This window comes from Salvelinus namaycush, chromosome 8 (genome assembly GCF_016432855.1).
Source record: "Salvelinus namaycush isolate Seneca chromosome 8, SaNama_1.0, whole genome shotgun sequence".
Classification (NCBI taxonomy): domain Eukaryota; kingdom Metazoa; phylum Chordata; class Actinopteri; order Salmoniformes; family Salmonidae; genus Salvelinus; species Salvelinus namaycush.
The window spans coordinates 29,851,107-29,923,195 of NC_052314.1; the positions used below are offsets into that span (position 1 = coordinate 29,851,107).

At 41.6% G+C, this 72,089-nt stretch overlaps 1 protein-coding gene across 1 annotated transcript; it reads right to left on the reverse strand.

Moving 5' to 3' along the window:
* Window positions 1-25,435: 25,435 nt before the first annotated feature.
* On the reverse strand, window positions 25,436-48,840 carry LOC120052094. The gene is made up of 5 exons (XM_038998946.1): window positions 48,548-48,840; window positions 48,184-48,453; window positions 47,983-48,087; window positions 47,495-47,863; window positions 25,436-25,482 (listed from the first exon to the last, which is right to left on the reverse strand). Exons 1-5 carry the CDS (start codon window positions 48,807-48,809, stop codon window positions 25,436-25,438), a joined length of 1,053 nt encoding a protein of 350 aa, XP_038854874.1. The 5' UTR covers window positions 48,810-48,840.
* Between the last annotated feature and the right edge of the window lie 23,249 nt (window positions 48,841-72,089).

The following is a 72,089-nucleotide window of genomic DNA, read 5'->3' on the forward strand; positions in this document are numbered from 1 at the left end:
CCATTCCTAAGGTTTAATGTTCTAACATAATGGCCCATTAGAGCCTGTTTTACATTCCAGACACTCTCCCACCACAGCCACCACAGCCAGTTTCTTTTGAATATTTATCACATCATACAATAAACACAACCCAGCTAGCGCATAACGTTCGAGAACCATACGGTACCAGTCAAAAGTTTGGACAGACCTACTCATTCCAGGGTTTTCCTTTATTTTTACTATTTTCTACAATGTTGAACAATAGTGAAGACATCAGAACTTTATACTTACTGCTTATTGTTACTTTTCCTAAATTATGGATGATAATCAACGGGGCTTCTTTAATTTTGTTAAAATAATGTATCTGTGGATATCCCCATATAATTGATATGCTGCCTATATTGTCATGAACTGTGCTGTGTGTGTTTGCGTGCCGCAAAAGCATAATCCCAATCACAGAGCTGTATGCATCTCGCCAGTGCCCCTCTCTGGGACAACACTGTAAATATTTAGACACAGCTATCTCCCATACTACCTTCTGCATTCTACTTTTCTGTAAGATGTTGAGACACATGAGACAGAGACACAGATATCCTTCTGTAATCGTCTAGTCTCATTCAGTGTGAATGAAAAACTACCAAGTCATATATTGTTGTTTATGTTTGATGGCAGTACAATATCATTGTTTTTCCCAGACTGCAAGGACAGTACCAGTCAAAAGTTTGGACACACCTACTAATTCCAAAGTTTTTCTTTATTTTTACTATTTTCTACATTGTAGAATAATAGTGAAGACATCAAAACTATGAAATAACACATATGGAATCATGTAGTAATCAAACAAGTGTTAAACAAATATATATTTTATGTTTGAGATTCTTCAAAGTAGCCACCCTTTGCCTTGATGACAGCTTTGCACAATCGTGGCACTCTCTCAACCAGCTTCATGAGGTAGTCACCTGGAATGCATTTCAATTAACATGTGTGTTAATTCTTACTGCGTTTGAGCCAATCAGTTGTGTTGTGACAAGGTAGTTGTGGTAAATAAATGCTTCACAGAGTTCAAGTAACAGACACATCTCAACATCAACTGTTCAGAGGAGACTATGTGAACCAGGCGTTCATGGTCGAATTGCTGAAAAGAAACCACTACTATAGGATACCAATAACAAGAAGAGACTTGCTTGGGCCAAGAACCATGAGCAATGGACATTAGACCGGTGGAATGTCTTTGTGAGACGCAGAGTAGGTGAACGGATGATCTCCGCATCTGTGGTGCCCACCGTGAAGTATGGAGGAAGGGGTGTGATGGTGTGGGGGTGCTTTGCTGGTGACACTGTTGGTGATTTATTTAGATTTCAAGGCACACTTAACCAGCATGGTTACCACTGCATTCTACAGTGATACGCTATCCCATCTGCTTGGCGCTTAGCGGGACGATCATTTGTTTTTTCGACATCAGATGACCTGGCCTCCACAATCACTCGGTCTCAACCCAATTGAGATGGTTTGGGAAAAGCAGCCAACCAGTGCTCAGCATACACTATCAAAGGTGCTTCAACAAAGTACTGAGTAAATGGTCTGAATACTTATAGTATATCGCTGTGATATTTCATTCTTGTATTTGTTATAATTTTGCGACAATTTCTAAAAACCTGTTTTGCTTTGTCATTATGGGGTATTGTGTGTAAATTGATGAGGGAAAAAAACAAATTAATCAATTTTAGAATAAGGCTGTAATGTAACAAACTTTGGAAAAAGTGAAGGGGTATGAATACTTTCCGAATGCACTGTATGTATAGGGGTAAGGTGACTAGGCATCAGGGTATATGATGAACAGAGTAGCAGCAGCGTATATGATGATTGTGAGTGGGTGTGCATGCGTATATATAAATGTATGTGCATATTATGTGTGTGTGAGCAAACGATGGAGTGAGTGTTTGAGTGTGTTGGAGTGTCAGTATGTGTGAATGTGTAGGGCCTTGTGAGTGTGCATAGAGACAGTGAAGAAGAAAAAATACAAGGGTGAACTAAGATTTTTTATGACACATTTTGCAAAATTATGTAAAGATTCAAAAAAATGGAATTGTACACATTAACATCAATACGCTCTAATTTCCGTTCTCAGAACATGAAGAAAAAACACAAGAAAACTTTTTGTCATTTTCTGAGAACATTCTACGAATGTTATTTAAAAACATATACATTCTGTTCTCAGCATCAACAAAAGTCTTTATATCATCTATCGCAGCCAACACACCTGATGACACTTGAATCAAATAATAAAATAATAAAATGTGATTTGATTTAAGTGTATTCAGGTGTGTTAGCTGCGCCCACTAATTGGCCACATCTGATCTTAATGAGTGCTTGTTTCCTTTGCAATAGGTTCTGTTTTAATAGACAAAAATGAATAGCTCTGTATACGTAAAAAACATGGCATGCTAGATTCATCCTGGTGGCGCAGTGGACTAATTCCATGGATAGAGAACAGAAAATCATAGGTTTGAACCTCACTGATGTCTTTTCTCAAAAGGAATTTGTTCGCATGATTAATGCCTAAGGAAATTAATTGACATGTGTCCTACAGTATCTGTGCTTGGAGTATAATGAAGTTAACCCAAAATAAGCTAGCGGTGTTATTAAAAGTCTTATTAAAACATTCATTGAAAGTTATAAGGAAGTTATTCAAAAACCTCAAAATAACCTATCATTTTCATTCTTAGCATTAATAAAACCTCCCAGGAAACCAGAGTAAAATGTTCTTAGAACCTTTTCCCATAACGTTTAAAAAAGGTTTTGTTTTACTGGTCAGTAAATGTATTGCATCGTTTCCATAACCAATGTCAACAAAAAATCTACGTTCCCACAACTTCCATAGAACCAAATGGGCTAGCTGGGTATCCTTTCATAATGAGCTGTTTTTCCTCCTACCTCGCTTTCAAATGTGATGAGCTACAGCAATTAATTCCCCCTACATGGTGTTTATGGGTAGATAAGACTACAGTATCCATCATTTGTCATCTGTGGTCCCGTCAGTGCCCCTAGATATAGGTTCCTGGTAGATTTATAGACTGTCCATATCCATAGTTTCGCTGTCCCCCAAGTCTTAATGTTTTTGTACTGATATGATTTATGTGTGGGTCACCCAGTTTTTGCTCAGGGACTTATGTCATTAGAGACACTGGAGACGCTCGCTGCAGCTACGTTGGTGATAGGAACTAGTCCTTAATTTCAGCAGCGCACCGTCATGTTGCTAATCAGAGGCTGCCTCGTGAAGGGTAATTAGAATATATACTGAACACTTAAAGACTGTGAAAAAGTGCTGCCTCTACCCCAGCCCAAGTCAATTACTGTACTTTGCATAGATATGGAATACAGTGAGGGGATTTTACTCTACAATATCAACCACTTAAATTCAATTGAATAATCCCGTGGGTGAAGATCAGTGGTTCTTAACTAAAAATACTTGAAAGTACTACTTAAGTAATTTTTTGGCGTATCTGTACATTACTATTACTAATATTTTTACTTTACTACACTCTTTATGAAAATATTGTACTTTTTACTCCATACATTTACCTTGATACCCAAAGTACTTGTTACATTTTGAATGCTTAGCAGGACAGGAAAATGGTCCAATTCACGCAATTATCAACAGAACATCCCTGCTCATACCTACTGCCTCTGATCTGATGGACTCACTAAACACACAGGCTTCGTTTATAAATAATGTCTGAACGTTGGAGTGCGCCCCTGGCTATCCGTAAATTTTAAAAGCAAGAAAATGTTGCCATCTGGTTTGCTTAATGAGGAATTTGAAATTATTTATACTTTTACTTTTGATACTTAAGTATATTATAAACCAAATACTTTTAGACTTTTACTCAAGTAGAATTTTACTGGGTGACTTACTTTTACTTGAGTAATTTTCTATTAAGGTATCTTTACTTTTACTCAACTATGAAATTTGGTTACTTTTTCCACCACTGGTGAAGATCATTGTCACATTTTAAAATGCTTCTCCAGATCCCACTAGGTATTCTCATTTAGCCTTTATAATGAATGAATCTGAGGCACAACATTCCATAGCTTCTAGGATAAAGTTGTTGCATTTATCCTCTGATTTCAAATACATTGCTTGGGTCATCTATGATTTGTTTTAATATTAATCTGCTTTAATTTCCATGAAAACAAAGAATGCGATAAGCCTCTTTTCTATGGTCCAAGTTCTGTGTGTGAGCTAAATTAGCAGTATTTACAAGAACAGTCTAAATTGAAACTGCTTAAGGGGACACTAAGACAAGTAGCTATGATTACTAACGGGATAACTAATCCAGTGTCCACATAATCAAAACAAGCTTGAGTATAAGATTTGAGCCAAATAGAGAACTTACTCACTACAAAAACATTAGTTTAAGTTTATAGCTGGCTAAATATTGGTGTCTTGTTTTGCACACTTTGTACAAAATAATAAAATGCAGTACTACAGGATATTTCTTAACGTAGCTCTTTATTAGCTAGCTATAACTGGCATGTTCACGTATCGCCAGCCAGGATCAAACTGACCATGACCTAACCATTTGGGTGGTCTTAACCAATCATGGCACAGTATGATATGGTGGTAAAATGCATCCAATTATAATTGAGTATGTTTACACATATGAATATTACATCCCCCTTCTTTTAAAACAAAAGAAAAATGTTTACATATTCTAAGCGTTTCTTTTGAAAACATGCTCTGCAGTTTGAACTCAAGGTAAGTACCCATTTATATTGCATACTACACCAACTGAATCAACATAGACTCTGAAACAATGATCCAACATACTGTTACTTTTCGAACAAGGGATTCTCAGCAACTCAGCTTTCACAGTAGAAATACATCTTAACATTTCAAACAAATACAATACCAAAGCATTTCAAGTGAACTTTCAATAACAAGTTTACAGTCTGGAACTCTTTTAGGGCAGCAATCCGCCTACACCCTTTGACATTTCACAGGTCTAGGACAGCTCTGGGCTTGACCTCTCTTCCTGACCTTGTGCGATATGATGCTGAGCATGCTTCTGTGTCAGTCAACAGTTCTTGTGGTGTTGCAGGTAAGTATGGTGTATGTTGTGCTGTGTGTGTGTTTAGTCCATCACGTTCTCTTTCAGGGGAACAGTTCATCTCATCAGTGTGTTGTTCTTTTGTGTTCAGTAGGTGACGACGATTGCGGCGGTACACTGCTCCTTCTGCGGTGCGGACGTGATATGAACGTTCAGTGTCAGCTGGCTGGATGACGACTGCTGGCTTCCAGAGGCCATGCTCTTGGATTCTAACTGACTCTCCGTCGATCAGTGGTGGCAGGGGTCTAGCTGACCTGTCGTAGTATCGCTTTTGTTGTTGTTGTCTCTGTGCACGTTTTCCATGCATTTCCTTGTAGCTGACGACCTCAGGTCGCAGCTGCTGGTTGGTGCTGGGAAGGATTGAGCGAAGTCTGCGGCTCATCAACAGCTGGGCTGGTGATTTGAAGTTGTCAACTAGAGTGTTGCGGTATTCAAGGAGACTGAGGTAGGGGTCTCTCGTCTGCTTTTGCTTTATCCATGAGTGATTTAGCAATCTGCACAGATTTTTCAGCAAAGCCATTACTTTGAGGGTAATGCGGGCTTGTGGTGACATGTGTGAACTCCCATGCTTTTGTGAAGGATTCAAACTCATTTGATTTGTACCAGGGCCCATTGTCAGATATTAACTTCTTATGGCTGCAGGGGCAGTATTGAGTAGCCGGATAAAAGGTGCCCATTTCAAACGGCCTCGTACTCAATTCTTGCTCATACAATATGCATATTATTATTACTATTGGATAGAAAACACTCTCTAGTTTCTAAAACCGTTTGAATTATATCTGTGAGTAAAACAGAACTCCTTTTGCAGCAAACTTCCTGACAGGAAGTGGAAAATCTGAAATCGATGCTCTGTTCTAGGGCCTGCCTATAAATGTCCTTGATATTTATTAGAATACATGCACTTCATACGTCTTCCACTATATGTCGACTGGCAGTGAGAGAAGAAATGGAGTGAATAACTTGATCTGGGGTCGAATAAAAGCTCTTTGTATGACGTGTCACCAGTTTCCTGTTTTCTGGAGAGCGCGTGAAGGGACCTGGTTTTGCCTTCTGATAAGCTGTCGTTATAGACGACTAATATCTCCGGCTTTGATTTTATTTGATACATGTGACAATATCATCGTAAAGTATGTTTTTTCAATATAGTTTTATTAGATTATTGAAATTTATTCGGGACGTTAGGCGTGTTGCGTTGTGTGCCTTTGTTCAGGAAGGAGAGCTTCGCGCCACTTAGCTAGCTTTCCGTGCTAATTGACTGGAGAAGAGGACATTCTAAATCCAAACAACGATTGTTCTGGACAAAGGACCCCTTGTACAACATTCTGATGGAAGATCGTCAAAAGTAGGACCCATTTTATGATGCTATTTCATATATCTGTCGAACATGTTGTACTAGTAGTTTGCGCCCAGAGTTTGGGCACTCTCTCGCTATAACTAAGCTGGATGTCGTAATTAAGTTATTTTTAGAATTCTAACACGGCGATTGCATTAAGAACTAGTGTATCTATCATTTCCTATACAACATGTATTTTTTAGTAATGTTTATGAATAGTTATTTGGTCAGAATATGTGGGTGTCAGAAAAATATCCGGACGTTGTGGGAAAAAGGTGCTACGTTAGCACAATGTATAACCACTGATTTCAGCTCTAAATATGCACATTTTCGAACAAAACATAAGTGTATGTATAACCTGATGTTATAGGACTGTCATCTGATGAAGCTTATCAAGGTTAGTCAAAAATTATATATCTTTTGCTGGTTTGTTACGATCGCTAACTTTTGCTGCTGGGGAATGGCTTGTGTTTCTGGCTATTGTGGTAAGCTAATATAATGCTATATTGTGTTTTCGCTGTAAAACACTTAAGAAATCGGAAATATTGGCTGGAATCACAAGATGCCTGTCTTTCATTTGCTGTACACCATGTATTTTTCAGAAATGTTTTATGATGAGTATTTAGGTATTTGACGTTGGTGTCTGTAATTACTCTGGCTGCTTCGGTCCTATTTGTGACGGTAGCTGTGATGGTAGCTGCAATGTAAAACTGATTTATACCTCAAATATGCACATTTTTCGAACAAAACATAGATTTATTGTATAACATGTTATAAGACTGTCATCTGATGAAGTTGTTTCTTGGTTAGTTTGGTTGGTTCTTGGTTAGTTAGGTTGGCTTTGTGCATGCTACCTGTGCTGTGAAAAATGTCTGTCCTTTTTTGTATTTGGTGGTGAGCTAACATAAATATATGTGGTGTTTTTGCTGTAAAACATTTTAAAAATCAGACATGTTGGCTGGATTCACAAGATGTTTATCTTTCATATGCTGTATTGGACTTGTTAATGTGTGAAAGTTAAATATTTCAAAAAAATATATTTTGAATTTCGCGCCCTGCACTTGAAGTGGCTGTTGTCATATTGTGCCCGGCTCTACAATGCCATGCCTGGCAAAGGCTGCTTTCAGCTTGTGTATCACAGCTGCAGATGTGGTGCTGTGAAGCTTGTCGAGTTCGAAGTATCTGCTGTAGTAGTCCACTGTTACGATGTAGTCCTCGTTGTTCCAGGTAAACAGATCGGTTGCCACGACCTGCCAGGGTCGGTCTGGGATACAGTGAGGTAACATTGGCTCTTTGGTGTTTGAGGGGCGTCGTTCAAGACATATGGCGCATTTACCAACAATGTCCTCTATTTGTTTGCAGATTCCGGGCCAAAACAAAATGTCCCGTGCTCTCTGTTTGCACTTTTCCATGTGTCCAGCATGGAACTTTGTCAAAATCTCATCTCCGAGACTGGTAGGAATAATGATTTTCTCTCCTTTGAAAATTATTCCGTTGATCTGTGATAGTTCATCACGATGGTTCCAGAATTCTGAGACGCTCTGAGGGCATTTTCTCCTCTCCTCAGGCCATCCATCCTGTATGACTTTCCTCAGCTGTGCGAGTTGCGAATCCTTTTCTGTTTCTACTTGGATCTCCTTCAGTTTTGTGTCACTAACTGGTAAGTTGCTGTACACAGTGTGCACTTGCATGTCCATGCCTTCACTGAGGCTGCTGTCCTTATAGGTAAGAAACTTCCTGGAGAGTGTGTCTGCGACAGGGATGTCTTTGCCTGGACGGTGAGTGATTGTGAAGTCGTATTTTTGTAGTTGAAGGATCAGAAGATGTCCGAAGTAGCTGACCTCTGTAGCGTCGACTGTGCTCTTCTCGGGGTTGAGCCGGACTCCTCTCTCGCGGGACCTTTGCAGCATCGCGCAGAGGTTTCGGTCGTGCTCCTCTTGGGTTCGACCATAGACAAGGATGTCGTACATAATTGCCACAACTCCGTTGAGGCCTTTGTACACTTCGTCGATCTTTCGCTGAAACTCGTCTTGGGCTGAGATAATCCCAAAAGGCAGGCGACGGAACCTGTAACGGTGTGTTGAATGTTGTCAGCTTAGATGACTCTTCTGTGAGCTTGATAGCCCAGTAGCCTGATCTAGCGTCCATGACACTGAAGTAGTGTGCTCCCGCTAGCTTGTGTGTGATGCCATCTAGCGTCGGTAAAGGACAATGGGGGCGTTTGATAGCCTTGTTCAAGTCTCTTGGGTCGAGGCATACTCAGAGCTTGCCTGTGCGTGGTTTCTCCACCACCACTAACGCGTTTACCCAGTCAGTCGGTTCTGTAACATTGGTGACTATGTCAGATTGCTCCCTGCTCTCCAACTCTTTCTTCAGACGGGCACGGAGAGCAAGGGAAATCTTTCTCGGTGGGTAGACCACAGGGGTTGCGTCTGGGTCAAGGTGAATGGTACATTCGACTGGGAATAATCCTATTCCTATAAAAACATCAGCAAACTCCTCCAGTACATTTTCTGTCTCTACTGGTGCTGTCACTGATAAAACTAGCTTGATGAGGTCCATGTCTAAACATGCTTTAAGACCTAGCACTGCAGGTGCTCTAGGGTCAACAACGTAAAAGTCCAACATCATGCCACTTTCCTTGTATTTGCATTTGAAAGTGCATGTGCCTTTTACTGGGAGCTGTTCACCACCATAACCAGTCAGTCTGCACGGCTGTAGCTCGCATTCAGATGTCAAGCTGTGGAACTTATTCAGAGGAATAATGTTTACTTGTGCACCAGTGTCTAGTTTGAACTTTAGCTCTGTGCCTTGTGTTCCTATCTCAATGTCAGCAAAGGCTTGCTCTGTCTCTGATATTTGACTTTTCTGTGTCACTGAATCAATAAACAGTTCATCAGCGTTTGACTCTTTGATTGACATTTCATCTTCACTCACTGTGTGTACTGTTTTTCCACGGTAAGCTCTGCACACTTTTGCAAAGTGATTCCATTTTCCACATTTAGTACACTGTTTGCCTTTAGCTGGGCAATTTCCTTGTTCGCCATGCACTTTGTATCCACAATATCCACATGTTTTGGGGCGTTTTGAGTCTGTGTCGCTCTGTTTTGGAGTTATGTCTCTCTCCGTTCTAAAACGCGCTCTCTGTGCACCGGAGGTGTGCTTTGATGTCTGCCTGACTGCGTGCACTGCTTGTTCACGTGATGGTTTTCGTCTGAGCCAGTGCTAGCTCGTGAGATCTGGCTATGTCGATTGCTTTGTCCAGCTTTACCTCAGACCCAACATTCAAAAGTTTCTCTCTCACTCGCGGTGAGTGTATTCCAAATAGAATACGGTCCCTGACCATCTCATCCTTGTTTGCATAATCACAGTCTTTCACAAGCAGACGCAGCTCTATCACAAACTGTTCAAAAGACTCGCTAGCTCCCTGTACTTTCTCATGGAATTTGTACCTAGCGAAAATCGTATTGGTCTTCGGCACAACATATGCTTCAAAACGATCGTAGTATGTTTTCAGTACCTTTGATTCAACCTCGGTAAGTGTCCATGTGTTGTAAATATCTCTCCCTTTTTCACCGATCCAGAGGAGCAGGTAGCTACACTTTTCCTCTTCTCCTCTTTCCTTCAGAGGACCCGTGAACATTAGCTCCACATGCTGTTTGTACTTATGCCATGCATCGGGTAAGTTTGTAGACTCCCAGTCCATTCGAGGTGAAGGAACTCCAGAAAAATCCATCTTTTAACACGGATCCCTTTAGCGGGATCATTTTCGTAAACAACCGCTGAATTGCAGAGCGCCAAATTCAAAAATAATACTAAAAATATTTATAATCATGAAATCACAAGTGAAATATACCAAAACACAGCTTAGCTTGTTGTTAATCCACCTATCATGTCAGATTTTGAAAATATGCTTTACAGCGAAAGCAATCCAAGCGTTTGTGAGTTTATCAATCACTAGACAAAACAGTAAGAAAAGCTAGCCCCAAATTAGCTTGGTCACGAAAGTCAGAAAAGCAATAAAATTAATCGCTTACCTTTGATAATCTTCTTGTTCTTTTTGTTCAATAAAGATTAGTTTTATAACCAAAAACCGCCATTTGGTTTGCGCGTTATGTTCAGAAAACCACAGGCTCGTTCCGGTCCTGAAAGGCAGACGAAAATTCCAAAAAGTATCCGTAATGTTCGTAGAAACATGTCAAAAGTTTTTATAATCAATCCTCAGGTTGTTTTTAACATACATAATCGATAATATTTCAACCGGACGGTAACCTATTCAATACTACAGAGAAAGAAAATGTCTAGCTAAATCTCTCGCGCGCAGGAACTAATCAAAGGACACCTGACGCAGTTTGAAAAATCTCGCTCATTTTTCAAAATAAAAGCTTGAAACTATGTCTAAAGCCTGGTCACAGCCTGAGGAAGCCATTGGAAAAGGAATCTGGTTGATACCCCTTTAAATGGAGGAGGGGCAGGCAACGGAACAGGGATTTTTCCAATTAGAAGGCACTTCCGGGTTGGATTTCCTCAGGTTTTCGCCTGCAAAATCAGTTCTGTTATACTCACAGACAATATTTTGACAGTTTTGGAAACTTTAGTGTTTTCTATCCTAATATGTCAATTAAATGCAAATTCTAGCATCTGGACCTGAGAAATAGTCCGTTTACCTTGGGAACGTTATTTTTCCAAACATAAAAATAGCCCCCTAGCTGAAAGAAGTTAACCTGTCTCCTCCCCTTCATCTTTTTGGGCTGCAAAATCTGGACCCCCACAAATCAGTCAGGCTAGACAATCTGGGCCCTCTCTAAAATTATCTGCCTAAATTGTTGCAACCCCTATTACTAGCCTGTTCAACCTCTCTTTCGTATCGTCTGATATTCCCATAGATTGGAAAGCTGCCGCGGTCACCCCCCTCTTCAAAGGGGGAGACACTCTAGACCCAAACTGCTACAGACCTATGTCTATTCTACCCTGCCTTTCTAAGGTTTTTGAAAGCCAAGTTAACACACAGATTACCGACCATGTCGAATCCCACCGTACCTTCTACCTTCTACCTGGCTAAGGCTTTCGACTCTGTCAATCACAACATTCTTATTGGCAGACTCACCAGCCTTGGTTTTTCAAATGACTGCCTCGCCTGGTTCACCAACTACTTCTCCGATAGAGTTCAGTATGTCAAATCGGAGGGCCTGTTGTCCGGACCTCTGGCAGTCTCTATGGGGGTGCCACAGGGTTCAATTCTCGGGCCGACTCTCTTCTCTGTATACATCAATGATGTCGCTCTTGCTGCTGGTGATTCTTTGATCCACCTCTACGCAGACGACACCATTCTGTATACCTCTGGCCCTTCTTTGGACACTGTGTTAACTAACCTCCAGGCGAGCTTCAATGCCATACAACTCTCCTTCCGTGGCCTCCAACTGCTCTTTAATGCAAGTAAAACTAAATACATTCTCTTCAACCGATCGCTGCCCGCACCTGCCCGTCCGCCTGTCCAGCATTACTACTCTGGACGGTGCTGACTTAGAATATGTTGACAACTACAAATACCTAGGTGTCTGGTTAGACTGTAAACTCTCCTTCCAGACTCACATTAAACATCTCCAATCCAAAATTAAATCTAGAATCGGCTTCCTATTCTACAACAAAGCATCCTTCACTCATGCTGCCAAACATACCCTCGTAAAACTGACTATCCTACCGATCCTCAACTTCGGCGATGTCATTTACAAAATAGCCTCCAACACTCTACTCAATAAATTGGATGCAGTCTACCACAGTGCCATCCGTTTGTCACCAAAGCCCCTTATACTATCCACCACTGCGACCTGTACGCTCTCGTTGGCTGGCCCTCGCTTCATACTCGTCGCCAAACCCACTGGCTCCAGGTCATCTACAAGTCTCTGCTAGGTAAAGCCCCGCCTTATCTCAGCTCACTGGTCACCATAGCAGCACCCACCCATAGCACGTGCTCTTGCAGGTATATCTCACTGGTCACCCCCAAAGCCAATTCTTCCTTCAGCCGCCTCTCCTTCCAGTTCTCTGCTGCCAATGACTGGAACGAACTGCAATAATCACTAAAGCTGCAGACTCTTACCTCCCTCACTAGCTTTAAGCACCAGCTGGCAGAGCAGCTCACAGATCACTGCACCTGTACATAGCTCATCTGTAAATAGCCCATCCAATCTACCTCATCCCCATACTGTATTTATTTATTTATCTTGCTCCTTTGCACCCCTTTGCACCCCTTGCTCCTTTGCACCCCTACGTGCACATTCATCTTCTGCACATTCTACCATTCCAGTGTTTAATTGCTGTATTGTAATTACTTCGCCACCATGGCCTATTTATTGCCTTACCTCTCTTATCCTACCTCATTTGCACATGCTGTATATATATTTTTCTACTGTATTATTGATTGTATGTTTGTTTATTCCATGTATAACTCTGTGTTGTTGTATGTGTCGAACTGCTTTGCTTTATCTTGGCCAGGTCGCAGTTGCAAATAAGAACTTGTTCTCAACTAGCCTACCTGATTAAATAAATGTGAAATAAATAAAACATTAAGAAAATCTATGCTGATTAAAGTGGATTTAACAAGTGACATCAATAAGGGATCATAACTTTCACCTGGATTCCCCTGGTCATTCTATATCATGGAAAGAGCAGGTCTTCATAATGTTTTGTACACTCAGTGTAGAGCATGTGAGCATGTTGACTGAGCAGACATTTTTAACAGAGAACACACAAAAAAATTAAGCCAAGTACTTCTTTGTACTTTGAAGCGCTATGCCTTTTTAGGGCTTTTAAGCTCCAACTCCTCACCTAATGTACCAACAGTCTGTGGATTATGTCATTGCACATACATTGGAGAAAGACTTAAGTACTGTGGTCAGTTTCTATTACCTTGTAAAAACAACATCAACAATTCTCAAATTGTTTATTTATTTAACCTTTATTTACGTAGGCAAGTCAGTTAAGAACAAATTCTTATTTACAATGAAGGCCTACCCTGGCCAAACCCTCCCCTAACCCAGACAACACTGGGCCAATTGTGCGCTGCCCTATGTGACTCCCGATCCCAGCCGGTTGTGATACAGCCCGGGATCGAACCAGGGTCGGTGGTGACGACTCTATCGCTGAGATACAGTGCCTTAGACCTCTGCGCCACTAGGGATTGGCTGCTGTGCCAATCTACACACAATACCCAATAATGACAAAGCAAAAACAGGTTTAGACATTTTTGCACATTTATCAAAAATACAATACTGAAATATGACATTTACATAAGTATTCAGACCCTTTACTCAGTACTTGAAGCACCTTTGGCAGCGATTACAGGCTTCAGTCTTCTTTGGTATGATGCTACAAGCTTGGTACGCCTGTATTTGGAGAGTTTCTCCCATTCTTCTCTACAGATCCTCTCAAGTTCTGTCAGATTGGATGGTATTTCAGAAATGTTTTGGCACCCTTCCCCAGATCTGTGCCTCAACACAATCCTGTCTCGGAGCTCTATGGACAATTCCTTCGACCTCATGGTTTGGTTTTTGCTCTAACATGCACTGTCAGTTTAGGGACATTATATAGACAGGTGTGGGCCTTTCCAAATCATGTCCAATCAATTGAATTTACTGAAAGATGTACTCCAATCAAGTTGTAGAAACATCTCAAGGATGGTCAATGGAAACAGGATGCACCTGAGCTCAATTTCGAGTCTCATAGCAAAGGGTCTGATGCAAATAAGGTATTTGTTTTTAATTTGTAATACATTTGCAAAAATACTAAAAACCTGTTTTCATGTTGTCATTATAGGGTATTGTGTGTAGATTGATGAAGATTTTGTTTTATTTAATGCATTTTGGAATAACGCTGTAACGTAACAGAATGTGGAAAAAGAGAAGGGATCTGAATACCTTCCGAATGTGCTGTTGGCCTATGACTTCAAGCTCCAGTTGATTTGAAATGTAATTATATGTAGTGATATTGAATTGTATTTGGTGGTCAACGCAACCAAATATCAACATTTGAAGGAGATGTACAGTATCTTCTGCTTGCACAGTTCCATTTGTGCCACTGACATAGTCTGGCTTTAATTACAGTTTGTTTTTTCAAGTTAATAATTGATATGTTGGATTCACGTCTCCATCTCAACCAAAATCGAAGTTAAAGAATAGGATTAAATCAAATTAAACTTTATTTAAAGCGCATTTAAAGTTTGATTTGATTTAGTCCTATAGTTTAACTTATTTTGTGGGGTTGAGATGAAGACGTGAATCCAACATCATATAAATTATTAATTTGTAGACAACCTAGAATTAAAGCCAGACAGTGACACAGATGGAATTATCCAAGCATAAGATACATCTCCAAACACAATTAACGACCAAAAACAATTCAATATCACTTTTGAAATACAATAAACAGCCTATTAACTTGTTGATAAATTAACAAATTATATGTTGGATTCACTTCTCCAACTCAACCCAAAATAAAAGAAAGAATTAAAGAATGGGACTAAGCCAGTTGCTCAGATGGAACTTTCCATGCAGTAGATACATCTTCTTTAAATGTTAATATTTGGTTGTGTTGTCAACCAAAGAAAATTCAATATTACTTTTGTAATACAGTAAATAGCCTAAACTTAAGGCCATCTTACAAACTAACTTAACATTCAACCTTAACATGAGTAATTGAGGTTACTATAACTATAAATGTGTTCTTATGTAATCATATAAAGTGTGCATGTTCAAGATAGCATGCATAGGTTGTTGCAGGTCTGTGGAGAGCCCGAAATGCATTGATCACTTGCACCATGTGGTTTCAATGTAATCTCAACTGTAATCTAGGTTATTTTATTCTGCTATTTAGATGAAGCACAATGATAAGTAACACCTTAATCTGTTGTATAAATTAACAAAATATCTGACATTGTATTCCCATTTGAACTTTACTGTGCTTTTAAACGTTTGAAAGCACAGTGATAGATATTTGGGTGACAACTAAAACCAAAATGTGACATTGTTTTCATGTTGAATTTAGCTTCCTGAACCTCCATTTCTTCATTTAATTGAATTATTTCTTACAAATGCATGAGATCGCCAGCCACTAGAGACTGTCCACAGTGTGGTTATTCAACAATTAGTTTTCTGCCTCAGCAGGACATGCTTTATTGAGCATGAGACCTTTTTCTTAAAGGCTACCCTGTTCCCTGTTCTCGCTGTCCACCTTGACCTGATTGTTTCTCAGCTCTGGAACAGGCAGACGATTTTCAGCAAATTAAACTGTTCCTCATCTGCAGAATCATGTGTAATTATATTTATCATCGACAACACTGAAAATGTGAACTTTTAATCAACAAAAATGTGTTGTTATTTGGTGCCTGACCACCAATCTAAAGCATCCTCCACCAATCAGGCCTTCAAGGTGATGCATGGCAGCATTTTCTAATTTCAAGTTAATACCAGAGCTCCAGAAAACCCTTTGCTTCTGTAAGCACATATCGAAGATCAGCCTGTGCTACCAGGTAAAACACAAAACTCAACAACAAACTCACATTTTTACCAACACTTCTATAAACCCGAAAATATAATTGAAAAAATACAACGATCCTCCAGCTGTGACTCCAAGTCTTATCTATCAGCCGCAGAAAACTTATCACGCAATTACAGCCTGTCTAATCAAAGAACTCGAGAGGCTTTTTCTGCTCTGTGCCCATTCATTTTCACCTTCCCACTGAGCACCATGGAGAGAACACACAGTGTTGATACACTCCAGATGATTACACCTTTAAGTTGAATTAGGGAAACCCAGTGATTGGGGCAAAATTGTCCCCCCCATGTTGTTTATCGTGAAGTACTTGTTTGATAGGAAAAGCTTAGTCCTACAGTACAAATATTTACTTTGGAGGTCAATCAGAGGGATATCACACCACAGATGAATTGGTGTTTTCTGCTCAGTAGGTCTGTGTCTTAAGAGTAATGTAAACAAAAACAAGCTTTATCTTGAATTAAGGAACAACTGTGGAGACTAAAGGATGTTTGAGTGGTGTTTGTTTGTGTGTGTGTGTGTGTTTTCTGTGTATAAAAGAGGGAACAAGCTTGGATCGAACAAGCTGTGTGGGCCTGATTGTAATTTCACCATGGTACAAGGGGTGGTACTAGGGGTTAACTCTACTGTTCCACTTCTAAACTAGTGTGTAGTTGATGTGAGGTCCTGATGATTGGGGGGGCTTATTGGAGTCCAGGCCTAGGCCCAGGATGTTCCACACGAATCACTAGATCCCCAAAGAGGAAATAGTCAGGACCAAAATTATTGGCACTCTTGAAGTGAAAAATACTGTATAAAACATATAATACAAATACTGAGCCATATAGTATTCTTAAAAAATATATATTTAGTCCATTATTTTATGCTAATACAATTGTTCAGAGAAAAAGATGTTGTTTAACAAGTGATATTTATTTTTCTCAAAAATATAGGCACCCGTTTTCAATACCTATCAAATGTCACATGCGCCGAATAAAACAGGTTTAGACCTTACTGTGAAATGTTTACTTACAAGCCCTTAACCAACAATGCAGTTTTAAGAAAATGTAGTTGAGAAAATATTTACAAAATAAACTGAAGTAAAAACTATGCAAACAGTCCGGGTGGCCATTTGATGAATTGTTCAGCAGTCTTATGGCTTGGGGGTAGAAGCTGTTAAGGAGCCTTTTGGACCTTGACTTGTCACTCTTGTACCACTTGCCTTGTGACAACAGAGAGAACAGTTTATGACTTGTGTGACTATGACTTGTTAACCTCACTTTATGAAATTGGAGAATACATTGCGAGGGATATTACACCATGCATTCATCAATACAGAATCTTTCCAGACCCTTGATATTCAAATCACAGGTTTTCTATGGGGTGCAAGTCCGAAAAATTTAGATTTTGTGGTCAATTTGTAGTTTTTGATATGTGCTTGGGGTTATTGTCTTGCTGGAAGATCCACTTGCAGCCAAGTTTCACCAATGGCAACCAGGTTTTTGGCTAACATGTCCTGGTACTGGGTAAAGTTCATGATGTCGTTGTCCTTACCAATGGCCCCAGGACTAGTGGAAGCAAAATAGCCCCATAACATCAAGGATCCACCACCATATTTTACAGTAAGTATATTTTCTGCTTATGCATCCTTATTTCAACTCCAAAACCACCACTGATATGCGTGGCCAAAGAGCTCTATTGTCAAAATAAGAATGCATAAGCAGACAATAACCCCATACCTACTGTAAAATATGGTAGTGGATCTTTGATGTTATGGGGCTATTTTGCTTCCACTGGTCCTGGGGCCCTTGAAAAAACATATGACATTAAAAGTATGAATGAAATGTAGTATGAAATGCTGCATTTATCACATACAAAGTCAGTTCTTAACACACAGGATGTTGACATAACGATTTATTGTCATCTCAAAATTAGCCTTGCCCCCACTGCTACTCACCACCGGCCCAGCCCAGTCTGTTCATTAAAACAGCGATAATAACTTCTGTTTGAAATGAAATTCAAGACATTAAAAAGTTCTGTGACATGGACGAGTTTGTGTCATTTGCAATGACCCAAATTAAATTGAATTGTGGCGGTGGCAGTGGCAGCAGCAGCCTCAGTGGCGGGTGGAGCAGCTCTGATGAGAGAGGTGATTAGAGCTTTTTACTGATGAGCCGCGCTATTATAGATCTCACTACTGAGGATGACTTACAGTTTTGGTCTCCAGCGCTCATTTTGATCTCCAATTTCAGTCTGCCATAACACTGTATCAGTCATGGAGATGGGGGGAAATCTGCCACGGCGAAAATGGCTGACTGAAAAAAATATATTGTAGCTGTTCAAATGTTTTACTGTAGTTGTTCCTGCGTGACTAATTGAATATGGAGGTGAATACATACATTTTCACTTTTGATAGTGTAATGGATTTCACACACACACACACACACACACACACACACACACACACACACACACACACACACACACACACACACACACACACACACACACACACACACACACACACACACACACACACACACACACACACACACACACACACACACACACACAAGATTTGTTCTGTTTTTTTAAAGCTCACATTTCATCACATTTATTTATAAAAATATCTGTCAGCTGTATTTTGCAGAGGGGGCAAACTAACTAGACCAGGCAAAGAGCCCACGCCCCCATTCTCCCTAGTAAGTGTCACACCCTGGTCTGTTTCACATGTGTGCTTGTCTCCACCTCTCCACCCCCCTCCAGGTGTCGCCCATCTTCCCATTACCCCCTGTGTATTTATACCTGTGTTCTATGTTTGTCTGTTGCTAGTTTGTTTTGTCAGGTCTTACCAGCGTTCTTTCCCACATTCCTGTTTCTCTAGTTATGTTTCCTAGTTTTTCCCGGTTCTGACCATTCTGCCTGCCCTGACCCCGAGCCTGCCTGCCGTCCTGTACCTGCCTGACTCTGACCTGATCACGAACCTCTGCCCTTTGCCTGCCACGTGTTTCTAATAAATCATCTGAGAACTGTACTATGTGCCTCCCGTGTCTGCATCTGGGTCATATCCTGAGTAGTGATAGTAAGTGGTTCTTTCAAAAGGTGCATGGAGGAAAGAGATGCCTAGGCAGGACACTAGATACTCTAGTGTGTGCAGTACCGTCAGTAGAAGAGGAGTGAGAGTGTAGAGAGACAAACACAACGTTTTATTTTATATTAGCTGCCGGTGAAGGTATGCTTAGATAACCTATGCAGAAAAATATACATATTTCTTTTTTGAGAATTAGGCATTATGATTATGGCTTCAGGTGTTTCAGGTGTTTTTTTTTATAACAACGTGTGAGAGAAAGACAGAACATTGGGTGGAGAAGGAGAGAGGAGAATGTGATTAATGTTAATGGAGTTCAGGTGGTCTGTAGGCCTACCCTGCTGGGATTTAATAACTATAGGGAGAATCTCTGAATTAATCTGAAAATGTACAACTAATATTGGTGAGCTATTATAGCTCACTATTTAACCCAATATAGTTTGACGATGACCAGTACTGTATTAGTCCTCAGATATCTACACTACCGTTCAAAAGTTTGGGGTCACTTAGAAATGCCCTTGTTTTTGAAAGAAAGGCAAATTTTTTTGTCCATTAAAATAACATAAAATTGATCAGAAATACAGTGTAGACATTGTTAATGTTGTAAATGACTATTGTAGCTAGAAACGGCAAATTGTTAATGGAATATCTACATAGGCGTACAGAGCCACATTATCAGCAAACATCACTCCTGTGTTCTAATGGCACATTGTGTTAGCCTTTTTCCAAGTTTATAATTTTAAAAGGCTAATTGATCATTATAAAACCCTTTTTTAATTATGTTAACACAGCTGAAAACTGTTGTTCTGATTAAAGAAGCAATTAAACTGGCCTTCTTTAGACTAGTTGAGAATCTGGAGCATCACCATTTGTGGGTTCGATTACAGGCTCAAAATGGCCAGAAACAAAGAACGTTATCCTGAAACTCGTCAATCTATTCTTGTTCTGAGAAATGATGCTATTCCATGTGAGAAATTGCCAAGAAACTGAAGATCTCGTACAAGTCTGTGTACTACTCCCTTCACAGAACAGCGCAAACTGGCTCTAACCAGAATAGAAAGAGGAGTGGGAGGCCCTGGTGCACAACTGAGCAAGAGGACAAGTACATTAGAGTGTCTAGTTTAAGAAACAGATGCCTCACAAGTCCTCAACTGGCAGCTTCATTAAATAGTACCCGCAAAACACCAGTCTCAATGCCAACAGTGAAGAGGCGACTCCGGGATGAAGGCCTTCTAGGCAGAGAAGAAAAAAAGAAAAACATACTTAAATTGTTAACACATCTACTCTTACACCCACTCTCTTTCACTTATTAATCACAACTAAACGAATCCATTAATCAATAACATCCTCTGATCTGATAACAGGTAGCTTTTTACTTACAAACGCGATACATCAAGAGTTAGACCTATAGGAACTTGCCTTGTAATTTACAGCACATCAGTAATGATATATGCGTGCTATAAAGAGTGAAGGGAGTCCACGGCAGTGTCCCTCAGCAGCGCTTTGCTGATGCCAGAGAGGATTAATCCTGGTGACGGTGTGTATGCCAGTTGAGGTAATGAGATGGTTATGCCTTGAGGCGGAGGATATGCCTGTGTGTCACTGCTGGTTAGGGGGGCAATACATTCAGCTGGGAATGGGAGAGGCTCATTAATTGACTCCAATATAAGTTAATCAGGACTAATTAGAGACTGGAGTACATGAGGAAAGAAGTTCATACATGTATTCATCAGAGACAATACTGTATGTATCTCATGCTGAGAGAGCACCTAGAAAAACCTATTTCAAGCCCTCCAAAAAAGTTTCACAGTTGATTGTATGTTGTATATTGACAGAAGCGATCTAACTTGATGAAACCTCTGATTATTTGCTATTATATGATCTTTGAAAGGATTTCATAAACACCTTTCAAACTACCACACTGAAAGTGGTTGGCTCACAATATCAGAGGCATTCATAAAACTCTGTTCTATAAATAGGAACAAAGCTCCTGCAATTACACAATCAAATTTGTAAGGACAAAGAGATCTCAAGGTGGAATCAATTTCTTACCTAAAGCATACCCAAAGCCAAACACATTACATTGTAAAACACAATATTCAGTATATCCTGATAAAGCATACAGCTCAAAAGAATACATTCGGCCATAGCTATCTCCTGAGGACAATGTGAAGGGATGGTTATTACAAAGTGTAGACAAAACAACTCTCTGTAGAAAGACAACAACACTTGAGTTTCACTGTCTTGAATTGTGTTATGACCTAAAGCATCTTTGTAACTCGGTAAAGAACATCCCTTAAAAGTATGTCTACTGAGTAGACTTTGATGGGTCTGGTACATGGCTGGTGTTCTGCTGGGACCCTGTCTATCGAGACAGGCACCATACAGTATAGACCTATAGAGTAAAGTATATTCAGGCTGTTCTTGGTCACTCAATGACAATGATTAAGAAGGGCAGGAAACTAACCTCATCTCTCAGTGTGATTAATGTCCATGAAATATAATTAAAGACTTTTAGTTAATTCCCCTGTCTTTGGTCGTTGGGACCTGTTTTTATTCATCTCTGGTGGATGGCCATGCATTTTGGAGGATATGGAGTCATCATAACAGAGATTATATATAGACCTGTTTCAATTAACTATTTATGTTTAGCAAAGCCTACGAGCCATGACCCAATGTTGGGACCCTCTGCTATTGTGACGGGGCTCCCATTGGCTGAGTTGTATCCCGCAATTCAGCGGGTATGGGCACTGGTGCGGAGTGCACAGCATGTCAACTACCCGGAGTATTTGGCACTCAGGCGCTTCCCCCTGTTTTTGTCGGGCGATCTTGTATTGGTCAGAAGTGACAATGGTATCAGCGGTGGCATGCATGAACAGGTAGGGAGCAGAGGGGGCTGGTGACTTGCAAAATGTAGGAGGATGGGAGACCCACGGTATAGGCGCTGAACGCACAGAGATGTCAAAGTGTGTTTCAAAAATGGTCAAATAGTAATTATTTTAACCTAAAGCATTTAATAAAGACATTTCTAGTACAATATTATGGGGAATGGGAGTGAGAGGCCTACTTACACAGTGTTTGGAAGGGATCACAGCAGTGACTGAATGAGGGTATGAGGCATGAGTTGTCAAGTGCAGGACAGGATTTGTCTGGGAAGACAAAAAACAATAACACACTACGCAGTTTGACCAAAGAGCTAAGAATGAGTTAGTCTAAGCAAGGAGTAAAATCATTTATGTGTAGTAATGTAATTGTGTTTGTGTATGTGATTGACTCTACATAGAGTAAAGAGAGAAAATTGATAGGGGTACTCACAGTGCTAACAGAGGAAACATTCAATGTGCCAGTGGATGAGCGGGCACATGAGACGTGGCTTCAGTTCATGTCAGGACGGAGTTGACAATGGCAGTGGAATGGAGTGGTCATCACCTCTTAGGGAACAGGAGGGGACTTAGCTGGAAATACAAATATCAGATTCATTCCATTACAGCTGCGCCATCATAGGTTTGGACAAGTTTCTTCGTGAAGTTAAACACAGAGTTGGCATCTCGCCCACTATACACATCAAAGTATCCCAAGAAACATTTGTGAATAGCGCCCTGACCATCCACATACCTGATGATAACTGACAACTGCAAGCAGACTGGTGGCACCATAGGTCCCAGAGTGGGGGGCAATATTTACCCCCTGGGGTCCGGAGTTTTTCCTGACATGTTAACCTAACCAGGAAAACTCCGGACCCTATAAGGTATGACAGTGATTAATCAGTTATAAAAAGGTTTTTATAAGGAGTATGATGGGACCAGTTTTTCCTAATCAGGACACGTGGTTTTAAAACACTGAACAAAAAATCCTGGCCCTGGGGATGATAACACTGTCAAACTGCAGCTACCTTATACTTGTTCATATTCATTATATTTAGACTAGATTAGGAGGGGGATTTCCTCTACCCAGACACAGAGACAACAACTGATAGACAATATAACTCACAGGGTTGAGCTTGCTTTATGCATGTTTGCATCATACAGTTCTATGCAATTGTAGGACTTTACTCACATCACTATTATGTTGATTGATTAATTCCAGTTAATAATGTTGGATTGAAAACGTATAGGCAGCCTAGCCAGCCCAATTATTAATATAAACCAAATTTGATCGCATTCACATTTCCTCCTGACACACAAATGGACTATAAATGCTTAACGTTACCAATTACTTCACCCTGACCAAATGGACAGCGCACATAGGCTGTATGCATCTGCTCTTATTAGTAGCCTACAGTTGATCAGACTGAAACATGGTCTAGTTTTCATCCCATACAGCATGTCAGATCTCTAATGTTTAGGTGTAGCCTAGGCTGCTGCCACATTTATATCATGAGTTTTTGCTGGTGTCTGTCCAGAGTGTGTTTTCATCTTTACTAAATAAATACCGGAGGAAAGTGGAAAGCCTACTTGAGCGCACATGAAAATTTTTGCTGGGTCAACCTCTCTTTAATCTAACTTTTAATGGATGATGCGATGGAAGCTATCAAATCATTCGGAATTGATTTCAACATCCCAGAAAACAAAGTCGAAAGTTCGATATGTTCAGCAAGTAAGCATTATTACGCGCAATTACCCCTGCGAGCTCATTGTAGTTTCCCTTGTTGGCGGAACTTTCCCTCTCATAGTGTCCTCTAAAAGCAAATTATTGCATACCCAAAAACGCAGTGGTGTTGATAAGCCGCTTGAGAACATCCCTGTTTCTTCCAAAATTCTCGTTGTGTCACGCAGTTTGAATACGCAGACCTTCGTCATGATCGATGCAGCTTTTTCCCAGAAGCTTGAATCCGATGTGGGCATGTATATGTTGCCTGCTGAACGCTCAATGTTCTTCAGTTCACTGTACCCCACTTTGGCCCAAAGCTCAGACGTTCCAAAAATCAGACAAGGCCAGCAATACATCTACTTTGTACATGACACAAATCATTTTTCCAAAAATTGTTCACATACAGATTATTTAAATGTAGATGTTCAAAGTTCTGCATCAGTGGCTTGTAGGCTATGAGTGGAAGCCGGAGATACTTAACATATTTATGTTAATTGTTGATCAATTACCGTGAGACCGGCAGTTATTTGCATGACAATCACCAGCTGACAGAATGTCATGACTGCCACAGCTCTACATCTGCTCAATGCAAATAATAAGCTGTTCTATCACAACACTCTCAGTTCCAGATTACAGTTAATAAACCAACTCTGTAAGAACCTCACGCAAGGTTAATGATAACTTTTGTTTTTAAAGTACTTTTTCAAAACTTTTTTTTAGGAGGTTGATAGCTTGTGGGTTCTATCAATGTCATTGTCTGCATCATTTCCAATCCCCCATATATTTATTACATATTGAAAAATATATGTTTTCCTTCTTTATTATTTTCCCCTAACCCTAACACCTCTCCACTAATTGGAGTAAACTAATGAATAACAATACTTAGGCTTCTACTTCCAGATTATACACACTATACACAATTTACGGACACGGTACATTTTACATTAGTTATATATTTTTTAATTTGTTTTCATTCCCACCCTTCAGCTACCCTCAACTCCTCCCATCTATCTCTAAAATCCATCCAGTTTTGATTTCTAATTGCTATACATTTTTCAACTCTGTTGTAATGTTTCACAAAAGTTCTGAACCTTTCTATCCTCACTCATAGTTTCTACAGGTTGTAAATTAAAGATGAACATTTGACTAAGATTATTATAATATTATTGGTCAATTGACTATGGCTTTTCAAGTCACCCAGCAGTGCTATTTGCAGAGTTAGCTCCAGGTAAATGATGCAGTTCTTCAGCCATTCCTGAACATGCGACCAGAAACAAGCTACACTTGGGCAGTACCACAACAAGTGATCTAATGATTCTGTCTCTTTGTAGCAAAATCTGCAGAGCTGGGATGGTTGTATCCCCCATAAACATAACATTCTATTGGTTGCAAGAACTTTCTATAATTATTTAAATGGTAAAACTCTATTTCAATGTTTAAAGCTATTTGTATTGAGAAGAAGTCGAACCCGAAAGGGAGATCAGTGTCACTATTAATGGCATTGTAACTGTTACCTCAGAATTGACATTGGGCATACATACTGTATGGAGTATTGAACATAATCCTAACTGGTATGGCTGTGAATGTATATCTTATGATTTGAAATTTGATTAATTTATGATTGTTAGACATGATAAAGATCTTCATTGGAAAGCACTTTTCAGAGCCTTGATAATAGGCTTGCTTCTCTGGACCACTAATATTCTGTTCTTTTAACAGCTAATGATAATGCACTGCAATTAGCCTTTAATTTCCTCTACACAGGACATAACTCAGCACCAGGCCAAAGATCGTTCCTCACACTGACTTTCAGGCGTCATCGATCAAGCATGGATCAATCTGCTTCCACTCCGGCCCTGGAGAAATTAAATGGAGCAAGGAGTGTGCATCTAAAAACCTGTGTACTGCAGGCAGGTAGTAACTGAAGTGGCATGTTAATATTCTTCACTATTCTCTGTATTAATGGCTGTCGTTGCATTTCACAAGTACCTCATCGACAGCTGAGGCACTCAGCATCTGAATGTCCCTTCCAATGTTCTCACCTTCAGAGTGGCATCGGTGGAAGGTAATGTGTGGAGAGGAGGGACCATCTGGTCGGGGTTGAGGGGGAGTCGACAACCGTGACTCAGGCCAAGTGACCTTGGCAGGACCTTGGCTTGGAGGTGCCGAGATGGCACTAATCATATAACACTCAGACACCTGAGTTCTAACATACAGGAAAGCCCATGACTTCAGCCAGGCTGCTGGTTACGGGTGGTAGGTGGGCGATGGAGGTTTACATCAAAGTACTGAGCATCCATCCATGTGGCTTGGTGTTTTACTGGCTAGGAAACAGTGTGTATGTTGTTAGCAGCCATCTTGGATTTAGAGTAGTTTTTGATTCTTAAATCAAAGTACTGTGTCTTTAAAGGGTAGGAAGCGCAAGTTTTTATGCACCAAAACAAAACAACACAGTGTGGTCAAAGACTTAGTAACTTAGTTGTAGTAACGATCTGGTTACCTTTAACTTGAAACATAGTTATGTTTTGTGTTTTTTACATATATATTATTAACTTATTTCCAGATATTTTCGGAACTACCCACAATGCACTATTTCTCTACGTCATATGGAGGATCTACTCTGTGCTACCGAGTTTGTATGCTAGCTCAGTAGCTTGCTCAAGCTGGCTAACGTTAGCCACACCTTATGCAGTTCATGGACTTTGTGGCTGTGTTATCTAGTGGGAACCCGTTAGCACTGCAGGCTCTAGTGCCTTCTTGCAATGGGCTCAAAACTAAAGAGAAAAGCATACCCGCTTGCTCTAATGGTGATACCTTGTCTGTTATCCTTTTTGTTTTGTCAACTTTTCGGCATGTTCTCTGTGAAGTAGGCTACAGAGTTTTGTAACTTTTCCCACCTTGGCTTAGTGCTAGCGTGCCAGCTGACTGACATCTGGTGATCTATTTTGGTTTTTCCACTATAGCTATTGGATTTTCCCTGACTCTTACCATCGGATGGGCCCCAGCCATCAATCTGTAAGTCTCTGCTATTTTGATCTACGGTTATGTTGCGCTCTAGCATGCCGACCATAGCCGAGCTGGTTGGCTAGGCTGGCTAGGCTAATAGCTTACGTTAGTTGGCTAAATAGCTAACGTTAGCTGGTTGGCTAGATTATTATTTTAATAAAAATGTTGTTCTTGGCTGGCTAGCTTGCTGGTTAAGATTACTGCATATACAGTAGTTGACATTCTTTGTTATTTGGTTAGATGGCGTTATGCATTTCCAAAACTTTGGTTTTCTTTAATTCAGCTGTAATCTAGGTGTTGATAGCAACTGGCTGACTCATTCCGTGCTAATGTGACGTTAGCAAACTGGTAGGGCTAACATTAGCAGGCTAGTTGGCTATCAACCTTGCAAAATGATTTATAACAATACATTCATAAAGTATTTACTTGTAAGTTGACTTCAAATATATTTGAAACCAGTAGTCATGATTGCAAATTATTTTTTATTAATTTTAAGTTACTTCTGTTGGAGTTGACATTATAGGGAATAGGCTGGCTTGCCGGGCACTCCATATTACATTACACCATAGAAAAACATGTTCAGACATGACTTCGGAATTCTGATCGGTTTTATGTAGAAAAGTGAGGTCTAACTTTGCATTGGGAATTTCAATATTTAGTCTTTCTCATGTTCTTTTAATGGGGGTATTTGCATTGAATGCATCTCTGAAGGACAGAGTAATTGTTTGGATAACCAGTATATAGTTTACAGTAGAAAAATATCAACTTTGATACATTTATTATAAACTTGACCAGACTCAAAGACAGGCACATGAACTCCATCTCATGGTAAATTGAACTGCTTAATTTCCTGTTTTACAGCCTTGAGTCCCTTAAGGCCGCATGGGCAACTCCCTATAGAACTAACCCATAACTCAGGTTACCACATCCCTCCCCCCATTGTCCGAACATAGTTAACGGAGCCCAAGGAAACATAGAACAGGCGGGGGGAATACCTTTTTAACTAGTCAGAGTCAAAAGGGGGGAACTAACCAGTTCTGGCAATAATACAGGAATTGGGCAGAAGTACATTGATCTGTAAATAATGACAGTGCCCACAGTAATTATTGGAACTTTTTTTGTTGTTGTTTTGGCGCTGTACACCAGCACTTTGGATTTTAAATGATGCAACAACTATGAGGTTAAAGTGAAAGTCAGCTTTAATTTGAGGGTATTTTCATCCATACCAGGTAAACCGTTTAAACCGCACTTTTTGTTTATAGTCCAGCTATTTTAGGTGACCAAATGTATTGGGACAAATTCACTGAAATGTTCATTAAAGTTGTAAAAAGTTTAGCATTTATTCCCATATTCCTAGCAGGCAATGATTACATCAAGCCTGTGTCTCTCTAACCTGCCGCCACTCCCCCAGTGCTCTCTCCCTCTTTATCTGTGTGTGTGATTGTGTGGGAGGAGACAGGTGTGCTGGAGGCGGTGCAGATCCCCACCAGCTGCAACCTGTTACATAATCAAGACCTCTACAAATACTCAGCCCTGCCACTTCCATGCTGCCAGATTGTAACCTCTGCTCAGTCAGTCTGTGGTTTTAGCAGTTTGTGCCTGCATAGATCCTGTTTTCGTGTTGTGCCTATTCTCCCTTGCCTGATGCTGTTTTCCTCTCCACTACAGTTCTATCCGCTCTGACTCTGGTCCCTGTCTCCAGTCCCACGTCTCGTCAGTCCTGCTACCCTGTCCTGGACCCCCCACACTACTGCTTCCTTGGATTCCTTTCCGGACCTGCTTACCCAGCCCCAACTCCCCTCGCTCCAGCCTCAATCTCAGCCTCAGCACCCGGCACCCTGCAACCCGCCTGAGCTTTCCCTGGCCTGCACCCCATCTTTCCCCCTGTTTTGCAATAAAACCTTGGTTACCTTATCCCAGTCTCTTCGTCTGCGTCTGCTCTTGGGTTCACCTCCTCTGCGTAACACTTTTTGGATGCATTTGCTCTTTATTTTGGTTGTGTTCCACACTCAGAACTTGGGAAACAAATTTGCTCTGACTCGGGAAAATAGTTTTGAACGGTCATCCAACTCAGAATTCAAACTCAGGCCTCTTTCTAGAGCACCGACCTGAAGATTGATTAATTTAATTTATTAGACCATTTTTTAAAGTACATACATAACGGCACTCCAGCCGGTGACGCCTCCACATACAATTTAAGAAAATCATCAAGGATAACGCAATAAAGCATAAAAAATCGTATTTCCATTGTGGTCCTTTTCAAAAGGGAAGAGGGAAGTGGGAATGCAGCAAGGTTACGCGATAATTACAGACAAAATTGTTTGTTTCATAACACAAGAGAATTAATACAATTCCCTTTCCTAATGAACAACTACGGACAGGTACATCTCCCTTGTCTCACATACCCTTAATATACTGTATAAAACAATCAATCCCTAATATATACAAGACAATCACATTATGACAAACAACAGGCACCAAAAGACAGACCATATGCCATCCTGGGCATTTTCCTTCTCAGCCACGTACTATAATCTTACGACTCACTTTTGAGACGTTGGCGGCAGGTAGCCTAGTGGTTAGAGCGTTCGCCCAGTAACTATAAAGGTTGCTAGATCGAATCCCTGACCTGAAGGGGTAAAAATCTGTAGTTCTGCCCCTGAGCAAGGCAGTTAACCCACTGTTCCCCGGGTGCCAAAAACGTGGGTGTTGATTAGGCAGCCCCCCCACACCTCTATGATTCAGTGGGGTTGGTTTAAATGCAGAAGACACATTTCAGTTGAAGGCGTTCAGTTATACAACTGACTAGGTATCCCCCTTTCCTATTATTTAGCCATTTTTTCAGCGAGAACTTGAAACTTGATTTGGAGGTTATATGTTTCAAATTCTGAAGAAGACTATTCCAAAGAATGGCATAAAAAGGAGTATAAAAAGACAGACCATATGCCATCCTGGGCATTTCCTTCTCAGCCACGTACTATAATCTTACAACTCACTTTTGAGACATGCTACTATTTAGCAATATTACTTGAAACTACACTACCATTCAAAAGTTTGGACACATCTACTCATTGAAGTGTTTTTCTTTATTTTTACTATTTTCTACAAAGTAGAATAATAGTGAAGACATCAACACTATGAAATAACACATATGGAATCATGTAGTAACCAAAAAAGTGTTCAACAAATCAACATTTATTTTATATTTGAGAATCTTCAAAGTAGCCACCCTTTGCCCTGTCAGCTTTGCACACTCTTGGCATTCTCGCAACCAGCTTCATGAGGTAGTCACCTGGAATGCATTTCAATTAAAAGGTGTGCCTTGTTAAAAGTTAATTTGTGGAATTTCATTCCATCTTAATGAGTTTTAGACAATCTTTTTTGTGTTGTAACAGTGTAGGGGTGGTATAAAAAGATAGCCCTATTTGGTAAAAGATCAAGTCCATATTATGGCAAGAACAGCTCAAATAAGCAAATAGAAACAACAGTCCATCATTCATTTAAGACATGAAGGTCAGTCAATTCGGAACATTTCAAGAACTTTGAAAGTTTCTTCAAGTGCAGTCGCAAACCCATCAAGCTCTATGATGAAACTGGCTCTCATGAGGACCTACACAGGAAAGGAAGACCCAGAGTTACCTCTGCTGCAGAGGATAAGTTCATTAGAGTTACCAACCTCAGAAATTGCCAATTAACTGCACCTCAGATTGGAGCCCAAATAAATGCTTCACAGAGTTCAAGTAACAGACACATTTGAACATCAACTTTTCAGAGGAGACGGCAAGAATCAGGCCTTCATGGTCGAATTCCTGAAAAGAAACCACTCCAAAAGGACACCAATAATAAGAAGAGACTTGCATGGGCGAAAATGGGCGAAAAAACACGAGCAATGGACATTAGACCAGTGGAAATCTGTCCTTTGGTCTGATGAGTCCAAATTTTGCAATTTTTGGTTCCAACCGCCGTGTCTTTGTGAGTCCCGGAGTAGGTGAACGGATGATCTCCACATGTGTGGTTCCCACTGTGAAGTATGGAGGAGAAGGTTGTGATGGTGTTGGGGTGCTTTGCTGGTGACGCTGTCTGTGATTTATTTAGAATTCAAGGCACACTTAGCCAGCATGGCTACCACAGCATTTTACAGCGATACGCCATCCTATCTGGTTTGTGTTTCGTGGTACTATCATTTGTTTTTCAACAGGAAATGACCCAAGACACCTCCAGGCTGTGTAAGGGCTATTTGACCAAGAACGAGAGTGATGGAGTGCTGCATCAGATGACTTGGCCTCCCCAATCACCTGAAATCAACCCAATTGAGATGGTTTGGGATGAGCTGGAATGCAGAGTGAAGGAATAGTAGCCAACAAGTGCTCAGCTAATGTAGGAAATCCTTCAAGACTGTTGGAAGACTCCTTCAAGACTCCAGATGAAGCTGGTTGAGAGAATGACAAGATAGTGCAAAGATGTCGTCAAGGCAAAGGTTGGCTACTTTGAAGAATCTAAAATCTCAAATATATTTTGATTTGTTTTTCACTTTTTTGGATACTACATGATTCCATATGTGTTTCATAGTTTTGATGTCTTCACTATTATTCTACAATGTAGAAAATAGTAAAACAAATAAAGAAAAACCTTTGAATGAGTCAGTATGTCCAAACCTTTGACTGACACTGTGGCTATGGAGGGTATACATTTTAAATTCTTCGGAAGAATATTCCTTTCTCCATACCACTTTTAAATCTAAAAGGAACAACGTCAGTTTCACTCCTGCTAGTGTAATAGTTATGGTTATCCCGTACAAAGTTAAAGTAGTTACATACTGTAGGTACCTGGGGAACATACTGTGGACAATCTTATGTACAAAACAATTTAATCTGAGAGACTCTCCTCCACTTTGAGACATCTAAGGCCTTCAAAGTGGGAAGGGTGTTGATGCATAAGTGCTGTAAATTTAAGAATAATCCTGACAAATTTTTTCTGAGATGTTGAAATAAATGTTGTATTATCTTGGGGGCACTATTGTACCAGGAAGAGCACACATAGTCGAAGTGGCACTAAAGAAGAGCCCCTGCCAATGCCCCCATTGCATTCTTATCCAGATATTTGGAGGTTCTTGCCAGAAACCTAATTTGATGGTTCACTTTGGAGGGAGTGTTTTGTGCCACGCTCTCCCCTGTCAGATGGTTATCTAGCACACATTCAAGATAATTAACAGTCTTTTGCTGTGACTACTATGTCACCTACTACCACCTTAAAATCAGGGGATTTCCTCAGTTTCACTTTGGACCCGAATAAGATGGAATGCGAGCTTTCTCAACCACATTTTTGTCTTTGTGGGAAACCACAGAGAGAGAGAAAAGTTCACATGTACAGGCAGATTTTAGATCATTTATATACAATAGAAAGAAACCCATCACACTCCCTTAGGGTACCCTGCAATTCAAGATTTTGGGTTTAGACAGGGTCCCATCCACCATCTGTTTTCTTCCTTGCAAATAAGAGCTAAACCATTTTACTGCTAAGTTGTTAAAGCCCATGGCTCTTTGTTTGATTAACAGAATCTCATGATCCACTGACGTGATGATTTGACATCGTATTTTTCTGAGTTCCCAGTTGTCTTGAAAGCACCACAAGTCAGTTGAGTGAACTATCCCTTGTTTTAAAATTTTTGTTCTGACAGATGCTTATGTGACAACCAGAAAGCATTGTATGATGTCAACAAACAATGGTGCCACAGAATTAGCACATCTTAATCAGTACAACCTTCAGAAAAGTATTTTACAGACATGATATGTGTCCATTACAATCTCTGCAATAATCAGAATGCATGATTTGTCACCAGCACTTGAAAACATGAATGAAACAGTAAATACATTATGATCCATACATACATACGGTGTGCTACAGTAGAAACGACAACACGATATACAGAAAATAAGGCACTTACTTTGATAGGAATGCACACATGCCCAAAGTTTAACTTCTTTGATATAGGGGGCAGCATTTTCACTTTTGGATGAATTGCGTGCCCATAGTGAACTGCCTCCTACTCTGTCCCAGATGCTAATATATGCATATTATTCTTACTATTGGATAGAAAACACTCTGAAGTTTCTAAAACTGTTTGAATGATGTCTGTGAGTATAACAGAACTCATATGGCAGGCAAAAACCTGAGAAAAAATCCAAACAGGAAGTGAGAATTCTGAGGCTGGTTTATGTTAAACTCATCGCCTATTCAATTCCCTGTAATATATGGATCTGTTTGCACTTCATACGCCTTCCACTAGATGTCAACAGTCGGTAGAACGTTGAATGAAGTTTATACTGCGTTGTGGGACCGGATGAGAGGGGAATGAGTCAGTGGTCTGGCAGATTGCCAGTTCCTGGTCACGCGCTTTCCTCATAACTTCTACAGACATGAAGGAATGCTCCGGTTGGAACGTTATTGGATATATATGATAACAACATCCTGAAGATTGATTCTCTACCTACTTTGACCAGTTTATTCGACTTGTAATATAACTTTTTGAAGTTTTCGTCCAACGTTTGCCTGCATCTGCTCGAGCGTTTGGAAACGTGATCTACACATGCAGCAAAAGTAGCTACTTGGACATAAGTAATGGACATTATCAAACAAAATAACGATTTATTGTGGAACTAGGAGTCCTTGGAGTGCATTCTGATGAAGATGATCAAAGGTAAAGGAATATTTATGATGTAATTTCGTATTTCTGTTGACTCCAACATAGCGGAGAAATGTTGTTAAATCTGAGCGCCGTCTCAGATTATTGCATGGTGTGCTTTTTACGTAAAGTTTTTTTGAAATCTGACACAGCGGTTGCATTAAGAACAAGTGTATCTTTAATTATATGTAAAACATGTATCTTTCATCAAAGTTTATGATGAGTATTTCTGTCATTTGATGTGGCTCTCTGCAATTTCTCTGGATATTTTGGAGGCATTTCTGAACATGACGCCAATGTAAACCGAGATTTGTGGATATAAATATGCATATATCTCTATTTCTGTTTTTTGTGACTACTATCTTTTGCTGGGAAAATGGCTGTGTTTTTCTGTGGCTATGTACTGAGCTAACATAATCGTTTGGTGTGCTTTCCCCGTAAATCCTTTTTGAAATCAGACACATTGGCTGGATTCACAACATGTGTAGCTTTAATTTGGTGTCTTTCATGTGTGATTTCATGAAAGATTGATTTTTATAGTAATATATTTGAATTTGGCGCGCTACATTTTCTCTGGCTTTTGGCCAAGTGGGACGCTACCGTCCCACATATCCCAGAGAGCTTAAGGAATACAACAATGAAGGCAATGCGGGCACCAGCCAGAAAATGTGCCAGGGGGAAAGTGTTTGTGCAAGGCCTGTCCTGACTAGAGATGCACAATGTTTTCATACTTGATCTGGGGAAACACTGGGGAAGTGCTTTGGCTGTCATTTGTCCGGCTCAGTAAAGCCTCAAACATAAATTGTCTGCAATTCTTATGTGAATTAATGAGGAGACGGAACTCACCTCAATTCAAACTGTTGTTAGAAAATAAAACTTATTCGAAAATAATTTGAAATTGACAAGATGAAACATAGCCAATAGATAATTAGCAGGCAGTGTGCCTTGGTTTGAGGGCAACATGGGTTAACTCTCCTATTGCGTAACAATCACATTTTGGAACAGTGAGTGCATTCTGACATTACGCGCATTAAAAAAACTCACATAAGGGCGACCGTTAGAGAGATTAAAGTAGATGTCACACGTCAAAATTTGATGGATGACCCTATGTGAACCTATGTGACCGCTATGTGAACCTAAGGGGCTGCCTGTCAGGACATCCTGATGGTTAGGTGGGGGTCTTTGGGTAAGGGTCCAGTTGTCAGGTCAACCGGTAATGATTTATGACCCAAGCCTGATTTATGACCCTATGTAATGATTTATGACCCTATGTCCTGTTGTAGCAGGCATGCCCATATTTGGGCTTCCGGTCAGGACATCCTGGCCTGGGGTGGGGGTCTTTGGGGTAAGTGTCAAGCTGTCAATGTCGTAAATCAAAAAAAGATCATGATTTATGACCCTATGTAGTGATTGATGCCCCAATGGTTTGTAGAATGGGGGCATGCCCATATTTGGGCTTCCGGTCAGGACATCCTGATGGTTAGGGGTGCTTTTTGGATAAGTAAGTGACCAGGTGTCATGTCAAACTGTTCCTGGATGTCTAGTGTTGGGGGTTGTTAATGAACATTTCAAAGAGGCTGGCTTTGCAGAAGCCTTATAAAGCCACAGAACAATTCCTGTTTAAGACTGTACAAGATCTTAAGAATAACCATGGAATTTGGGATCGGTGACAAAGCAGTGATGACTGTAACAACTGAAGCGGGTCCTCGGTTGGTCCATAGAGCACGGGCCAAGTATCAACCCGCAATATATGATGCTCCAAAAAAACGTTTTTTAAATGTTTATAGAACCCAAATACCTCCATCAAATGCGCTGAAAGATCAAGTGTTGATGTCTAATGGACAGCTGTGGGGGTATCGGTTTGATTACGTGGCCTGTAGAGTGACCCTCTATACGGTAGCTGAAGGAGAAGAATATACAGACCAGACTGTAGGCTTGGAATATGGTGTTGAAGACTGGTCGGTTTTTCGCAAGGTTGTGTGTCCTGAACTGCGCCTTATCACCAAGGGGTATAGTGTGTTCACGGGCCACGAGACCCGTTGGGAAGGTACCCCTGACTCCTCAGGACGAATATTTCACAGGGTGAAAATACAAAGACAGAATGGACGTCCCTGCGGCTGCGTGGAGTTCTATATCGGCACCCAGGAAATCCGAAACCAAAACCTCAGGGAGGGGGGCCATACTGGGGATACCCGACTGCGTCTGCTTATTCCTTTTAAAAGTTGGGATGTAATGGAATTGAAAATGTTGCAGGCGTTGGATGATCTCTTTGTACAGAGCCAACAGCGGCAGAGCCTTGTTCATTTAAAGAAGTGCATAATATATACGAATCGTAAAGATTACGATGCAAAAGAGCCTCCAGAAGATACAGCGTCAGAAGAAAACTAAGTAAGCGGATGCTTTAACCACGCCCCCCCAGATACCCAATGGCCTTGTTCTACAATAAAAAGAAAAAAGCAGCCAGTTCTTCATTTCAGCATACACCATGGATCTCCAGACCATCTACGTGGACGCATCTACGTCATGGGGCCCCGAAACTAAGGACTCAATGCCTCACAGCCCTACACTCTACTCACCCCTGGCAAGACCCTCGACACCCCCTACATGTACCCAGCCTGAGGATGTGTTTGATGGGGTGGTCAGTACTATTTTTGTGGATACCATCAAGGCCTCTGTAGCTACACTTTTAGACTTGGTGATTGGCGACTATATAAGAGAAAAATGCATCGGCTGTGAGATCAATCACCCCAGCCAGCGTCGTCATCCTTGCCTATACGACCCTCCGAGATACTACTTTTTCAATCATTTTGAGGAGCTGGTGAAAAGACTGTGGTCCCGCAGGTTTATACCCTCGCTGGTCAGCGCCCTGGAGGCTATGGGTCTTGTGCCGTCTATCCCTAGAGTTTACGGGGTAACCGAGGCCTTCCTACATGAACTGAAGGAGGCAATTTTCATCCACGAGAAACTCAAAGAAATCCGACACACCCTGGTGGCCGACAACAAATACCGGGAAGCTGTGGTTGCTGATGTGGTGCTTTTCTGGCTCAATAAATCCCAAGAGACCGAGTGACATTTTGTTATTTAGACGTAAAAGCTATGGGTAACTATGTGTCTACGATGTTGGAGCGAATAAATACATTTTTTCTTTTGAGAGACCTTACAAATGTTATGCATCAGATTATTGAAAATAAAGTGAATAATGTATCGTTCTACACGACACACAATACCTGGGCTAATGTAGAGCGTTTGCTGAAAATGGAACAAATCATGAATCATGTACGACATACGGGTGGGAGTTTGCAATGGACACAAATGGTATCAAGAATTGTTGATGAGTCTGAAGAGCTAGAAGTAACTTTGGCTAAGATTTTGCATTATTTGTTTGAACCCCCATTTAATGTGAACGTGTATCATATTTGTTGTTTATATACTTATATATCCGACGTGTGTGTTTTAAAAATTCAGCGACACAAACCTGTAAATCTAAACCATATATACAGGGTGTTGCATGATGTGATTGTTGAGAAAACTGGGACTTGTATCTTGCAACAAATCCTGAATTGGTTGTATACGTAATACTTGGTGTTAAAAAAATAAAAATTCTCAAACTGAAATGTTGTCGTTATTTGAAAGTGGCTCATTAACGTTATTGTCCCTCAGAGAGGCAAGAAGGATGGCTGAACAGCTGTTGAAAAACATTTATTATAATCCCGCTAACCCCGGGTCTTATGGTGGTAAAGAGCGTTTACAGAGAGCAATAGCCGAAGAAACAGGTAGCCTGTTAAGCGATGCTAAAGTGAGTGAGTGGTTATCAGAGCAGGATGCCTATACTCTCCATAAATCTGTAAGAAAACAATTTCCAAGAAATAGAGTTTTTTCTACGCATCCCTTATCCCAATTTCAGGCGGATCTATGCGACATGCAGGCCCTTGCCGATAAAAATGATGGAAATCGCTACATGCTAACGGTTATAGATATTTTCTCTAAAGTAGCCTTTGTAAGGGTTTTAAAAAATAAGAGCGGGGCCGAGGTAACCCGGGCCTTTGACTCGATCTTGAAGGCAGGAGGAGCACCCAATAAAGTGCAGACTGATGGCGGAAAAGAATTCTTCAATAAAACATTTCAGAAGCTGATGAATAAGTATAAAATAATACATTTTGCTACAGGCTCTGATTTGAAAGCTTCGGTTGTGGAACGCTTTAATAGGACTTTGAAAGAGCGGATGTGGCGATATTTTACAGCTCACAACACCCACAGATATACAGACATAGTTCAGGATTTAGTAAACGGGTACAACCACAGCTTCCATAAGAGTATACGTATGAAGCCCTCTGACGTCTCTTCGGAAAACTCTTTTCAAGTCTTTAAAAATATGTATGGTTTGTTCCCACTTCGCCGTAAGAAAAAAATGACTTTTAAATTCCTAGTGGGTGACTTGGTTCGTATATCAAAGTTGAGGGGTGTTTTCGACAAAAAATACGAACAAGGCTTTAGCTCGGAGTTGTTTACCGTTACCGAATGTCTGCCACGCATTCCCCCGGTCTACAAATTAAAAGATTATGACGGGGATCTTATAGAGGGATCTTTTTATGAGAAGGAATTACAGAAGGTCCAGTTGGGTAAAGACAAAGTCTTTCACGTGGAGGAGATTCTAGATCAGAAGAGAGAAAAGGGTAAAAAATGGTTGCTGGTCCGCTGGAAAAACTGGCCTCAAAAGTTCAACAGTTGGGTATTGGAGCATGATGTGGTGGAGGCAACGGGGATTAATTTAAACCCCTAGTCATGATAACTAGCGCATCAGTCGCGTGTACACAGTTGGGCATCATGGAACACAGCGGCTTCTACCTGACTCTCCCCAGTAATGCGTCGGCACAGATATATCGTAATAATCAGAGTTCGAAGTATACAACCAATTTTCCAAAGCCTATAGAGTTATCAGAGGCTTGGGAAGTAGGTCTCAGCGAGATTACATACCCCCATAGTTGGTATAATATCAAAGCTAAGGACCGTGATTTTTATTGCAAAAGGTTATCGGAACCTGCAAAACTTATTAAGCTTAAAAAAGGTTTCTATAGAACCGTCGACAGGATCGTCTCAGAGTTGAATGAACACCTAACCCTGAACAAGATGGAAATATTCCTATTCTACAATCCAATCCATAAAAGGATACAAATCTCAGGGCCTGCTAACGGAGGTATAAAGACCAGCGGTAATTTATCCTACATGTTGGGGATGGGTCCCAATAAATGGACGTATGTGAACGATAAATTATTCCCATTCCCTGCGGATATACATGCAGGATTTTACAACATATTTGTGTATACCGACATCATAACCTATCAAAGGGTCGGAGACAGCTGTGTGCCCCTCCTGCGAACAGTTCATATAGACGGAAAGGATGGGGACATCGTCACTGTCAATTATGACAAGCCGCACTACGTACATGTCAGCAAGAACTATATTGAAAACATTCTGGTTGAGCTTAAAACGGATCAGAACGAAAACATTGAATTTACTTATGGTAAAACGATTGTAAAACTCCACTTTAGACCCACCAAAACCTCTCTACATATATAATATCTGTATTATATTTATAAACATAATACAAATAAAAGAGTTATGGAGCACCATCAGCTCGACCCTAACCGTTATGTTTCATACTATGTGGATCAAGTTGGTAATGGACTACCAGGATATCATGGAGCACCGACAATGTATGGTGCGGGGATAGGCGGTATATTCCGTAACCTCTTCAGGATGGTTTTACCGTTTATGAAGAGGGGCTTCAGCATAGCCAAACCACATTTAAAATCCGCGGCTAAAAATATAGTAAGTGAGGTTGTAGCCAATGCTATGACCCGAAGGGCGTCACCAGATGTGGAGCATCAAGAAGGCTCGGGGCTTATGATATTGTCTCGAAGACCAAAAAAGAGACCCCCAGGTTTAAGACGCAGGCCGGCACCTAAAAAGCGGCGGTTAACTGTTAAAAGAACCTCAGTAAGTCAAAGACGTGGTAAAGTGAGGAGGTCTGAACCAAAACAGGCTAAAAGAATACTAGGAAGTATTTTCTAAAAGAATAAGTGACATGGCTCTTTTACATCGAATGTCCTCTGAAGCTATAAAGACAGAACTCGATCTTTTCACGGCCCCTTTAACGCAGCATTCAATAGATAGATCCAGTTATGTGGAGATAGCCCCTCTCTCTGCTATTACCGATAACGGGCCTATCGAATTTTTCATACCAGGCCACGGTGACAACTATCTGGACCTCAACAACACCTTGGTGCATTTACGTCTAAAAGTGACCAAAAGAGATGGGTCTAATATTGCAGGCGATGCCAAAGTGAGTCTCATTAATTACCCCTTGGCCACCATTTTCTCCCAAGTTGATGTGACTTTGGGTGAACGCCTAATCAGTCAAAGCAGCGCCACATACCCATATAGAGCCATCATGGAGTGTTTACTAAACTACTCCGAAGACACTCTCAAAACACAATTTAGCGCCGGGCTGTTTAGCAAGGATACTGCAGGAGCCTCTATGGAATCGACAGACCCTTCCACCGGTGCAAACAAAGGACTAGCGGCACGAGCTCGCTACTGCGCCGAATCTCGAGAGTTTCATTTGCTAGGCCCTATACACTCTGACATTTTCTTTCAAGAACGGTTACTCTTAAATTCGGTTGATTTAAGATTAAAATTAACCAGGGCCAAGGATGATTTTTGCCTGATGTCTCCCCAAGACGGGGATTTTAGTTTGAAAGTGTTGGGGGCCACCCTTTTTATTAAAAAAGTGTCTGTATCTCCGGCCGTACGCCTGGGTCACTCACATGCTTTGATGAAAGGAAATGCCCTTTACCCTCTCCAAAGAATTACCATGAAAACCTTTAGCATACCTGTGGGCAGTAGAATCTGCAGTCAAGAAAACCTATTTCTAGGCCCTTTACCTAGATATGTGGTTATAGGTCTGGTTGATCACGCCTCTAATACGGGGAGTTTAGATAAAAACCCCTTTAATTTTCAACACTTCAATGCAGAGTATGTAGCTCTCTGTCAGGACGGACGTCAGGTTCCTGCTAAGGCTTTCCAACCCCAATTTAACAACAACATATCTGTGCGAGAATTTTACAATCTATTCCTGGCTACAGGGAGGCATCTAAAAGATCTCTCTTTACCTATTGACAGAAATGATTTTGCAGAGGGTTACACGTTGTATGCTTTCAATTTATCCCCTGATGATGACACCTCAGGAAATCTGTCTGTGGTGTCCCAAGGTAACCTCAGGCTGGAAATGCGTTTCCGTACACCTTTAGCCTGTACAGTTAGCATGATTGTTTACGCATGCTCTGATTCAATCTTGGAAGTGAATGCCCGAAGACAGGTCTTAGTGGATTATTATTAAGGACCTTTGAGCAAAGACATGAATACCCAAGAGTTGGAAGGGCTCATGAGCCGCTTGATTGGAAAACAATTTTGTGGAGTGATGGCTTGTGATGAATTACCTATTGAGATATGGCCTGAGAGGCCTGCAATGTTTATTGTCAATACCCATCCTAAACACATGCCTGGTGAACATTGGCTAGCTATGACATTAGAACAGGAAGGTGGAAGAAAAATCTCAACTTTTTTTGATTCCTATGGCTTTCCCCCCGGTTTTTCACATTTCCCTAAATCTATTAAAGATTTTTTGACCCTAAACGGTTCAAAGATCTACTACAGCATCAAACAAGTGCAAGATAACCTTTCCACTACATGCGGTCACCACTGTGTATTTTACCTGTGCCAAAGAGCCCGGGGAGTTTCTTTTGAAGATGTTATGTTTCTTTATAAGGATGATTTAAGAAGTAATGATAACTTTGTATCTTGTTTTGTTAGAAAATATCAAAAGTGTTCAAATGTGTGTCGTTTAAGAACGCGTAATCAAGGCGTATGCTCACGTCATATGTTTCAAGAATGCCACAAATGTTAAATTGCTTATTTTTCAAATAAAACATTTTATTGAATTTAATCATAGTCATTCAAAAGTCATTTTCAAAAGTCTAACCACGCCGAGAGATCGGGATTAGGAAAAGGTCCTGAGACGTTCATGGGAGTAAATGAGTTAGCATCATCGCTTTCATAGGGGGACGGTGTCGTTGGGGCATCTTTAGGGGTGCTGTATCTCGTTGAAGGCTTTTGTTTTAAAGCTTGAATCTGTTGACGAAGCTTATGGTTGGGTACACCGGAGAGGGGAATGTTCAGGATTGCCAGGGCCTTAAGAAACTGACGCCAGCCGGGAGGCCTTCGGTCATCAGCAACCTTGTGGGCAGCCGTGGTACTTTTAAGTAAGTCCACCATATGGGACCCCCTAACAACAGCGCCCTGAAGTATAAACTCTCCAGAATCGTTCCAAGCAGCTAACCCCTTTGAGTCTTTTATCTTGTTCATAATGTATTTAACATTCTTCCTGTTACGTAAAGGCACATGTGTCAGTAGGTCATGCATAACTTTATCTTCAAAAGGCATTTGAGCTTCACCAGACATAGGATCTTCACTAGGTAAGATCGCCGGTACAGGCCTTACCGGGGCCTGGCTATCGTTAGGTTCGACATCTGTTAAAGGGTCCGGTAGGGAAAGTGTTAAATGGTTGGTCTCTCTCTCCCCTTGCTTTACCAGAGTCAAATATCTTTGCATTAGGTTTGTGTATTTTTGGATCTTATCATAGGGGTTCAATCCTTTTCGGTTCAAAACATCCTTCATGGCCGTATCCAAATCATTTTCAGCTGTTTGTCTGATATTTTCAGGACCCTGCATTTGATTTTTAAGTCTATCCAACTCTTGTTGTGGCACCAAGTACATTTTAGTGGCCATCACACCGCGTGTTCAACCCCCACGTCTGGCCGCAATAAGGCTGGTGATGAAGGGCACGGCTATACTGAGTAAAGGTATAAGAAAACCCCCAGACTGTTGTATACTATGTCTTTTCTTTTGAAGACTGGCCCTTTTATTGGCAAAGAGTTTGATCGCGGTCTTTTGTCTCTTTAATTTTTTCAATTGGTTCAGGGTGAGTGGAATGCGTCCTTTGAGAAGATTCAAAGCAATCTCACATAAGGCTAATATGAGATCTGAAGAACAACTACCCAAGATGGCCTTCCGTCCTTTAGCTGTAGACCCAACTAGCCTTGTCAAGAGGGGCAGGTTTCTTTTTAAACGCAGAGACATAGCGTTTACTTTTTAGGAAGGTATGCAGCAGGCCGCTCCCACGGAAACAGCCCTGTACGTAGCCTAAGGTGTTCTGGAGTATTTGCTTTTAAATCCACGATTAAATAAGAAAATGGCTCTTTGGTAGCGTCCTCATAGCTCTCCATAAAGTATGATTTCCGTCCAGGGTACATCTGCTGAGCTAGAGTGCTAATTTGCAGTTTGTCTCTAGGATTTTTAAACAATACCATGTAGTTGGCATTCAAGCTAATGGTCCGACTATTTTTACCTTGGTGAAACACATTCTGGACCAAGTAAAGCACGGACAGGTTTCTATGATGAGTATATTGGGTAAAAGCTCGTGCAATTTCGGGGTGTTCGCTACCAGCAAATAGCATATCGTCCAAAACCAGCAGATTATATTTATGTGGGGGGAGAAGTTCATCATCAGACAGAGATTCGGGTATTCCTTCAACAAACTTGATTTTTATTGTCTTCAATAATTCATCATACAGAGGTTGGTAACATGAATAACACCATACAATATTGTCAGGCTTTTGAGATAACACATGTTCAGAATTCTCTAAAATACTTTTTACAAAAAAAGTTTTACCACTGTTTGATGGGCCTGCAATTAAGGCCGAAAAGGGCAGTTTTAAACGGGGGTCAAAATCCTCGACAGCCGTCATTATATCTTAAGCTTTAAGACACACTGGGGCTTGTAGCATAAGTCAGTAGCCAAAGGGCAATGTGGTACCGTCAGGCAATAGCCGTCTCTTGTCATAGACTACCCTGAATCTTTTAGTGAGTGGGGCGTTTCTTAGATGGAACCCCTTTTTATCCCTCACTATTTTGTTGTAGGAGGTCAAAATCTCCAAGTCACTATTCTTGTCATTTACGAACCCGTCGACCAAGCGCGTGATTGATTCCAAGTTTACACGCGGGGCATTTTCGTAGTTTTGAGTCACGCCTTTGGCTTTCAACACCACGTGATTGTCTTTAGTCCTAAAAGCATAGCTTTTGGGCCCACATGAGGACCATTCTGTGATATGGTCACCCTCGGCGAGTTCACTAGTTAAACCCCCAAGATAGTTGCTAAGTGGGGGGGTCCAATCCCCCGGCTTGCTTACATAGACCACAGAGTCTGTGTCGTGGTAAAGAACCCGCCGCTGAAGCTGTTCCATGAGGGTGTACAGTTCAAGTCGGGCATAGGCTGTGGTAAATGCTGCAAGAAACACATTTACATTACCTGGGGGTAGAACCCACTTTGGGTTGCGCCGCCATTGCACCAAGGCAATGTCTTGACTCAAGAATGAAAAATGTGAAATTTCGTATTGGTCCGAAAAAACAAATTCCAAAAATTCTTCCGGGTCTTTAATGATCGAAGTTGTTAGCATATTGCTTCTCTGCGCTAACTTCCCCCAAAGGGAGTTCAAGTACAATTTCGAAACATTTCTTTTGGTTTTGTTGACCTGTATTCTGTCAGGGTCAAGAAGTATGCCTTCTCTGTCATGGTAGTCTTGAATGTACTTCTCTTTACTTTCTTGATCTGTGACCGATGCTGGATAGCCTGAAGCCATCTGCTTGCATCTCAAGAAGGTCTTGATGTACTCTTTAAAAAGTGTGTCTGATTTCCTGGAAAAGTTCCACACTTCAAAGATTTTGGCCACACGATACCCCTTCTCCAAAGCCTTAGAGAATTCAGCGGTGACCCAGACACCTGTCAGGGCTCTTTCTTGATCTGAGTGATCACATGGGTTTTCCTGGTTGTTGTTTTCACAGCATGTGCGACAAAGGGGAAAGAAAAGTTTTCCTTTAGACCCCTTGTAAGGCAGCACAGGTATAAACAGACCCCTAGGAGGGTAGACAGTCGCTTTGATTAAACCAAAATAATTTTGGGGTTCGTCAAAGTCGCTGTGAATAATTTCAGGATGCCCTATAGGATAGCATGAGGAACTCATTACATGAGGATATAGGGATGTAAAATCTACATAGCCTATTGTCTCGTCGGGTTGAGCTACATAACGCAATGTCAAAGCATTGGTCCTGCCTCCAAACAAGGCCTGTCTCGGTTCCAGGGGCTCTGGAGGGTCATATTGGGTAAGGAAGGCCTGAACATGAGGATCCGCCTTTTTCAGGGCTGTCCATTCGTGTTCCCACAAAACCACAACTTTTAACCCGTATGTAGCCTTTAAAGAATTCAGTTTGTCTTGAAACTCTTGGTACATTTCCCCAAAAGTCTTTTGGGTTAGGACACACATGGCCTGGGGGACAAAGCATAATTTACAACCGTGGAAGAAACAACCGTTGTACTCATACACTGTCTCAACACCGTCAATCTGTGTGTATCCATCTACATGGTAAGGCCCAAAAGCCTTCTCCCCCCGATTCAAAGCATGTTGGATAAAAACATTTTTATCCTGGGCTAGGTACTCCAACCATTGAATGGAGCCACTAGAGTAGGCCTTGAATTGTCGTCGGTAGTTGTCTGGCGATGGGATCGCTATAGATGCTGGAGTTAGATAGTGTGTACGATAGGTTTTCATGCACGCGGATGCAATAGTTGTACAGCTCCAGGGGTCAATGCCTGCATCTTTGATTACCTCTTCTCTGAATCTGAGGCATCCTTCACGTAGTATAACCACGTCATTGTCACAGTATGATTCCATCTCTTTATGAAAATCAAAAGTTCCATGTCTTACTGTCTCGTACCACGTCATGAATTTCTCACGCTCTTTGGTAGACATTTGATCACAACCGTACATTTCGGGGGCTGGATAAGCTCCTATATAATGTAGATTCTCCTCAGATGTGAAGAAGTGGGGGAAATAGCCTTTGACCGAGTTTTCAAAACCCAAGGCCTCTGGCATTTGAGCCAATCTCATGGGTAAGAAGCTTAAGCTGTCAATGTATCTCTGTTTGAAGGCGTGGTCAACAAAACATAAGATTTTACTCCCTTGAGCAATGACACTGGGCGCCACGCCTTGCTGTATCAAAGGGTTCAGAAGCAGATAGGAGTCATAGGCTCGCGCATTGTGAGCTATAAACGTGAAGTTTCTGTACTGGGCCTTTCTAAAATGTTTTAGAAAGAGTCGGGCGCAATCGGGCCCCTCGGCCGACCACTTTTCACCGGTGAAAGTCATGGTAGATACAAAAATAGGCAAGTGAACCCCTGATTGCTGATTTGTCTCAAAATCATAAAAAACATATTTCTCTGTATGTTCATCTTCAGCCAAGGGCTGAATGTAACACTCATGTGTTACTTCTTGAACAACTTCTGCGTCTCTGCTTTTCAAGGGCCCTTTACAGATTGGGCAATGTATGATTCCACAAACATGGGGTTTAGGGCTGTCTATTTTAAGGTTGTAATTGCAATGACATTTTGGACATTTCTTGTTAATGTCACAAATGCTTACAGATTTACAGGCCTTGGGGTGCCATGTTTCAGTTTTGTGTTTTTCGTAACAGTAGGCCGAACGACATGTGCGGTGACAATCCTCACAGGGTGTCAAGTTTAGCGGTTGCATAGGGCAATGTTTATCCAGACATACTGAACAGTTATAACGGCACGAGTGCCCCCCCTTGCGGGTGTAGCCGGTATGACAGGCTGGACAGACATATGGGGCGCCTAAAAATGCTGTGATGTTAGTTACGGCATAGTAATGCTCATTTTGCACATAAAAGTACATAGTCTTAGGGTGTGGCTCTTGTATATTTTGGAACTTCAAGAGAGCGTCATTAGCCCTGCTGTGGTACAAAACCACAATCTTGATATTCAGAAAGTTTTCAAATTTGCCTATGTCTGAGAAAGCCACAGCCTCCTGTATACCTAAACCCACAGCCTTTTGTAGCTCTTGAGCTTTCTGTAACGCTTCGCGCTCTGTACATCCTGGGCTGAGTAAGTGGGCCAAACCTATGGCAAAGCATAGCTTATTACCATGATTGTGAACGATTATGAGGTAGGCCTTTTTATTGCTTATGATTTCGGACTGCATCAGGCTATCGAGTTTACGTCTCTGCCCGCCGCCCCCTTGTGGTGGCCGGACTAATTGTACTACAAGTTCGAGGGTCCTATCTGCTAGCACGTTTAAATTTGACTGAACAAGGCGTTCTAGCAGGTTAACAAATTGTTCAAGATCTGCTTCACCCCTATTTAAAATAAGCGACACACGGCTCTGCAGACTGTCTCCAAAAATTTCCAACTGTAAGGTATCCCTTGGTTGGCTATAAGCTCTAACTCTATCTACCAGTTCATTCAAAGTGTCCATAAGCATTACGTAAAACACAGCATATTCCCGAATCTGACCCCCCCATGCGAAATTGAAAAACTGTCGAACCTCAATATTGTGGAATTTATTTCGATACAAAACATGTTCACTGCGATCAAGACCATCCCCATCCTGATTTGCTAGACAATTGTCCAACTGTTCAAAAACATCGTATTGGGTTTCAGACTCTTCAGACATGGGTGTTAAAGGCTGGCTTAGAGGTGTAGGTGGTGCAGAATTAAACCTAGGGCTTTCGTTCTGTACATTGTGATCAAGACCTTCCCGCTCCAGATTTGATAGACATTTGTTCAGCTGTTCAAAAACATCGTATTGGGTTTCCTCTTCGAACAAGGGTGTTAAAGGATGGCTTAGAGGTGTAGGGGGTGCAGAATTAAACCTTGGGCTCTCGTTCATCTGGGTAATTAAAGATATGATTGATTCGGGTATCTGTGATAACCTGTTTTCATCTGCAGACCCTGACTCATTCATACGTGTAATAATTTCAATGAGTTCGGAGGGAATCTGGGATAATAGGTTTTCATCTATAGCCCCTATGTCAATTAGCCCAGAATCATTCATATGGTTAATTATATCTTGGAGCTCTGTAGGGATTTCCGCTAAGAGGGTTTCAATTGTCTCGCTTAGGTCTATAGGGGGCGCCATTTCTCTACTTAAGGATGTGTGTGCTTGTGTTTTTTTTTTTTTACATATGTGTTTTTTAACGGAGGTATTTGCTTGTTTTAACCCTACTGTTGTTTAACATGCGGGGAAGCTCTCTACGCCAGAATGACACATCCTGATTGTATTGATGTTCGAATAGAATACCCATACGACGTTGAAGTAAAGCCTTTCGTGATTTTAAACCCTGTGTAAAAGCCTTGAAAAGCACGGCTTGGTCTATTTCACAAGAGGCTGTTGCCCCACCAGAATTGGCCGCTTCAATAAGGTTGGCCACTTCACAGAACATCAAATCGTCTACCTCAGAAATGTCATTTAAAACTTTGAAATCATCAGGCTTCGCTGTTCTGGTGACTGGGGTCTTTGGCGCCTCTTCGGGATCTAGATGTGTAGCTTCTTGGATGTCTTTATAAGCCGGCGAGGAGTCTGCATTAAAAAATAATACATACAGAAAAATAGGTTATTAACCCTAAAATATGTTTGATAAAAATGTAAAATACATTTCAGATATAAGCCTATATATTAACAATACATTAATTAAATACCTCGGCTTTTTTGAAGAGGGCTGTTCTGAAGAAGCTCTGAGAACTCGGGAACATGTCTTTGGGCAACCCTAATTATAGCATCTGCCTGGTCTGTAGCTTGTGAGCCTGAAAGTAAAAAAAAAAAAAAACACCATTAGTCCATGTTTAAACATATTCAGGCATAAAAATAAAATATATATATAAATGATAATTGATTCATACCTTGTCCTTGTAACGCTGTCTCGTGAATACCCTCCCAGTAGTATTGTTCGGGTGAAGCGGACCTGTGGATCTGGGCCCTGATTGTCCGTTGGTGTTTAATAGGGGGCGTCCAACGGTCCTGGGTCAGGGGAGTTGACAGGCCGTTTAAAGTCTCTGTTTGCGGCTTGTGTGTAAATACATCCTGGGAGTAGGGCACAATTGTCTCGTAGGCATATCCTTCACAGAAACCGTGTAGACTCCCTATGGCACCCGTTCTAGGATGTATTTCAGCTGTAAACACATAAAATAACTTTTAATATAAGATGCCTACACTTTTTGTTTTTAAGGTATAAATATTCTTACGGAATTCTTGAATCTTACTTACTACAATTCAGGGTCGGCGTTGGGATGTAAACAATTTGTTCCGGAGACCCTACGGCCGGTTCGAGTTCAGTTATATCTCGGAGAATCTGAGTGAAGGTTTGAGAATCTAAAAAAACATTAGATAATATTAAAGCTCTAATCATTTTAGCTAATATTGACATTTTATACGTTAAGAATCCGGGCCCTAAGGCCTGTTTAATATTTCTATAACATACAACGTTTTCAAACAATTCCCAAGAACAAACAAATCTAATATATAGCATATGTAAATATTTATTTCAAGAACTAACCTTGAGAAATATCCATGAGGAGGGTTTTTACCAGATGATCTTTTTTAACGGGGTCCGTCCGATAACTATTCCTGGGGGAATGCTGTAGGGTAAATGCGCGAAAACGAAGCTAACAGGGGGACCTGTTTTGCTTAGCTTTTGTAGCCGTATGACTCGCGTGGTGTCGTATTTTTTCGCGCTAAAACCGCCTCAAAGTTATCTTTGAAGCCTAAGACATGTGGTTCAAACACCTGCCATTTGGTTCAAACATAGGGTATTGGGGGGGTGTCTAAACATTAGGTATCTTTTTGATATTCTAAAATCTCCGGGGGCTAGCATCTAGATGCTGGGGGTGGGGAGGTCTCGACATCGCTGGGCTGAATGACTTTTAGGCATCTGTTTTGCCAGATAGTGTAAACCTTGGTTTCAAACGACCCCCATGCATAGAGAGCCTTGAGCGCAGATGCAAGGGTATTTTTTTAACAAACACACCCGACCCTTTTTTCTCTGTTTTTGAAACACACACACACACACGCGCGCACATTGCGCAAGTTTTTTTCTCAGGGACCGACTGCGCTAAGAGTGAACAAACGCGAGAGTTCCTGACATGGTAAGATTCTGATTTTAAAACCATTTATTTCATTCAAAATATTTAGTACATACATTTTATAGCCTTACATTATTAAGGTATTTTACAATGCCGTTCTTACAGATCCAGGGATCTGATGCAACCACCCCCCATTGTCAGTGTCCAGTTGGTCATCAAAATGCCGGGATCTCTTGCCAGGCTCAGCAACACTTGGTAAGTTTTCACTCCAGGGGTAGATCCGACGTCTGGCCTTTTGGTCTTGACTCTGTCTCAAGGAAAGCCTCGCCCAGCGCTGTAACTGTTCACCATTTTGGAAGAGAATGTCCAGCTTATTCATAAGGGTTATGAAAATTGGATAATCCACCCATTTAAAACTAAACACAGGAATAAAAAAGTTTACATGTTTGCGTGCTCTGGAAGCTACAGGAGAATTGACAGACTTTGTAGCATTAGACTTATCATAAAGGTCACAGGCTAAAATTGTCACTTTGTTGTCAGGGCTATAGTCCATTGAAGCAATTCTTAGAGCCTTGAGATCACTGCGGCCGCAGACCTGTTCTTCCAAAGCATATCCTGGCACATTTGTACCACTCAGGACCTGTTCAATTTTACAAAGCGCCAGCCTGATGTTTAGCCATTCTCTCATCCCCAGAGCCGGGGGAAAACTCCCAGGTTTTGCCTGATAAAGGGGTTTGGGTCCACTGTCTGTGAATATCTTTACCGTAGAATCCTCCGGGTGGAATATGTAAGACATGTGGCCCTCACTCGTACCCAAAAATCCTTTAAAACATTCTGGAGCTTCACACAGAACTTTTTCAAGGCTTTGGTCACTGGGTTCATGACAAGCCGTGCATAACATCCCTAAAATTGGCATAGGTGTCATTTTTGTTTAATATTCAGGGGGGTTATCATGTACAGGCTTAAACAGGTATTGTTCAGCCGCTTTATAAGGGGCATTAACCACCCCCAAACCGTGAGAAACAGGTTGACCTGACACCTGGTCACTTACTCAACCCTACCCCCCTAACCACCACGATGTCCTGACCTGAAACCCAAATATTGACATGCACCCTTCTACATGACATAGGGTCATAAATCATTACATAGGGTCATAAATCAGGCTTGGGTCATAAATCATTACCGGTTGACCTGACAACTGGACCCTTACCCAAAGACCCCCACCTAACCATCAGGATGTCCTGACAGGCAGCCCCTTAGGTTCACATAGCGGTCACATAGGTTCACATAGGGTCATCCATCAAATTTTGACGTGTGACATCTACTTTAATCTCTCTACCGTTAGAGATATTTGGAACTCACAGGTGAAAAGGTTAAGCTCTGAGTCTTTCTGGGTAAATCTTGAAGAGCTTTCCACACCTGGAGTGCGCAACATTTGCCCATCATTCTTTTCAGAGTTATTCAAGCTCTGTCAAATTGGTTGTTGATCATTGCTAGACAACCATTTTTAGGTCTTGCCATGGATTTTCAAGTATATTTAAGTCAAAAATAGTAATTCAGCCACTCATTCACTGTCTTCTGGTAAGCAACTCCAGTGTAGATTTGGCCTTGTGTTTTAGGTTATTTTCCTGTTGAGAGGTGAATTAATCTCTCAGTGTCTGGTGGAAAGCAGACTGGACCAGATTTTCCTCTAGGATTTTGCCTGTGCTTAGCTCCATTCCATATATTTTTTATCCTGAAAAACACCCCAGTTCTTAACGATTACAAGCATACCCGTAACATGATGCAGCCACCACTATGCTTGAAAATATGGAGAGTGGTACTCAGTAATGTGTTGTATTGGATTTACCCCAAACATAACACTTTGTATTCAGGACACAAGTTAATTTCTTTAGTGCCTTGTTCCTAACAGGATGCATGTTTTGGAATATTTTTATTCTGTACAGGCTTCCTTGTTTTCCCTTTGTCATTTAGGTTAGTATTGTGGAGTAACTACAATGTTGCTTATCCATCCTCATGTTTCTCCTATCCAAACAATTAAACACCGTTGGCATCATGGTGAAATCCCTGAGCGGTTTCCTTCCGCTCCGGCAACTGAGTTAGAAAGAACGCCTGTATCTTTGTAGTGACTGGGTGTATTGGTACACCATCCAAAGTGTAATTAATAGCTTCACCATGCTCAAAGGGATATTCAATGTCTGCTTTTTAAATTATTTTTACCAATTGGTCCCCCTTTTTGCGAGGCATCTCTGAAACCTTCAGATCCCCTTGTCGCAAGGATCTGTACACAATTCCTGGAAGCTGAACATTGTCCTGTTCTTCCATGGCCTGCGTACTCACCAGACATGGCACCCATTGAGCATGTTTGGAATGCTCTGAATCGACGTGTACATTCAGCATGTTCCAGTTCCCGCCAATATCCATCAACTTTGCACCGCCATTGAAGAGGAGTGGAACACAATTCCACAGGCTACAATCAACAACCTGATCAACTCTATGTGAAGGAGATGTGTTACGATGCTTGAGGCAAATGGTGGTCACACCAGATACTGACTGGTTCTCTGATCCTGGCCCCCATCTTATTTTTTAAGGTATCTGTGACCAACAGATGCATATCTTTATTCCCAGTCATGTGAAATCCACCGATTAGGACCTAATGAATTTATTTCAATTGACTCATTTCCTTATATGAACTGTAACTCAGTAAAATCTTTGAAATTGTTGCATGTGTTTATATTTTTGTTCAGTCTTGTTAACACACAGGACTCATTTAGCACTGTACTTCTGTCTAACAAGAAACACTTTCAGTGATTTCTTCACGTTCTGTTTGCTCTCTGCACTACTCAACAGTGTGAGCATCTGGCACAGCTAAACTATTTACTTCACTCAAACTCGCTAGCTAGCCATCGAAACTGTGACTTCACCTCCATAATGTCTTGTCTACGTCTGCTTGTCAGAAGGAAATGTAACCCCTAGTCATCACACGGATTACTTTTGTTATTGTGAAAATGTTGCTTTTTCCACATCGCCAAGTATTATACACTTGACCAGATTCAAAGATAAGCACATGGACTCCATCTCAAGGTAAATCTGAACTGCTGTATTTCCTATTTTACAGCATTGAGTTCGTTACGGCTGTACGGGCAACTCCCTATAGAACTAACCCATAACCCATAACAATTGTGTGATAAGATAATGGATTTCAACCCCGATGTATTTTCTAATCTATTGTTTTCAAAATAATCCGGTTCTTTCAAGATGGAAAGCAAAGAGCTGTGGGTGACATGTCTCTCACACATTCTCTTTGAAGGGGAAACTCAGGCATAGCATCTCCAGCACATCCAGCCCCTGCCAAATAATTTCTCAGCACAAACACTTTACTGTTTTCCTACAGACCCAGTCAACTTGAATGATCCCAGAGATTCCCCGAAGGAAACAGTCAAGCTAAAGCAGAGCGTCTCATTTCACGGGGTATATCCTAATGACAGATGGCATTTTCACAGGCGCTGGCAATGATGACCTCACTCTCGAACGCAACATAATTGCTAAAATGGTGCCCGTAATGAAATAAGTTGCAACTAACCTTTGTCTCCCTGTCGCAGGTGGGCGAAAGAATATTTGCCTCACAGAGTCGTCAGTGTGGTGATGGGGAAGAAGGGAGCATATTGGATATTGGTTCAGCGTGGGTTCCAGGTTGAGTCAGGCCCACTCATCTGCTCAGGCAAGCACATGGGATGACAAGTACAGTCTCAGAACGAAAATATGGAACTCATTTCAAGAGAAAAAAGAGCTGTTGACAAAAAGAGAAAGAAGTAGTGTTAGTGAATATTATGGCAGCATACTGTGCAGAGAGAGAGCAACATCATTATAATGTTGAGCTACAGATTAACATATCAGAAGAGATACTACATTTAGGAAGTTCTGTGAGACCCTTAATGCTAGTTGCGGTGATTGTCACTGCTGCTGTCACAAACAATTAGCATTCAGCATTCTGCTTCATTTACGACTTCAAAACATCACAAAGGCACATTCTCCTTAAGAGATCCTCAGGGGACGTTGTTTAGCCACAAAGATGGCACAATGTCACTCACCAATTAGTGTGTGGGACAAGATCATTTACATATCTCTGGCAGAGTAAAGAACAATGACGGCCATTTCACCTTAAAAGTCATTAGAAAAAGACAAAAAGAAGAAACCCACACACCTTAAAAGTCATTAACTTCACAGCAGATACAATTACCCAAGCCTCAATCTGACGATGGCCTTTGACAGTGTGTTTCTGCCGGCGTCATGATGGCCTAAGATTTCTCTGGCTGGGAAGCTAATTGCCCCAGCAGCTGTGAATTGCACTCCGAGAATGTACCACTCTGAATAGGACTGCTAGCATTCATGGCACTCTTAGCATTCAAGGATCTCTGCGTAGCACTCAAGCATTCACATGTTTACACGGGGCCCCTAGAGGGAGCCAGAGTGTTTGTGTGACTGTTTGTCTTAATCAAAGGGCTAATGCAGTGATATTTAAACAACCCAAAATATGACAAGCAAGTTGAACCTAACATTATGGAAAATACAATGAGGAAAATTAGACTGAATTGAGGATGGCAAATTAAAATACACTAGCTACAAGCTGTGTCACAGTTGCTGCCTGTCTACTGCCTTTGCTTACCATTTTTGCAATACAAATAGAAAGATTTCCACAGAACAATAACACATTTTTGTTGGTCAGAGGCCATGAATGAGACCATCGAAAAAGTATCTTTAGGACAGCTGGAGCCTAGCTGCTGTATTGTCATCTTAATATAGAATAGATGCCCTTAGGCGATGAGGTACTCTGTTGTCAGAAGTTCTCCTGGGTACCCCTGCCCTCCTGTCCAACACAGTGATACAATCCCCAAAGGAAACATTGCCTGGACATGTTCACAACTTCAAACCAATCAGAGTCAATTATGAGAGGGGCGTTTTTTCATGCTACCTGGAATTGAATTTGTGTCCTTTCATTTCTCACCTTGAGGCATTCATTTCTGAAACACTGCAATGTGGATAGCATACAGACAGTATCTGCTAGCTAGCCCACCTCAGCACCTGGACACACTGTCTCTGCCATCCATCCATGGCAGAACTGGGCTGTGTTTCATTCCAGAAATATGCTCACTGACTTCTGCCCTTATCCTCTCTCCTTCACCGATCTGACCTCTCCTATACTTTACTCAGTGAAGCATCTCATGGGGAAAAACAAACAACAACAACAACCATGTAACCTAATGATGTGACTACTTGACAGCTGATTGCTCACCTTGTTTATTACATTTACATTTTAGTCATGGATCGGAATTTACAGAGTTCCAGGGGAGGGTTTTGTCATTTGTAATTGATGAAATGTCAATATTTCTCAGTGTTTTAGAATTAGTAGCTTATTAGGTTATATATCGATGTGTGCCCAATGCTGCCTCTCATCTCGGATTCTCTGCCCGGTCCCTAAAATCTAGTGCGCCTATAGGCTATTTAGTGTGGTCTTAATCAAATGATCCATAGCCTATAGGCTACGAAGTGCATTCTCTGAGAAGTACAGGACAAAGTTATTATTCTAAGATAGATGCTGGGATGATGTAAATACAACTAGGCTGCGTTACACACTACGATGGACATTCCAACCCTGAACCCTGGCCTGCTCTGCTCTTGCTGATCAAAAACGTCTGTACTGTGTAGGCTTCTTCTGATTTTTTGTTGCTGTTGATTAGGCCTAGTCCAAAAAATGCACTATCTTACGTGTGGACTAGCATATAGGCTATGTTCTGTTTAGTTTGAGAAGGAGAAGGGGAAGATGAGAATGAGGACCGGAGGTCAACTTTCATAGCTTGCTAATACTATAAAAATGATATGTTTCTTGCCCGTGATGTATTTATCAGAGTTTATTGACCTCAGAATATGCCAGATTCGATTAACTTACGTTGTGCTATTGAAACTTGAAGCAGCAGCCGCGGCATTTACAATTGGAAATGGACAGCTCATGGTGCTGAAAGTAGCCAAATATGAGTAGGCATAATTCATTTCAACTTCTTCATTTTAATTAGACTTTACACTCTTTAAATAGCGTACCTCCGTGTCAGTGAAGGGCTGTTATGATAAAACCAAGACTCAAAATGAGGGGGTATGAGAGGGTATGGTATAGGCCTACCTTTTATTAAAGAAAACGGCAAAAAGCACAGGCCTGTGCCTTGTTAGCTAAAGATTTTGAAGAAAATAAAATGGATCTGATTATATAAAGTGATCTGTAACAGCGCTTTGGTCCACAATGCTTTATACAGTGCCTTCCAAAAGTATTCATCTCCCTTGGTATTTTCCTATTTTGTTGCATTACAACCTGTAATTTAAATAGATTTTTATTTGGATTTCATGTAAAGGACATACAGAAAATAGTCCAAATTGGTGAAGTGAAATGAGAAAAATGACTTGTTTCACAAAAAAAAAAAAAAAAAAAAAAAAAAAACAGAAAAGTGGTGCTTGCATTTGTATTTACGCCCTTTGCTATGAAGCCCCTAAATAAGATCTGGTACAACCAATTACCTTCAGAAGTCACATAAATGGTTAAATATAGTTCACTTGTGTGCAATCAAAGGGCCACATGATCTCACTATATATACACCTGTTCTGAAAGGTGTAACGGTTTCTCTCCTCCTCTTCATCTAAAGAGGAGGAGTAGGGATCAGACCAAAATGCAGCGGGTTGTGAATACATAATGAATTTATTTAAAGACGAAGACGAACACGAAAAACACTTGGAAAATTACAAAACAACAAAACGACGTAGACTGACCTAAAACATGAGAACTTACAAATACACGAAGAACGCACGAACAGGTACAGACTACAAACCAACGCTACAGTCCCGTGTGGTACGAACATACATACAGACACGGAAGACAATCACCCACAAACAAACAGTGAGAACAGCCTACCTTAATATGGTTCTCAATCAGAGGAAACGTCAAACACCTGCCTCTAATTGAGAACCATATCAGGCAACACATTAAACCCAACATAGAAACACAACACATAGAATGCCCACCCAGCTCACGTCCTGACCAAAAAACAAAGGATTAACACAATAACTAGGGTCAGAACGTGACAGTACCCCCCCCCCCCCCCCCCCCCAAGGTGCGGACTGCGACCGCACCACCTAAACCTATAGGGGAGGGTCTGGGTGGGCATCTGTCCGCGGCGGCGGCTCTGGCGCAGGACGTGGACCCCACTTCACCCTTGTCTTTGTCCGCTTCTGTGGCCTCCTCAAGGTGGCGACCCTCGCCACCGACCTTGGACTGGGAACCGTAGACATGGGTCCCGCTGGACTTAGGGGCAGCCCCGGACTGAGGGACCGCTCCGGACTGGCTGGCTCTGGCGGATCCTGGCTGGCTGGCTCTGGCGGATCCTGGCTGGCTGGCTCTGGCGGATCCTGGCTGGCTGGCTCTGGCGGATCCTGGCTGGCTGGCTCTGGCGGATCCTGGCTGGCTGGCTCTGGCGGCTCCTGGCTGGCTGGCTCTGGCGGATCCTGGCTGGCTGGCTCTGGCAGCTCCTGGCTGGCTGGCCTTTGGCTGGTCCTGGCTGGACGGCTCTGAAGGCTCAGTACAGACGGGCAGCTCTGACAGCTCGGGACAGACGGACAGCTCTGACGGCTCGGAACAGACGGGCACACCTGTAGGGAGGAGACGGAGAGACAGCCTGGTGCGTGGGGCTGCCACAGGACCCACCAGGCTGGAGAGACCTACAGGAGGCTTGATGTTAAGAGGCACCTGAAGGACCGGGCTGTGAGGGAGCACTGGAGCTCTGGTGCGCAGCCTTGGCACCACTCCCCCAGGCTGGAATACTACTCCAGCCCGTACCCTCCAGAGTGCAGGCACAGGTTGAACCGGGCTGTGGATGAGCACTGGAGATCTAGTGCCTACTACGCGCACCTCTCCCTTAGGCTCCACTCCCACATTTGCCCGGTACGAGCGGAGCGTAGGCATAGGACGCACTGCACCCTCCCAGCTCCCCGGAGACACAGCACGCAGAGCCGGCGCAGGATACCCTGGACCGAAACTGCGTACCGGAGACCAGACGCGCTGAGCAGGCACAATCCGCCCCGGCTGGATGCCCACACTCACATGACACTTTCGGGGGGCTGCCCTATAGCGCACCGGGCTATGGGCACGCACTGGCGACACCGTGCGCTTAACCGCATAACACGGTGCCTGACCAGTGACGCGTTGCTTATAATGAGCACGAGGAGTGCGCTCAGGTCTGCTACCTGGCTTAGCCACACTCCTCTCTAGCCCCCCCCCCCAAAAAAAAATTATGGGGCTGCCTCTCGTACCTGTCGCGCTGCCGTGCTGCCTCCTCATATCGCCGCCGCTCAGCTTTCGCTTCCTCCAGCTCAGCTTTGGGGCGGCGATACTCCCCAGCCTGTGCCCAGGGTCCTTCTCCGTTCAAAATCTCCTCCCATGTCCAGGAGTCCTTGGATTTCACCTGCTGCTGTCGCTGCCCTTTTCCCCGCTGCTTGATCCTTTGTGGGTGGGTGATTCTGTAACGGTTTCTCTCCTCCTCTTCGTCTGAAGAGGAGGAGTAGGGATCAGACCAAAATGCAGCGGGTTGTGAATACATAATGAATTTATTTAAAGACGAAGACGAACACGAAAAACACTTGGAAAATTACAAAACAACAAAACGACGTAGACTGACCTAAAACATGAGAACTTACAAATACACGAAGAACACACGAACAGGTACAGACTACAAACCAACGCTACAGTCCCGTGTGGTACGAACATACATACAGACACGGAAGACAATCACCCACAAACAAACAGTGAGAACAGCCTACCTTAATATGGTTCTCAATCAAAGGAAACGTCAAACACCTGCCTCTAATTGAGAACCATATCAGGCAACACATTAACCCCAACATAGAAACACAACACATAGAATGCCCACCCAGCTCACGTCCTGACCAAAAAACAAAGGATTAACACAATAACTAGGGTCAGAACGTGACACCCGGAGTCTCCAAAACCACTAAGCAAGAGGCAACACCAAGCAAGCGGCACCATGAAGACCAAGGAGCTCTCCAACAGGTCAGGGACAAAGTTGTGGAGAAGTACAACCCAGGATTGGGTTCTAAAAAAATATCAGAAACTTTAAACATCCCATGGAGCACCATTAAATCCATTATTAAATAATTGAAAGAATATGGCACCACAACAAACCCGCCAAGAGAGGGCCGCTCACCAAAACTCACAGACCAGGCAAGGAGGGCATTAATCAGAGAGGCAACAAAGAGACCAAAGATAACCCTGAAGGAGCTGCAAAGCTCCACAGCGGAGATGGGAGTATCTGTACATAGGACCACTTTAAACCGTACACTCCACAGAGCTAGGCTTTACGGAAGAGTGGCCAGAAAAAAAGCCATTGCTTAAAGAAGAAAATAAGCAAACATGTTTGGTGTTCGCCAAAAGGCATGTGAGAGACTCCCCAAACATATGGAAGAAGGTACTCTGGTCAGATGAGACTAAAATTGAGCTTTTTGGCCATCATGGAAAATACTATGTCTGGGGCAAACCCAACACCTCTCATCACCCCGAGAACACCATCCACACAGTGAAGCATGGTGGTGGCAGCATCATGCTGTGGGGATGTTTTTCATCGGCATGTACTGGGAAACTAGTCAGAATTGAAGGAATGATGGATGTCGCTAAATACAGGGAAATTAATGAGGGGAACCTGTTTCAGTCTTCCAGAGATTTGAGAATGGAATGGAGGTTCACCTTCCAGCAGGACAATGACCCTAAGCATACTGCTAAAGCAACACTCGAGTGGTTTAAGGGGAAACATTTAAATGTCTTGGAATGGCCTAGTCAAAGCCCAGACCTCAATCCAATTTAGAATATGTGGTATGACTTAAAGATTGCTGTCCACCAGCGGAACCCATCCAACTTGAAAGAGCTGGAGAAGTGTTGCCTTGAAGAATAGGCAAAAATCCCAGTGGCCAGATGTGCCAAGCTTTTGAGACTGCTGTAATTGCTGCAAAAGGTGGCTCTACAAAGTATTGACTTTGGGGGGGTGAATAGTAATACACACTCAAGTTTTCTGTTTTTTCGTCTTACTTCTTGTTTATTTCGCAAAAAAAATATATATCTTCAAAGTGGTAGGCATGTTGTGTACATCAAATGAATCAAACCCCCCCAAAAATCAATTTTAATTCCAGGTTGTAAGGCAACAAAATAGGAAAAATGCTAAGGGGGGAATACTTTCCCAAGCCACTGTACTAGAAACAAGCTGTAAGAAAAACGGGAAAGACGTGATGCATATGTGAATATCTTTCTTTTGTTTCTTTGGCATTCAGAGGCTGAGCTACAATCTTTTATAGCCGAGGTGACAACAAATTGACTTTGCTTTGAAAGTACCATGCTCAGATTCAAAATGACGTCTCAGATTTAATTCATTGCAAACAAGACACAATGATTTGGTATTGGATAAATATGAGAAGATGAACACGTAGGCCTATCTCTCTGTCCGTTTTTAGCCTGTAATTTCAGTAATTTGTGTGGTATCAAAAAATGTATAATGATGTAGAATTGCATGACATTTTTATAAAAGGCATTTTTTTCCCAGACCTGCAAATATGATGATAGATTAGGCTTTTACTATAAAGGAGATCTTTCCACCCCTACTCTTGTCCATGGTGTTCTGCGAACCCACAACCTTCTGGCCCTCAGCCCTGTGTGCTGTCAAAATTCCTGCGTTGCCATGTAATGCTTACAGGACGAAGAACAGTTTCTAAAACAGCATATCTAAGGCTCTGCTCTGTCCAGGAACTGAGGGAAAATGGTAGACATGTTCTCTGCTATCTACTTAGTTTCATTATTATTTTGGGTTTAGGGGAAGGTCCCATAAAAAAAATTGACGTTCAGGGAGGGTTTAGGTCAAATATATTTTGCTGAAGGGAGGGCCATCCATTTTAATTTCAAAGAGGTCTGATTTTCTCCATGTAACCCTTAATATAAATAACATTCACTCCCTTAGCAAACGCAGAATTGGTCAGGAAACGCACCTCCGAAACTGAAATCACATTTTTCTAATGAGAAACAGTTGTCGTGTTCAGTGGCTCTTTAAACTATGAAATTGCTCATACAATGCAAAACAAACATTCTGAAAAGCACTAGTGTCAAAATGTAAGATTGCTGTGAGTATAACATGCTCTTTGCCCAGCTGAGCATTAGAATTATGATATGGTATTTTCTTAATTTACACCGCAAAAATCACATTGCCACTGTGACAACAGCCAAGCCTGCCCTGCACAACAGCCAGTTTACCAATTAATTGAATAATATCTCAAACACTGTTCATTCGTTTTGCTGAGGAGGAATTTAAATAGTAATGAATTGGGTCCGCTCTAATTGGAAAATCCACAGCATTTTTTTTCACGACAGCATTTTGTGGGTAACGTTTTTTTAAAATGAATTAGGTACATTCATAAATACTTTCCTAACTCTAAATAATCCACAAGGTTTTTAAATGTATCAAACGGAGACGGTTATGCATATCTTGATGCCTTTCTTTCATTGAACACTAATATTCAGAACCCGTTCTCGCTATATTCTACCATATTTACCCACTTACACTCATGGGAAATTGCCTATAGGGATAGGGTTCAATTTAAATGATTCTTACAGAAGAAATATGGAAAGCATATGCATAACCATGGTAGCAATTCAAAGGGAACAGTTTGGAGATTATGGGAAAATTATTAGACTAAAGGTGAGGACACCTAAATAGTAGGATGTTTCAGTATGTGACATTTTTTTGTTTTATAATATGCGACATTTCAAAAGTCTAGTATACTTTAAATGCCAGGATATCATACTCGGCTTTGACAACTGCTGATCATTTAGATATGGGGATGCACTACTGAAATCAACGAATAGGGGGAAGCAACGCAATCAGGCATCACACATTTTCAGTATGTGAAAATATAACGTTTTATAGTATGTGAATTTCCTCAAATCTAGTATGCTTCTGCAGCCATGAAGTGCTTTGAAAGGTTGGTAACGGCTCACATCAACACCATTATCCCGGAAACCCTAGACCCACTCCAATTTGCATTCCGCCCAAACAGATCCACAGATGATGCAATCTCAATTGCACTCCACACTGCCCTTTCCCACCTGGACAAAAGGAACACTTACATGAGAATGCTATTCATTGACTACAGCTCAGCGTTCAACATCATAGTACCCTCAAAACTCATCACTAAGCTAAGGATCCTGGGACTAAACACCTACCTCTGCAACTGGATCCTGGACATCCTGACGGGCCGCCCCCAGGTGGTGAGGGTAGGTAGCAACACATCTGCCACGCTGATCCTCAACACTGGAGCTCCCCAGGGGTGCGTGCTCAGTCCCCTCCTGTACTCCCTGTTGAGAGCTTCAAGTTCCTTGGTGTCCACATCAACAACAAACTAGAATGGTCCAAACACATCAAGACAGTCGTGAAGAGAGCACGACAAAGCCTATTCCCCCTCAGGAAACTAAAAAGATTTGGCATGGGTCCTGAATTGGTTGCATCACTGCCTGGTACGGCAACTGCTCGGCCTCTGATCGCAAGGCACTACAGAGGGTAGTGCGTACGGCCCAGTACATCACTGGGGCTAAGCTGCCTGCCATCCAGGACCTCTACACCAGGCGGTGTCAGAGGAAGGCCCCAGCCACCCCAGTCATAGACTGTTCTCTCTACTACCGCATGGCAAGCGGTACCGGAGTGCCAAGTCTAGGACAAAAAGGCTTCTCACAGTTTTTACCCCCAAGCCATAAGACTCCTGAACAGGTAATCAAATGGCTACCCGGACTATTTGCATTGTGTGCCCCCCCCAACCCCTCTTTTACGCTACTGCTACTCTCTGTTCATCATATATGCATAGGCACTTTAACCATATCTACATGTACATACTACCTCAATCAACCTGACTAACCGGTGTCTGTATGTAGCCTCACTACTTTATAGCCTCGCTACTGTATATAGCCTGTCTTTTTGCTGTTGTTTTATTTCTTTGCCTACCTATTGTTCACCTAATACCTTTTTTTGCACTATTGGTTAAAGCCTGTTTGTAAGCATTTCACTGTAATGTCTACACCTGTTGTATTCAGCGCACGTGACAAATAAACTTTGATTTGATTTGATGCCAAGATGTTACACTCATTTTGGTTTTTCATCTAATAGAATTCACTGCACACTTTTCAGGAAATTCACAACCACAATGCATTGGAAGAGGGGGGCTGTGTGTTTTGATAGCTAGATTTCTTCAAGTAAACAAAATAACTTGGGAGCAAAGATTCTGCAGCGCTGTTCTCCTTAAAATTATCACAAATGTTTAATCATAAAGTTACATCTTTGAAAACAGATCTGCAGCCTGCCGTGCCTTTAGCTAGCTACATGTTTTAGTAGAATATAAGTTATAACTGTTCGAACAGTAACGTTAGCTACAGGATTACTTATTTCCTGTTGCGCAACAACTTCATATTTGACATTAGCCTAGTTAGCTAGCTAGCTACTTGTTGTAACCAGGGCTTGTGTTCAAACTGTTGTAGGGTCTGATGACAATACCAGGCATTTCATTCAGTGGAAACACGGCAGGAGAAATGTCGCACAAAATAGGTTTTGAATACGTCATGTGGACATAATTAGCGCTCTTGCCACTGTACTATGCACTGCCACTAGCTATAGCTCACATCAGTAACACAGTAGCCTACATTCCTATTTTCCACAGCGGTGCTGGTTCCAACACACTTTTCTTTTAGTTCTCCTGATTTGTCAAGGTGGTTCATCTGTGTTGATCTGATTCTGATTGTAACATTCATGTTATGCAGTACCAGATCTACCTGAACGTTTACAGCCTGAATGGGTCTAGCAGTCAAATGACAAAATTGCCCTCTCAGTCTTCTGAGACTCATCGCCTCATTTCAGTCTTCTGTGATGTATATAAAGTGTAATATTGGGATGTAAACAAAAAATGAAATACATTTCTCTATGTCTGACATAGTACAGGTGTCTTCTTTTTTTAAGTCCATAACCTTGTGTGTGAAGTGTATACTTGTTTTTCAAAGTAGATTTGTTTAAGACTACCAATAAACATTCTATGTGACCCTGATTTAGCCCACTGCAGTAAAAGGATAACCTGTTATGGTGAAAGTAATGGTAAGATACATTCACTACTGTTTCACCTTGGCACTCCAATTTGAAAAAGTATGTGGCACAACAACTCTATTTTGCTCATGTTTTGGTTAATGTTGTGCTTCATCTTATGCGTTTCCATGATCTATGTAAAGGAGTGTGAGCTGGAGAGGCAGCTGTCACCTGCATGGGTGAAAAAGAAGTGGGAGAACCATAAGAAAAAAATACACAGTACGGTACTGCATGTTATCTTGACATTTATAGCTGTGCTGTACTTGGCTAACAAAGTACCCCTTTTCTCTGAGAGCAATAACACTTTCCCATCTGTTCCCTATGCTTCACCGGCACATTCACGTAAGAGTGCAGATATACATGTTAGAAAGTATTCCAGAGAAATGTACTGCAATTGCCATTCTACCTTTTACAGGGCTTTACATGTAGTATGTTTGCTGCTGAAAGTGTCCTTTTCCATATTTTTCAGGAGTTTAAAGCTCCCTCCACCGGAGTCACCACAGAGGGAGGGGAAGCCACCGCCACATCCTGGGAGTGGTATGAGGGGGAGGCCACAGCCATATCCTGGAACTGATATGCAGTGACGAAAGAGGCGCAGGGGGACTGACACTCTATTAATAATAATAATAATACATTACATGTATATAGCTCTTTTCATGACAATCTCAAAGCACATAAAACATTTTTAAAAAGCAATACATTGTCATGAGTAGCCTAGCTATAGTTAGCCAGGTCAACCAATAGAGGCCAAGTCTTTGAATCCTCCAAAGATGGAGAAGGACAGTTCATGCCTTGATCAGATGAAGGTGGTCAGGGAGATGGTTGATGAAGATGGAGTCTGGTGACGATTTTGTAGAGGGCTAGCTGCTCTGGGAACCAGCCTAAGCCGTGTAGCCACTGGAGTTTTCCTTCACAATGTATGGCACCTACTTGGGTGATGCCTCAGCAGCTCTGGGTGCCAGAAAGCTCACCACTCAGAGTTGTAGCTAGCCAGTTGTCCTCATTATGAGCCATCTGCCTCAGCACTGCATTCCTCTACTGCATCTCCCATTCATCGCAAGCTTCAGGTGACTCTTCAATTGATACATGTTTAGGCCTACGGTTAACTCAAGTTCACTCCAAATAAGTCCTTCCAAATGCTAGCTACTTATCTAGCTAACGTTAGCCCAAAATAACAACACTCCGCTATAGTGAAATGTCACTGGGTGGGGCTACATACGATCCCCCCTGGTTCATTTGCGAAACCACAACTGATAGTGCATTCCAGACAACAGGGAACTTTGAACAGTCATCCAACTCGAAATTACGGAACTTGGAAGTCGGAAACTCGGGCATTATCCTAGAGCTCCGACTTCTCCAACCTGAAGATCACTCACATCACTATTTTTCCCAGTCTGAGCTTGTTTTGTTTCCAACTTCCCAGTTGTCTTGAAAGCATAAAAAGTAGTACGTTGTGGCAGTGGCATAGTGAATACTTTTTTACTGAACAGTACGTGCTAAATAGTATGGGTTGATGAGTACATCCCATGCAGTTTAAGTATGTAGCATGCGAGTATGGGTATTCAGACACAGTCAACAATTCACCTGATACAAGAATGAATCCAATCATTACACTATTAATGTTCTGTGCATTTTACATTTACTACACTTTTCGCTGCATTTGTGGATAACAAAATCTGAAAATAGTCAGTAAAATTATAAGAATATTCTTAGAAATTTGGGGTTGGTACACCCTAAGACAAACAAATGATAAGGGTTTGAGTGAAAGGTCTAACTGCCTGGATGGCCCTGTCTGGGGGTATCGTCGGACAGGGCCACAGTGTCCCCCCCGTGTCTCTCTCTTTCTCTATTGCTGTTCTGCATGCAGCTATGGAACCCTGACCTGTTCACCACTGTGATTATTATTTGACCCTACTGGTCATCGATGAACATTTGAACATCTTGAAGAACGATCTGGCCTTAATGGTCATGTACTCTTACCTCCACCAGGCACAGCCAGAAGAGGACTGGTCACCTCTCAGAGCCTGGTTCCTCTCTAGGTTTCTTCCTAGGTTCCTGCTTTTCTAGGGAGTTTTTCCTAGCCACCGTGCTTCTACATCTGCATTGCTGCTGTTTGGGGTTTTAGGCTGGGTTTCTGTATAAGCACTTTGTGACATCTGCTGATGTAAAAAGGGCTTTATTAATACATTTAATTTGAATTGGTGTTTCAAAGTGGCCACACACCTCTCCAAGGTGTGCACAGTTCCTAAGTAATTTCAATGCACTTTTACTTCAACTATAAGGTGCTTTTTCTTTAGCTCTTCTAGCCATTGAGGAACTAGAGCAAGTATACTTGTAGTTGTTTTGCTAGGAACACCACCCTGCATCCCTGCTTGTTTTATTGCCAACATGACAAGCTAAATTAGAAAATATGATCTTGCAGTGGTAGGCTTTCACAAGGCAATTCAGAGAAGCAGATCATTATTTTGGTGCACATTGAATGGAGTCATGAGTTCATTGAAATGTTCTGCACAATACAACAAACAGGCTCATTCTGCTCAGGAAAACACAGGGTATAACGCCATGTCATCTTGTAACTGTACAACAAGCATAGTGATCATAAACATTGGCACTGTATATTACATGAGTTTTATGATATGCAATTGTGAAGTGCACATTTGGGCTCACGGGTGTTTGGCTTGCTTGTATGACATTAAATGGTATTTATTACAATCCCCAAATGTCTCATCTTTTAAAATACATTGAGTCCTTTTAATTTAAAGCATTTCCCTCACTCAGACATCCAAAAATGTGCAAAAGTTGCCCAATTAGCAGGTGGGATGGGGACAACTTCTTGTTGGGCACGGTGGTCAAGTTCAGAACGTCTGTCAGTCAAAACTCACACAATTTTTTTTTATTTTACTAGGCAAGTCAGTTAAGAACAAATTCTTATTTACAATGACGGCCTACCCTGGTCAAACTCTAAACCAACGACGATGGGCTAATTGTGCGCTGCCCTATGGGCCTCCCAATCACAGCCGGTTGTGACACAGCCTGGAATCAAACCAGGGTCTGATTTGATGCCTCTAACACTGAGATGCAGTGCCTTAGACCGCTGCGCCACTTGGGAGCCCAATTTTTTTTGTTTACAATTAAAAACCGCTATTGAATGCCAACTCCATGAGAAAATCTGTTGGCCAGCAAGTGGGAGGGTTTTCGGTGGTTTAATTAAATGTATTCAGCGCACATAAGGGAGTCACACTGGTGAAAAACAGCAGCAATAATACAACTCAAAAGGTGCCTTGTTATGAGATTTAAGTAAGGGATTGTAAACAGTAAACATCATTCAGATAAGACACTGATGACCAATTATTAGATTTTCTAGTGCTTTGTTTTCAAGGCTGATAGACCTGCCAGGCTGCCTCCACACATTAACATTTTCGGTATACACTAAACTGGTATTGCAGATAGGGAGCTGCCCTCCCACTCAACCCAGTCCAAGCTCTTTTCTGTCCTGGCATCCCAATGGAACTATACCGGGCGCGTGCGTCCGTGTGCGCCATTGCACACATGATGATTTTGTCCAGACGGGATCAGAAATATCAAAACAAACCAACAATAGGAATTTGTGTCAGGTTGAAACACATGAAACATTCATGGCCATTTTGCTAGCTATCTTGCCCTGGCATAAACATTGGGTTTTTATTTTACCTGCCTACGCAGACACATGTGAGCAGCTTTGATGAAATTATTGAATAACATGTATATTTATTTATTTTACCTTTATTTAACTAGGCAAGTCAGTTAACTTATGGCTGAGATCGGCTAAGATCCCGTTAACGGGATCGATTTGACAAGAGCCAGTGAAAGTGCAGTGCGCCAAATCCAAACAACAGAAATCTCATAATTAAAATTCCTCAAACATACAAGTATTTCACACCATTTTTAAGATAAACTTGTTGTTAATCCCACCACAGTGTCCGATTTCAAAAAGGCTTTACGACGAAAGCACACCAAACGATTATGTTAGGTCAGTACCTAGTCACAGAAAAACACAGCCATTTTTCCAGCCAAAGAGAGGAGTCACAAAAAGCAGAAATAGAGATAAAATGAATCACTAACCTTTGATGATCTTCATCAGATGACACTTATAGGACTTCATGTTACACAATACATGTATGTTTTGTTCGATAAAGTTCATATTTATATCCAAAAATCTCAGTTTACATTGGCGCGTTACGTTCAGTAGTTCCAAAACATCCAGTGATTTTGCAGAGAGCCACATCAATTTACAGAAATACTCATAATAAACATTGATAAAAGATACAACTGTTATGCATGGAATTTTAGATCCACTTCTCCTGTGTCAGATTTTGAAAAAGCACACCATGCAATCATCTGAGTACAGCGCTCAGACAACAGACCAAGCCATACAGATATCCGCCATGTTGTGGAGTCAACAGAAGTCAGAAATAGCATTATAAATATTCGCTTACCTTTGATGATCTTCATCAGCATGCACTCCCAGGAATCCCCTGTCCACAATAAATGTTTGATTTGTACGATAAAGTCCATCATTTATGTCCAAATACCTCCTTTTTGTTCGCGCATTTAGTACACAATCCAAACTCACGATGTGCGGGCAAGTCTGGGCGAAAGTTCAGACGAAAAGTCATATTACAGTTCGTAGAAACATGTCAAACAAAGTATAGAATCAATCTTTAGGATGTTTTTATCATAAATCTCAGTAATGTTTCAACCGGAGAATTCCTTTGTCTGTAGAAATGCAATGGAACGCAGCTAACTCTCACGTGAACGCGCGTGACCAGCTCATGCCACTCTGGCAGACCTCTGACTCATTCAGCTCTCATTCCCCCCTGCTTCACAGTAGAAGCATCAAACAAGGTTCTAAAGGCTGTTGACATCTAGTGGAAGCCTTAGGAAGTGCAATATGACCCCATAGACACTGTATATTGGATAGGCAAACCTACAAACCTCAGATTTCCCACTTCCTGGATGGATTTTTCTCAGGTTTTTGCCTGCCATATGAGTTCTGTTATACTCACAGACATCATTCAAACAGTCTTAGAAACTTCAGAGTGTTTTCTATCCAAATCTACTAATAATATGCATATATTCGCAACTGGGCCTGAGTAGCAGGCAGTTTACTCTGGGCACCTTATTCATCCAAGCTACTCAATACTGCCCCCAGCCATAAGAAGTTTTTAAGAACAAATTCTTATTTTCAATGACAACCTAGGAACAGTGGGTTAACTGCCTTGTTCAGGGGCAGAACAACAGATGTTCACCTTGTCAGCTCAGGGATTCAATCTTGACCAACACTCTAACCACTAGGCTACCTGTACATTTATTTTTTAATGCGAGCAGTGTGGTCAGCATGTTAGATATGCAGTTTTATAAACCGTTCTTCTTCCTTGAAGTCTTAAAATGGCAACGCAGGAATTTTAGCTCACATAGCTGCACTCCAAAAGGTTGTGGATTTGCAGACCACCGTGGACATAAGTAGGAGTGGGAGCCTATCTGTTCATCTTATCATATTTCTCCAATGCCAAATCAGTGTGCCTTGTTGGCAAATAATTACATCTGAGACTAAAGAATACTCAGGGAGAAAAAGTTGTAGATTCACGCGCAGAGTGCACAAGTGTTTATTTCGCCTTCGCAGACGGCAGGAATCGTGGTCACAGGCAGGCAATGGTCATACACAGGTAGGCAGGTGAATCAAAACTAGGACTGAAGGCTATAACTGGTTCTCACAAATGACCTGGGAAAAGACTACATAAAAGGCTAAATAAGGAGCTGATGAGACCAGGTGAGTAACAAACACAGGTTAAATCAATGAACAAAAATGAAAGACAGGGCTACGTTGAAGAACATAAAGAAACAGGGCTATGTTCATGAACACCAGGAAACAGAACACAAGGTTGACGAAGAAAATAAATACAGAACCTTACAGAGACGTCATTAGAAATCTGAGAATGTTACTTTCGAAAGTTAGGCCTTCTTTTCCACCCCAGACAGAGTAGGCCTACCAACGCAGAGAAATGTACATTTTAACTACTGGCTACTCTTCTTCCTTGGCTTTTTTTTTACCCAATGAGAGAAGGTCACATGTGTTTCCCTGTCTGGATGCAAAAATCTTGTTTTGTACAGAAAGTCAATAGCGTAATCAATTGATAGTGACAGAATTAGATTACATTCCAAGCAAAGTAAATGTTTTGGTCTCCTCGGCTATAGAAGGTAGGAGCTCAGCCTCTGAATGTTAAAGAGAAGAAACAATGATATTCCCATATGCATCTGAGTCATGTCTTTCCCGGGTATTTTACAGGTTGTTTCTAGCATAAAGCATTGCGGACCAAAGCACTCTTATAGATCACTTTATATAATTGGTTCTGTTTTATTTTCTTCTGAAGCTTAAGCTAACAAGGCGTAGGCCTGTGCTTTTTGCCATTTTCTTAAATGAACGGTAGGCCTATGGCATAACGTCTCATAGCCCCTCAATAGAAGTCTTGGTTTGGATTTAAATAACCTACCTCAGTGTCAGAGAAGGGTTGTTAAAGAGTGCATGGTGGGTGGATGAACTGACTGAAAAATCTATGGATATAGCAACCTATAGCCTAATTTCATCTGTCAAACAGGTACGTCTACCTCTTATTTCTGAAATAGGAAGACACGAAGCCCTATTGTTGCTAGTCTAATTAAAATAAATTGAAATTAATTTTGCCTGCTCGGATTATCCATTGCAGTGTAATGCAGCCTATAGTAGTTGTATATACACCATCCCAGCAGCTATCTTAGAAAAATAACTTCGCCCTTTGCTTCTACGAGCATGCTCTTTGTAGCCTATAACATATAGGCTATGGATCATTTGACTGAGACCACACTAAATAGCCTATAGACACACTTGATATTGGGCGCCAAGCATAAAATCAGAGATGAGGGGCGGCATCAAGCACACATCGATATACAGTGCATTTGGAAAGTATTAGGACCCTTTTTGTTGCGTTACAGCGTTATTCTAAAATGGATTGAAAAAAAATTCCTCATCAATATACACAAAATACCCCTTAACGACAAAGCGAAAACAGGTATTTCGAAATACTTTATTTACATAAGTATTCAGACCCTTTGCTTTGAGACTCGAAATTGAGCTCAGGTGCGTCCTGTTTCCATTGATCATCCTTTCTACAACTTGACTGAAGTCCATATGTGGTAAATTCAATTGATTGGACAAGATTTGGAAAGGAACACACCTGTCTATATAAGGTCCCACAGTTGACCGTGCATGTCAGAGCAAAAACCAAGCCATGAGGTCGAAGCAATTGTCCGTAGAGCTCCGAGACAGGATTGTGTCGAGGCACAGATTTGGGGAAGGGTACCAAAGACTTTCTGCAGCATTGAAGGTCCCCAAGAACACAGTGGCCTCCATCATTCTTAAATGGAAGAAGTTTGGAACCATCAAGACTCTTTTTGGAGTTGGCCGCTCGGCCAAACTGAGCAATCAGGGAAGAAGGGCCTTGGTCAGGGAGGTGACCAAGAACCCGATGGTCACTCTGACAGAGCACCAGAGTTCCTCTGTGGAGATGGGAGAACCTTCCAGAAGGACAACCATCTCTGCAGCACTCCACTAATCAGGCCTTTATGGTAGAGTGGCCAGATGGAAGCCACTCCTCAGTAAAAGGCACATGACAGTCTGCTTGGAGTTTGCCAAAAGGCACCTAAAGTCTCTCAGACCATCAGAAACAAGATTCTCTGGTCTGATGAAACCAAAATTGAACTCTTTGGCCTGAATGCCAAGTGTCATGTCTGGAGGAAACCTGGCGGTGGCAGCATCATGCTGTGGGGATGTTTCTCAGCGGCAGGGACTGGGAGACTAGTCAGGATCGAGGCAAAGATGAATGGAGAGACCCTTGATGAAAACCTGCTCCAGAGTACTCAGGACCTCAAACTGGGGTGAAGGTTCACCTTCTAACAGGACAATGACCCTAAGCACACAGCCAAGACAACGCAGGAGTGGCTACGGGACAAGTCTCTAAATGTCCTTGAGTGGCTCAGCCAGAGCCCATTCAAACATCTCTGGAGAGATGTGAAAATAGCTGAGCAGCGACGCTCTCCATCCAACCTGACAGAGCTTGAGAGGATCTGCAGAGAAGAATGTGAGAAACTCCCCAAATACAAATCTCTGCCAAAGGTGCTTAAACAAAGTACTGAGTAAAGGGTCTGAATACTTATGTACAGTTGAAGTCGGAAGTTTACATACACTTACGTTCGAGTCATTAAATCTCATTTTTCAACCACTCCACAAATGTCTTGTTTACAAACTATAGTTTTGGCAGGTCAGATAGGTCATCTACTTTGTGCATGACACAAGCAATTTTTCCAACAACTGTTTACAGACAGATTATTTCACTTATAAATCACTGTATCACAATTCCAGAGGGTCAGAAGTTTACGTACACTGAGTTTACTGTGCTTTTAAACAGCTTGGAATATTACAGAAATTATGTCATGGCTTTAGAA

Bases quoted from the DNA above. Each gene is read 5' to 3' on its own strand.
- LOC120052094 (XM_038998946.1), bottom strand. From the start codon at position 48,809: ATGCTATATATTAGATTTGTTTGTTCTTGGGAATTGTTTGAAAACGTT. The intron at 48,454-48,547 runs GTAAGTAAGATT...ATGTGTTTACAG, and splicing joins AACGCCGACCCTGAATTGTA to CTGAAATACATCCTAGAACG. The intron at 25,483-47,494 runs GCAAATACCTCC...TAATTTCTCCAG, and splicing joins CAACAGTAGGGTTAAAACAA to GGCCGGAGTGGAAGCAGATT.